At 39.5% G+C, this 68,920-nt stretch overlaps 2 protein-coding genes across 4 annotated transcripts; one reads left to right on the top strand and one right to left on the bottom strand.

The window, feature by feature from the left end:
- The first annotated feature begins 8,293 nt into the window (after positions 1-8,293).
- LOC139463954 (cysteine sulfinic acid decarboxylase-like) lies at positions 8,294-31,895 on the top strand. Of its 3 annotated transcripts, none has more exons than XM_071245421.1 (16): positions 8,294-8,394; positions 11,629-11,744; positions 13,546-13,676; positions 18,709-18,802; positions 21,124-21,214; positions 23,629-23,735; positions 23,825-23,940; positions 24,522-24,656; positions 25,200-25,316; positions 26,449-26,513; positions 28,191-28,269; positions 28,602-28,683; positions 29,074-29,191; positions 30,566-30,620; positions 30,924-31,013; positions 31,512-31,895. In XM_071245421.1, the coding sequence occupies exons 2-16, from the start codon at positions 11,630-11,632 to the stop codon at positions 31,689-31,691; spliced, it is 1,575 nt and encodes a 524-aa protein (XP_071101522.1). In that variant the 5' UTR covers positions 8,294-8,394; position 11,629; the 3' UTR covers positions 31,692-31,895. The 3 variants fall into 3 exon arrangements, with proteins under 3 accessions (XP_071101522.1, XP_071101521.1, XP_071101523.1); XM_071245420.1 differs by lacking the exon at positions 8,294-8,394 and adding an exon at positions 8,400-8,479; XM_071245422.1 differs by lacking the exon at positions 8,294-8,394 and adding an exon at positions 9,264-9,324.
- Positions 31,896-36,680: 4,785 nt separating this feature from the next.
- Positions 36,681-61,581, bottom strand: LOC139463952 (collagen alpha-1(II) chain-like). Its single transcript, XM_071245418.1, has 52 exons — positions 61,274-61,581; positions 57,536-57,667; positions 56,877-56,899; positions 56,604-56,633; positions 56,367-56,420; positions 55,906-55,974; positions 55,429-55,527; positions 54,915-54,959; positions 54,407-54,460; positions 53,940-53,993; positions 53,738-53,791; positions 53,421-53,474; positions 52,959-53,012; positions 52,316-52,513; positions 51,791-51,934; positions 51,420-51,518; positions 51,133-51,240; positions 50,881-50,934; positions 49,337-49,444; positions 48,685-48,729; positions 48,387-48,440; positions 48,085-48,183; positions 47,635-47,742; positions 47,307-47,360; positions 47,069-47,167; positions 46,708-46,806; positions 46,410-46,463; positions 46,182-46,235; positions 45,780-45,995; positions 45,504-45,557; positions 45,258-45,311; positions 44,937-45,098; positions 44,612-44,719; positions 44,292-44,399; positions 43,994-44,101; positions 43,765-43,872; positions 43,401-43,454; positions 42,771-42,824; positions 42,507-42,560; positions 42,149-42,202; positions 41,900-41,953; positions 41,502-41,573; positions 40,676-40,711; positions 40,325-40,360; positions 39,998-40,072; positions 39,547-39,564; positions 39,303-39,320; positions 38,969-39,101; positions 38,510-38,619; positions 38,244-38,327; positions 37,537-37,758; positions 36,681-37,263 (listed from the first exon to the last, which is right to left on the bottom strand). Exons 1-52 carry the CDS (start codon positions 61,347-61,349, stop codon positions 37,111-37,113), a joined length of 4,320 nt encoding a protein of 1,439 aa, XP_071101519.1. The 5' UTR covers positions 61,350-61,581; the 3' UTR covers positions 36,681-37,110.
- Positions 61,582-68,920: the final 7,339 nt, after the last annotated feature.

The following is a 68,920-nucleotide window of genomic DNA, read 5'->3' as shown; positions in this document are numbered from 1 at the left end:
ACAGTACCTGTACATCATTGTATTTGTCCCTGCCAGTGGGGCAGTGGAACAGTACCTGTACATCGAGTCATTTCGTTCAACTGTTGCATTAGCTGCCTCATTACAAACCCAAATCCGTAAAAGACGCCTACCAGAAGGCATTTTGCTTGCTCTTGCTCAAAATATATGGATTCCGTATCCCGCTTGCTCAGTCAACTGGATGAAAATGTTTTCCCTTGTCACTAAGTGATGTGTTATACAACAATGAATATAATGTGTAACTGTCTCGTACACAAGTTGTAATTTTGACTGGTCATTCTCTGGCGTTGACGTTATATATATGTGAGTGAGTGAGTTTGGTTTAACATTATTCCAGTTATATCGCGGCGTGCCAGCTTAATGTGTGAGGAAAGCCCGAAGTGATGCAGGTCTCAGACGTTTACCACTTCGGGGAAACCCACGAGCACGGATATGGTGCTGACAAACCTAGAAATATAATCGGGGCAAATCGGGATTCGAACCCACGATCATAGTTTTCTGATGTGCCAAAGGGACGCAACTCTGCACAGCGAATCGACGCGCCTTAGACGACTTGGCCACCCGTGCCCCCTTTCTATTATGTACTCAAGTAAAGACTTGCAGCTGAATACAAACTATGGAGATGGATGGGAGATGATAAGAACAATAGGATGTACTGCAAACTTACCTCATCCGCAGTTTTATTTTAGGTCAGCAATAGTCAAAGGCGGCAGATGCTAAGACTGTAAAGCGTCGCTATTTTATCGGATAATTATATTTTTTTGACGAAAAAACGACTGAAATTTAATTAAATTGGATAAATTGGGGCTTGCCTAATAATCGTCGTTGATTTCAAGTCCTTATGTCAAGCTGTCCTTAACTGTATCAATTAGAAGTATAGCCTTACGATAAAAGGACAATTGCATATATGTTTCGGGCAAAACGTCAATGCAAGAGAATAACCTGTCTTGATTATCCGCCGAAAGTTCAAATCAAAGTCTTAGAGGCTTGATCCGGGGTATTTTCTGGACTGAAAGAAATATATGCATTCCGTTTGACTCTTCTGAGGCTGAGAAAAAAATCATTGGATCAGTGTAAACTTAGTCAGTCACACAATTTGCATAAAAAGCACTAAGTATTTGTTGCCTGACGGAAACGGCACTATTTACACTGGTGAACGTGATCTTGTGTTTATACAACAATGGAACATCATGGTTTCGTTTTATCATGCGGATGGGGAGACGACGTTGTAATAGAGAAGATAACTTATGGATGCCAACTTCTTTATTATTAGAAACAACGTTTGGGAGTAAGCATACTCCTTCGTCGGGGGAATATGAGGCAGAGAAGATGAACATGTACAGTAGACTACGGTTATAACGAACTCAAAGGGACTTCTAATTTTAGTTCGTTATAACCGTAGTTTGTAATATGCACATATCCAGCATAACTACAGCAAGCAGTCGGGACCAAAAAAGTAAGTTCGTTATATCCGTCATTTCGTTATAAGCGTGTTCGTTATAACCGTAGTTTACTGCACCTGTGAGAACAACAAAAGTGATAAGATAACAAAGGTGGGAACTCAACAAGGGAAGCCAACAAATAATTGGCACAGATAGGTGATTAGCAATGGACAAAAAAGAGCCAACGCTTAACAGCAAATTAGCGCTTCTGGTTGATAGCTATGAACAACTGGAAGATAGGACTATCACTGATTGGTAATAGGCAATGGACAATGGGCAAACGGGGTAATTAACACTGATAGGTGATAGAGTGGAAATGACAATGGACAAATGGAAGCCAGCTAGATAATTGGCACCGACAATGAGACTTGAAACATTGTAATAAGTCTTTGAATGGCATTTAGAAGTGATACACGTAAGAAAGGGAATTTATGGACTGGGACTTTTTGCTTTGATTATTGTCTGTGCTAATTATCCAGCTGGATTATATTTGTCCATTGCCATTTAACACACACACACACACACACACACACACACACACACACACACACACACACACACACACACACACACACGCACACGCACACACACGAACGCGCGAACGCACATACGCATACACGCAAACACGTACACACAAACACACACACACACACACACACACACACACACACACACACACACACACAAATATATATTTTTTATACGAGGAACACAACGTTTCGGAGTATATACTTACTCATTCATCAGGTGATTAAATGATATGAAGCCGAGAACATATATAACGTTGTGTTCCTCATAAAGATTTTTGACATCCATAAACTCCCAAAGACTGATAGAGTGTTATCAGTGTTGCCAAATTGCTCTTACATGTAACCAGAAGGTTAAAGATTAATAGTATCTAAGCTGAAGTTGACCGTCACTGATACAGCCTGATTGCTATGACCAATTTCTTGACGTGCCAAAATCTTGCGACCAATGGCTTTTCGGAAATCGAACTGAGAAAGTCAAAAGATCCACTGTCCTGAAAAGTAGGTAAAGCAGTGCAACTCTAGACAAATCACTTTACGGGATACACACCATGTCCATAAGTTGAATGACAACAATGTTCCACCAAATTCTTTGAATACTTTCAGTCACATAAATCCTGATCAGCACAAACAAATATTATAAAAAAAACAATTTCAGGGAGCATTCGATGAAACACATTGGACACAGTAACTAACCACGTTGATTTGTTCCCGTGTCGTGGTCCATGCATGCGTGATGTTCCAATCACCAGGTGGCAACTGTCAGCAATCTCAAATTATCCATTTGTCGGTCATACCCCATTTGTCAGACATCTGTTAGACAGTGGAATACAGATGTCTTGTCAAAACAAGAAAGTCCTTTGGAGTTAATGTTTATAATTGATCTACTCAGATACAATAGGATGATACACCGGTATAGATTTAACTAAAGAACAATTTGATCATGAAACCAATATAGATTTGTAAGTTCTCCTCAGTTCTCATCCCTGTTTCTCACGAAAATGTTGAATTTCTCTATTTATATGTTTTCAGTAAATGGTGTATATATATTGGCAAAGATGTCTGAATTTGTCAAAACCAAAGCAGGTTTGCAGAAAGTGGACTTTGTATCATCGCAGAGAGGTACGCTCCAAGTACTTTCAACTTCACCTATTTAAAGCCTAATATTTGTTTATTCTGTCGGGGCGGTCGGGTAGCCTAGTTGTTAAAGCGTTCGCTCGTCACGCCGAAGACCCGGGTTCGATTCCCGACATGGGTACAATGTGTGAAGCCCATTCCTGGTGTCCCCCGCTGTGATATGGCTGTAATATTGCTAAAAGCGGCGTAAAACCATACTCACTTACTCACTCACTCACTTTATTCTGTCTCATATTTTCGTGAGGTTTCTGACAAATAGGGTATGATCGGGACTAATCCATTTTACCACTTGAGTAACATGCATTGGGCGTTTTGAGAAGTCAACTGTGATATTTGTGATTTTAAGGTGTCTGACAAATACGGTGGCGTGAGTACTCTCTTTGCTGGTTATGTAATTGTATAGAACATAACGATGAATGGTGTTACGCCTCCAAGCCCAGTTCCACTCAAACTAGTCCTGATTTGAGACAAAATTTATGGTGACACCAACTAGAATGTACTGATGTGACCTTATCCGCCCGCGTGACATTACACTTCGTCCCCTTAATAGGTAGTTGCCTCACCAAATACCGATTAAATGAAACTCGGTTCACATTTCGCATATTAAAACACTCGTGATGAAGCCTCTATTTAACATACTACACAAATTATAGGAGCCCATAATAAACAGGGCAGGTAATTTTTCTCCTTTGTCGTATAAGTGTTGTAAGCATGTATATTAAGAACACGTGAATGTTCTCTTCCTGCTTTCGTTCTGGCAATCCAGTCCAATAGATATACATGCATGTAGGTCGTTGTCTCTGCTGCCAAAAGACCGCCTCCGTGGTCTAGTGGTAGAGCGTCCGCCCGGAGAGCGGAAGGTCCGGGGTTCGATCCCCGAGCGCTTCATACCGAAAGACGTTAAAAGATGGTACTTGTTGTTACCCTGTTTGGCGTTCGCCATTAAGGGTCTAAAACAAGGACTGGTCGGCTCGGAGTCAGTCAATCAATCAATGAGTGGGGTATTCATGTTAAACTGCGGCATGGTATCTCAGTGACCTAGCACTATAAATCGGCATCAGTCCCGACTAGTACAAGCAGCCACACAAACACACACACGTACATGCACGTCGCTATATAAGTGCAATAATCTTGGACGCGACATTAAACCCCATTTCACCTCACCTCACCTACTGTCAAAAGGTTTACTCATCTTAACGGCGAAACAAAACACATGGTGGGGTACACGCTTGTTAATGTTACCAGTGGAACTAATTTATATGATGATTATTACCAATGTTTATGATAATATCATTCGACAACACTAAGGACGATGATATTTTCCTTGTCACCATACATGAGAATGTTTTTTTTTCAAATTGCGTTTAAACAATATTTATCAGTTCTACTTGATGCCATTAAATCAACTGAAACATTAGTTATTGGCATGGTAGCAAACTCATTATGCAATGTCCATTCTCGGATTCCATACATAAACTCTCAAAACTGCCGATATTGATTGCAAAGCATACTTTCCCCAAAATTATAGTCATTAGATGTGAAACAGAAATAGTCATATATGTGCGATTTTTATTAATGTGTCAATTCTTTATTCGTGTACATGCGTAGGCCAGCGGCCCATGGTACAATATTTGGTCCATCATTAACATTTATAGGCTTAGTGTTTGGAGTCTAACATTCATAGCATGGTATATAAAAGTTGCAACATTTCTAATAACAGTTTCATTGTTTACCGCCATAAGCATATTGAATTTAGCAAGAGTAGGATGTACAAAATACTTCTGTGGTAAATACTGAAGAAGAAGTTCATCATAAGCGTTACAAATTAATAAAAAATGCTAATTTTATTCATTCTCGACATATCTTTGGTTGCAACTATTAATAGTATTAATGCAACTATTAATAGTATTAATGTGTCACACAGCATATGTTACACTGACAATCACAGAAATATAATATTCCGTCCCGCCTAAAGGCCTATGAGACAATATTAATTTGATAATACAACAAGATTGGTTGGTTGGTTGTTTTGTTGTTTAACGCCGCACTCAGCAATTTTCAAGCTATATTACGGCGGTCTGTAAATAATCGATTCTGGACCAGACAATCCAGTGATTAATATCATGAGCATCGATTGAAAAGATTGGGATCGATGACATGCATCAACGAAGTCAAAGAGCCTGACCACCCGATCCCGTTAGTCGCCTCTTACGACAAGCATAGTCGCCTTTTACGGAAAGCATGGGTTGCTGAAGACCTATTCTACCCAGGATTGATAATACAATAAGAGCACTCAACGTTCTATAATATCAATACATATTAAAAATAGTGGTTAAAAATATTTGCAGATACAAACATATCACATATCACAGCAACCTTAATAATTCAATTCAACTGAGATTATTTCGAGTCGAAGAACTAATGAGAGGGATGACATTTCCACACAGTGTTCACGACATCGGCAAGGACTAACAATAACTCACCACGCTGCATTAAAAGGGCGAATTGATCAACTTGAGCCATGTCAACAAACAATGGATTAACAAGAGAGGCTTGATGAAATAAATCCGATCTTATATCAGAATAGAATTGAAAGGTACCTAAAATGAGATTCATCTTCAACACTGCGGAAAGAAGGGTTTTAAGAACCCCAGCTACAGTTCAAAAGGGAGCCTACCAATACAAATCTACACTTTCTACAATATGACGCATTGTTCCTTGCTTCGCAATTGGTTTGGATCGCAGCCTTTATATAGTTATAAAGAATACGGACATTCAGTTCTGACTAAAACACAGTACACTGAAACATAGATTATGGGTGCCACCCTACACCTCCTCCTGATCCCAGATTCCACATATTTGTTCACTCTGGGTCTCATTTGCTCAGCCCTGAATCCTAAATACTACTTACCACAAATCTCAAAAGCATATTTGAGAATTCTCTCTCCAAAGACAGAATATCCATACTCGGCAACCGTGGTTTTCTTGAGATGGGAGAGAAGGGTATTCATTTAGTAGCCTGAAAACAAAGCTTCTCTGCTTTGGTCTTCTTTGTGAATCTATAAAATTCAGGAGAAAAGTTGCCTCTGGGAACATAAACGGCCATGAAATCAAGCATGGGTTGATTGTGAAGTTCACAGCCTCATATGGAAGGAATAGCGTAACCCTGAAATGTTTAGTCGTGGACATCAGATGATGTCATAGAGGTATAGCCACAAAATGTGTCAATTGAGCAAATTGTATCATTGTGACGAATTAGCAATGGTCTGTGACCTTTGGAAAATGGACAATATTGAGGAACGGGCAGTGATCAAGTAGATTATTATTTGGACTTGACTGGAACGTATCGGTCATTCCTCGAATATACGTATACAGAAACAATCTACTTATCGATAAATAGTTCTTTAACAATGATGCTTAGCTATAGCTTTATTAGCAAATTAATGGGTGACTTTGTGTGGATGAATTCTTAGTATTACGATTAGGACAATGATATGTAAAATATATTAAAAATATTTACTTTCTATTATATATTCGGGGGTTTATCTGGTTCTGTAAGTTACCTTACAAACAGACACCTCTGTGTTTTGGCAGATCCGTGACATACCTTTATTATACCAACAAGCTATTTGAAAAAAGAGATTCCTCAATAAACATTCACAACTATATAACGGTTGGTATACCACAAATAACAAAAGCACAGATATTCAAACGAATATGTGAAATGTGCGAAAGACATCTCCCGCTCTAACATACATTGCAATGAAAGGATGCTGTCGCATAAATATCAGTATTAAATACTTACAGAAAGTGTTAATGCAAAAAAATATGCAAAAAATATTAGAGGTTTTAAACAACTGGATGACGTACATATATTCTGGCTTATTTAACCTGTAGTTTAGGGACTATGTTATTCCTGCACTATTTATTGAGTGAAATAGCAACTATACCAAAGTATTTGATATTCAGTATATAGTTTGTATTCAGCTGCAAGTCTTTACTTGAGTACATAATAGAAAGGGGGCACGGGTGGCCAAGTCGTCTAAGGCGCGTCGATTCGCTGTGCAGAGTTGCGTCCCTTTGGCACGCCAGAAACCTAGGATTGTGGGTTCGAATCCTGGTTCGCCCCGATTATATTTCTAGGTTTGTCAGCACCATACCCGTGCTCGTGTGTTTCACCGAAGTGGTAAACGTCTGAGACCTGCATCATTTCCGTGATATAACTGGAATAATGTTAAAAGCGGCGTTAAACCAAACTCACTCACTCACATAATAGAATCCCAATTTCAGTTGGGATGTGTTAGATCCAAAACGCGCTAGAATTAATCCGTGCATGCGTAGAAAGACAAAAATTGAAGCAAGAAAACGAGTTTTGACAAGTTTCACTGCACTAACTCATGGTAACTCGGGCGACCAGCAGCTTCTGTAGTGTGCAGTGATCAGTGTAGAGTAACATTTAATCCCAGAAATATAAGGAATCATAGTTAATGATATATATCTACAAAAAATAAAATAATACCCAAGTGGATCCCAAAACAATGCTAAATGAGGGCTAGCTCAGGCAATCGTGCTTTGCAAATGTTATGAGTGTTTATATATTTGCATCCGACCAAACTGTAGCTTTATCAATGATGAAACTCCTGCGGTTCATTCCATTTACTATACTTTTTACTGTTCAGTCGTTTATGTCTGCCTTAGTTGAATTTAAGTATCTTCCTACGCACCTATCGTTAACTTTTACAAGTGCACATAATCTGCGGAAATAATTTCCAGTTACGCGTATATATTTCTTATACATCCTTACGAGGGGATAATGAGATTTCACTGTATGACATAAACGCTTGCCACCAGGAACCCATGCTTGTCGAGTGGTCAGACTAGCTGACTCGGTTGATGCATGCCATTATATCTCAACTGCGTAGATGGATGCTCATGATGTTAATCACAAGATTGTCTAGTCCAGACTCGATTATTTACAGACCAGAAGTGTGAAAACCGACGATTACAGCGGGGTAGTAAGGTTCACGTTACGTGGTGAGGGGATAAATCCGACATGTCATAGTGTGGGGATTATTTTGCGCGGTTCTGTACTCACATATCGTTTTTGATAAGACTGTATTTGCACAAGTTTGTAGACAACCCGCCTGCTTATCCTGACCCAGTTTCCCTGTTTTAAAGGCCATCCATACATAATCAAAGCGGAATATCACTGTCCTGTACCTGGCTCAAAGTTCACGCTAGCGTTATTCGGCAGGAGTGACCTATTCCAGGTAAGAACGCGACTGTCACGTACACACACGTAGCCTACAGTCACATACTACCTGGCGCGGCATGAGGAATAACACACTGGTGTCGGTAAGCATATGCTACACACATATTTTCTGTACTACAGCTTGTTCTTGGTCGTTAGTATCCCGATAGAATTCCCGGTCATGTAACAATTCATTCACTTTAGTTTCATAGAGAATCCCAAGACAACAGCTCCACCTTTATCAGCCTCTTTGGTTACAATAGAATGGTCATTTTAAATGTATATATCATCATATAATTTCATTGTATAATTTCAATGTATTGTAAAATGTACTGTATGATTTCACCGAAGACCGCACCAATCCGATCGCAGTGCATGCGCACTCGGTTTGTCGCTTTCTGCGTGACTTACTGTGTTTAGTTCCAATTTAATCCATACGATGCAAACTTTTGGGGGATTGCGTCTTGTTTGTAATTTGTGTGACTATTTCTGTTTAAAGTGTTTACATAGTCCATAGTTTGGTTGTTCGCTGCTGGCTTTCTTTGGTCGGCATGTGATTGTAAAAACGTAGAATGTACTTCTAAATTTATCTTAAACACACGATTATCAAAATAATGGATTCATAGTTACGTAAGCATTTGAATTGATGAGACGACGTGTGTTGATGGACTGAGGATAACCGCGGCGTTAAACAAACATGATATGCTTATCTTTACAGTGAACAGTGTACGTTTCTGAAACGTTATCGCTTCCCAAGTTGACGTTATAAGGCTTACTCTCGTCTCCTTTACAATCTGGTTCACAGATAGCTTATCTAATCGTTATAGTGATTAGGCGTGTGGGACTGTGAATTGTGTAAAAGCTTAAGCTCGTCCTTGGGATATTATCCATAGCGTTGGACATTTAGTAGCATGCGGAAGGTAGTGGATGCCACATGGCTGAACGGATGGTAGGTGGTTTTATATCGATACACGACTTTTTTCATAGTGCTCCGTTCATATAGGACTCATATACACATTATTTAGCTTCGCGGGCATATGATCATTTGACTTTAACAGACTTTATTTGCAACATAACTGCTTTCCTTGCGAGGTCAACTCGTGTGGATGTAGGTCACACGACCACATCTGTTGTGTAACGAGTCTCTAACATAGGAGATAAATCTCTAAAGCATCGACGAAATGCTGAGGTTTTGGTTTAGTTAACTCAATTATAATGCAGTTGATACCGTGTGTTATGCATTAATGTGTGCAGTTCACCAACCAGTGTGGTGTGCATAAACACTCTCAGTCTCGCTCTTGAATTGAAAGGCTGTCATTGTCTGTCTCGAGTTTCAACATACCGTACACACTAACCTCTGGCTAGACAGTGGGAGAGAGCTTCGATTCGGGGGAGGGGTTGTTTATTGTGCATATGTGCGTTTGTTGTCGTGTGTGTGACTATGAGTGTGTGTGTGTGTGTGTGTGTGTGTGTGTGTGTGTGTGTGTGTGTGTGTGTGTGTGTGTGTGTGTGTTTGTGTGTGTGTGTGTGTGTGTGTGTGTGTGTGTGTGTGTGTGTGTTGTAAAATAACATATTTCTCAACATTTTACTTTACTAATAAGCGTCAGAATCACTGCACTTTTACAGAGCAGATGTAATTCAAAATTAATATATCCCCCATGACGATTCCTGGGTAGAATTGATCTTCAGCAACCCTTGTCGTAAGAGGGTGGTCAGGCTCGCTGACTTGGTTGATGCACGTCATCGTATCCCACTTGCGCAGACCAATGCTCATGATCTCAATCACTGGATTATTTGGACCATCTACAGGTCGCCGCCACGTGGCTGGAATATTGCTTTGTGCGGCGTCAAACAACAAACCAACAAAACATGCCGCCGTCGCATTACAGACGTACTGATGCTATGGGGTTTCAGGCAACGATAGCATACTTATGCATGTTCACTGTGAGGGTGGCGGCTGCTAGCGGTAGAGGAGAACATACATACCCTTTTCACGACACCTTGTGTCATCACTGATTTTTATAGTGATCCATTCGTGTGATTTTCACCACGGTTTTGCCTTTGACACCAAACTGAATCTGTTTCGTCGGATAATCGAGACTAGTTTTTCACTGGTGTTGGGGTTTTACGTTTTACTTATTATGAAACATAATACATATAGGATTAATCATGAATGTGTTGTTTTTTTAAATATGGAAAATGAAACCGAGCCTTCGTTAAACGGTAATTGTTGAAGCTTCGGTAACGCAACGGGACGAAATTGTGAAGGTCATATTGTTTCATATATTGCAAAGCTCATCTCGTAATTGAGCTTGGTGCACGCGCGTCATGATCAGAGAACCCATTTCACATTCATCTCACAAAGGTGACTCAGAAAGTACTTATGCAGACAGCAAAGAGTTCACGTTTATGTTACAAATATTTACCGGAAGGATGTCATGTCAGAGTGTAAGGGGAAATGGATCTGTGACAAAATTAAAATATGCCACAGTCTTCTTTTATACTTCAAAACTGCAGTTTGCAGTATGTAGACTGCTATTATGCAATATGGTATATAACATATGTCATTGACCTGCACTCGAAACAAACCCATGCTTGCCGTAAAAGGCGACTACACTTGTCGTAAGAGGCCACAAACGGGATCGGGTGGTCAGGCTCGCTGACTTGGATGTTGTTCAACGCCGCAATATTCCAGCTACATGACGGCGATCTGTAAATAATCGATTCTGGACCAGACAATCCGGTGATTGACACCATGAGCATCTATCCACGCTATTGGGATCGATGACATGCATCAACTAAGTCAGCCAGCCTGACCACCCGACCCCTTTAGTCGCCTCTTACAAGAAAAGTCGCCTTTTACGGCAAGCATGTGTTGCTGAAGATCTATTCTACCCCAAATCTTCACGGGTCACCCATATGTCGATTGTATATCACCGGCTTTGTCAATGTTAGTATGGGGACATCCTCCTGGCTATTATTGCCTATGGGTGACGAGTGTCAACATACAAGCTACGGCTATGAGAACAACCATTGCATAAGTAGCAGGACAAACAATGTGGCATATCCCCGTACCTGTGTTATCTTGCCCTCGTCTCCTGTCCCCGTTCGGGACCTTTTTAGCTGTCGTTTGTTGATCTGCTGATGTTCCACTTATCAGTTGCCGTCGCTGGCCATGTAGCATGTTAAACATGAAACTAAATGTATACGGTACAAAAAATACATGTATGATCAGTATTATGTTTCTTTACAGAATGTATAGTCAGTTTGTGCGGTCTTGTCGTGGAGTCAGTGCAGTGATAGAGAACACCGGTCACTGTGCCTTTGTGCTTAAGAGATTAAAGGCAACAGCAGCTACAAGCATGTCAGGTAGATTGAGTTGCAGTAATCATAGTCTTTATCTACAAAATGTCATTTCTTCGTGACCTGATATAATTGAAATATTTATTCAAAGTGACGTCAAATCCAACCAACCCACCTACTCACCGCCTTAGATGTTAATGAACACGTTTTGAGTTTGTAAAGGCAGATCTGGAATTATCCACCCTCGAGATATATGTAATGTTATTGCAAAGAATTATGGTATGTTGTTTGTAGAGCTGTTATTATGCAATCCCCATCCCTTCAGAGAAATGTTCTAAAGGAAATGGGTTTTTATTTACGAATACCAATACATTTTCCTGCATAAAAGCCTACAAAATAAGAAATGAAATGTGTTAATATATTTGTGGTAGTAATGTGTTCGCACAATAGTATTTTGATTAAACTTCACGTTTTTATGTACAGATATTTATCTTTAATATGTATGTATATATGCTTCTGCTGTGTTTGTAATTTACAATGTGTTGATAAATAATGAACGTATCGTCGTAGAGAGATATGTTCTTTAATATTTGGTATATATATATATATATATATATATATATATATATATATATATATATATAGATATACTAGTAGATGATTGCTTTTAATATTTATTATCATTAAAAACCAGTGTTGTGGGTTCTAACAGTTGCGCAAATGCCGAGATCGATGTGTTGATCTGTGTAGATACTAGGCCTATAAACCGCAAACATATATATATGGTAAATGTTTCATTATTTACACGATATATCGTGCATATTACGGTTAAAGTTCTGTTATTTACACGATGTCGTGCATATTGTGATATATTGTCTGTTATTTACACGATGTCGTGCATATTGTGATAAACTGTCTGTTATTTACACGATGTCGTGCATATTGTGATAAATTGTCTGTTATGTACACGATATCGTGCATATTGTGATAAATTGTCTGTTATTTACACGATATCGTGTACATTGTGGAATATGTACTCTTTATGTACACGATATCGTGCGAGTAGACACAGCCATAAACCGACAAGCGAGCTGGGAGAGGATGTAAGGCGGTTGTTCATTGGACGGTTTCGCGACCTCGTCCCATCCCTGGATCTGCCAGTGATGAAGTATTTCCAGGTCTAGGTGTTCCGATAAGCAATGTCGATGTTCAGTGCAATCTTTGTTGGAGTGCTCACTTCCGTTTCCATACGATTGTGTGTCTCGAAAGTATTGCCTAATAAGGTTGCCATTACTACTATATATGAGTGATAGACCTTCCCGTGACCTTGTATTTGATACTTAACAATTGCAGACTTCTTCTGCACGTTTATCTTATCTCTATGTGACGTCACCGTATCTCACCGATAAGAAGGAAGAAAGGACACTTACCATGCTCACAGCTGAAATATGTCATTGCTATATTCAGCAAATTATTTCAAGCGTCATCTCGCTATTACGCTGACTCAAGATGCTGGCATAGAACATGATAATATCTTAGAATTATCGTACAATATTGAATTATTCTAATCTTCCAAGTATATAAATCCCAGGTTCGGTCCGATTACGTAGCTGGGTCTGCCATCACCGTGTGAACTGAAGTACTGATCATAAGAGCACTTAACCCATCTAACTCATTGCCTCCAAATCCATTCTCATTCAAAAGTGAGAAGTAACATTCAGTCCACAAAATCGACATCCAAAAATTAAAAGTTTACAGTAATGTAAGCTTCAGGTAGGGTGCATGTGCCTTGTCAAAAGTATACAACGTAAATATGTTGTGCACAGATAAGCATGCCATCTTCACTTTCCTATTCTCCTTCTTTCAGTCAATCCTTACTCCGATCCTGAGATAAAAGATTTTTTATCCAAAGTGCAAGAAATCATTGTGAATGATGTCCTCAGAGATGGCATCGATGGCGATAAAGTAATCGACTTCCAGCAACCTGCTAAACTTCAGGTAAGAGCAATCAAGTCTTTAAGTCAGGCCACAGTAATCGTCATATCTTATACCTAGTTAGTGGGTGATCAACCTTTCGCGAAGACCTGGTATCATCACTACTTGACATTGATTCATAGACACACACTGAACACATGTAGTCGGACTCATACTATCGACTCTGCTTTATGTAGAGATTTCTATTGGATATGGAAAGGGCTTATCGCTTCTTGTTATGCGGTGAGACAGTGACTGGCCTGTTGTGTGATCGAACCCCGACGAAATCGATGGCTGTTCTTGCTAGTAACAACCGGTCATATTCGACTACTTTACAAGAAGCACTTATACAAGTCTTTGATAGGCATTTAGAAGTTGAGAGAACATGAATACATAACACTTTGTATTGATAGCAACTTCTTTTATTTTTTGTCACGACGTTTCAAACCTACTTCTTGTTCCTCCAACAGGTCATTCAAAAAGTAGCTCTGAAAAGTTGTGACAAGGAATAAAAGAAGTTGCTATCCATAAAAAAGTGTCTTGTATTCGCTTTCTACATGGTAACTTTCACACAATCAGACAGTATATGTGTGTCATAGCTTGAGTGAGTGAGTGAGTTTGGTTTAACGCCTCTTTTAACAGTTTTACAGTTATATTGCGGCGTGTAATGTGGGAGGAAAGCCCGAAGTGATGCAGGTTTCAGACGTTTACGACTTCGGTGAAACCAACGAGCACGGGTATGGTGCTGACGAACCTAGAAACATAATCGGGGCGAACCGGGATTCGAACCCACAATCATAGGTTCCTGGCGTGCCAAAGGGACGTAACTCTGCACAGCGAATCGCTGCGCCTTTGACAACTGGGCCACCCGTGCCCCCTCTCATATCTTGAATTCAGCAACTTATAGTTTGATCTAATATGTATGGTATCACTAGTTAATGGTCAGCTATGTCATGTCAATTATATATCGGGCCTAGGTTAACGTCCGTTATATAATGTAGCGATGCAGCCTGTTCGAATACAGTATGTAATTGAACAGATAATTACTTAAATATTCCAGGCGGGAAAGTGGGTTGTCGACTCATTCTTCACGAACGAGAATAACCTGGGCGCAACATTTGAAAGCACAGACCATATTTCAACCAGACGCACCAGCAAAGCGTCATTTGCAAAAATATCAGTTGCACCGTGCATGTCACCTAAAAGTCATTGCACCTGGGGAGTAGGACCAAATACGTCAATCTGGGCTGCGTTCGGACGACTCGTATATGCGTTGGCGGTAGTATGTTTATGCGCTAAGAACTTATGACTGTTTTCGATTTGAAAACCCACTTATCACAATATTCCTTTCACGACAAAAAAACATCTTGTACCAGTGACCTGCAGACTGTTCACATTCAGGACCAGCCACAAGCAGCCATCTTTCGTTTGTATCAGGATATGTTATATAATATTCCGATCATACAAGGCCTAACACCCCACTCGCGCGAAACCTCCGTCTTGTTTCCCACTGATACCAGTAACGATATTTATAGAGTCGAATGAAGAACATTGAAAAAAAATGAAAAACGTTCCAACTAAAACACACCATTCGAACATGATCTAAACACCAAAATGAAGGAAATAGTTGTGGAAATGCCTCCAATCCTCTGTCGCATGCTAATGTCTTTAGAGAAAAACTCCGTTTCCGGTCTCCAGGCCACTTTGTTTTTATTGACAACATGTGTGGAGCTAACGTGTCTTTGTACTGAGACAGTCTGACTGCTGTAACCGCCAATCCTAGTGTGAGAAGGACAGGAACAGACCGATTACGTAAGGTATAATCACTTGCGTCCCGTGTCAGTGTATCAAGTTAAAAGCCGAATGAACGCTCAGCATTATTTTGAAGTTAGGAGGCATGTTTCAAGGCGTCCTGCGTACACTTGTAAATTTCCACCGTAGACTACGTACTATAGAATGATTGAGGATTTCTGCGATTGTTGTATGTTAGATGAGCTCTAGGACATAAAAAGAATCCTAACGTGGCGACATTGTTCCCATGTTAAACGTTAGTGTAACAGACTGAGCATTTAGCATTGGGTGGGTGTTTATGATGAATGGTCGTGTGAGGCAATATTAATTCGCCTCGCAACCAGGTGGTCAAACATACTGGACAAAGACGTTTGACTTGTACGAAATACTGAACATGTCTTACATCTGAGATGTGAGGTGAGGTGAAATAGGGTTTAACTTCGCGTCCAAGGTTATTGCATTTATATAGCGACGTGCATGCATTTGTGTGTGTGGCTGCTTGTACTAGTCCGGACTGATGCCGATTTATAGTGCTAGCCCACTGAGATACCATGCCGCAGTTTAACATAAATACCCCACTTAGACACAGTGTACTGACTCTGAGCCGACCAGTCCTTGTTTTAGCCCCTTTATGCCGAGCACCAGACAGGGTAACAACAAATACCATCTTTTAACGTCTTTTGGTATGACGCGGCCGGTGATCGAACCCCGGACCTTCCGCTCTCCGGGCGGACGCTCTACCTCTAGACCACGGAGGCTGTCTTACATCTGAGAAGAAACCGCAACTAGAAAACATAACAGATATATCCCACTGAATCAAAGTTCAGATATGTACATGCAGATATACACTGACATTTAAAGCAGCAAACATGAAAATGGCCTATTCATAGGGAATGAATTAAACAAGGAGTCAAGTCTAGAAAGATTTGGCAAGTCTTGCCTGTCTCAACCCTAGGCATTAGCTCTGAAATTAGGTATTTTTCAAGGCTCAATTTGGATTTTATTATTTTTGTGTGTAGATTTTTTTAGATAGCTTATTTCTGGGACTAAATGTCAGTCTAATCAGAACGATCGCGAAAAGTGCAGAATAGCTATCACCGTCATTGTAGCCAGACCTAGCGGTGCTATTGTCATCAAACAGCAAGACATTAAAAACTGGTATGTATTTTAGCTGTTGCAGCCATGATGAAATACAACTGGTGATGCATGTTGGGTAAAAGGTCGAATGGAGCTATTGCCACATGCAGATATGCTCATTACGTTATATTTCCTCCATATATCCAAGCCACATTAGGATGCCTGTTCGGCAAATCCTAGAGTATAATTGCAAATTAATGAACTTTACATGTGTTAAAACGTGCCTTATACGAACTATTGCCAGACACAATATAGTCCCTGGTACCTCTGTCATTTATACAGCCAGTCTGATGTGGTAGTTTCACGGTTTCTGTATTTCTAAAGAGTAGTAACTCATATGTAGGCACAGGTAGTATATATGTGTTATTACAAAAAAACGTTGTGTGATGTCCGATGCACAACGTTCTCACAACGTTATTACGATGTGTAATAACGTTACACAGCAACGTAATAATAACGCTGTGAAAACGTACATAAGGTACCATTCCAAAACCTTACCACAACGTTTTGAAATCGTACTGTTTTAGTACTGATGACTGTTCCCAAAGCATTAAACTAACATCTAGTCTCTGAAATGAACATATCGTACAAAAAAAATAGTTATTAAATCATCTTGATAAAAAGATATAAAAAGAGCCCAGAGACTCTCTTCATTTTCAGATACTGCAGAAATCTGGATTTGCCAAACATTATAGATTTGCATGGGCTGTATTTGGTATATTTGTATCAGGGTCTGTAAGACAGACTACGAAAGCATGCATAGTTCAGTTACCGTCGCAGACAGAAAGACCTCTATCAGGGATGCATGCTCTCTGAAATATGCCCTACAGCTTTTCCAACAAGGGAACCTTATTTCACCGAACGGACTATAAAGAGTGTTTATCTTCAGATTGTAAATCACGTGTCTTAGATCCCACGTGTCAAGAGAAACCTTGCACAAACATAACAAGGCATTTGGCTTGGTGGGCAGTCAATCAGCCAGGCAGCCAGGCACACAGTGGGTCAGGGGAACACGTGTGGCAATCCGGACCAGCTGGATGGATGAAGCACATGGGGATCATTCCCACTGGAGCAGACCGAAATGCCGACAATGCAAAACACAATGGAAGGATGTGGGCGGGGTGGTGGTGGTACAATCACAATACACAAAAAGAATAAGTACACTCAGAGTTGTCGGATTCACTATTTATCAACTGTAGTAGAAGTCCCCAGGGATACATATGTGCACCGTTTGCACTGGCGTTGATTACATGGGAGTAAGACCTAATGCCTCTGATATGAATATGAAAATGAAAATGAAAGAACATGCTGTGTAGCCGTTCGTGCGAATATTATTGCTTGGTAAGCCTATCCTGCATATTTAAGACATCATTCAGGAACACGGTGTTCATGGTCTCCAGAACTCCCGTGAAGAGAACAAATCAGTGGTTTTATTTTGCACTAGTTGACCAATAGAGGATGACAAAAAAGGGAAATTATTTCATAGTCGATCATGCAACTGACATCACATAATTAATGCATTGTTAGGATGTGTGAATTTCGTTAATGGGAAAGTGTCGGATTCCGATGACACTATAGCGGGGACACGTGCAGCCGAGTAGTGTAAGGCGCTGCAATTCACTGTTGCGTCCCTTGAGCACACCAGAAACATCTCGTGCAAAAACTATATCCGGCAAATAACGGCGCTTTCGTGTTTACAGTCGAAGCATCTGCCACTTTTGACTATTGCTGACCTAAAATAAAACTGCGGATGAGGGAAGTTTGAGGCACACCCAATTGTTCTTATCATCTCCCATCCATAACATATATAAAACGGGGGCACGGGTGGCAAAGTCGTCTAACGTGCCGCGATTCGCTGTGCAGAGGTGCGTTCCTTGAACACACCAGAAACCTATAGTTGGGGTTTCGAATCCCGGTTCGCTCCGATTATGATTTTAGGTTTGTCTGCGCCATACATGCTCTTGCGTTTCACCGAAGTGGTAAAAGTCTGAGACCCCCATCACCTCGGGCTCTCCTCCCAAATGAAGCTGACACGCCGTTATATAACTGGAATACTGTTCAAAGCGGCGTTAAACCAATCTTACTCAACCGGCTATTCACAGTTTTATTAATCATTTCTAATTTTTAGGAGTTGATGCAACTCCCAATTGGGCGAGACCCTGAACCAACGCAGGAGCTTCTTGACCATTGTCGCCGAGTTGTCAAATACAGTGTGAAAACAGGTACGTATCCATTCGCAGGAATCATAGATAATTGCGATGTACGCATTCGGTTAATCATCCTTGAGTTTTTATCATTAATTCGTCCTCTGTATTGCTGGTATTAGACACAACTGTGAGGATGATTTTATCAATTTTTCCTTTCGGTTAAAATTGTTTAAGAAAACACATTACTTTTCCTGTTTAAAAATGGATTCAGGTGTTATGTTGGCAAACAACATATAATGTTCATACATGAAGTTTAGTATGAGGTGAATAGGGAGATGTGGGTGTTAAATGTCAGTGTTTAACGCCAACTACATATTATGGTATTTGTTATGAGATATTTAAGAATAATATTAAAAGAAAGCTTCGTAATGTTACATGTTAGAAAAAGTTAAAGTTGCTTCCTGTCTGAATCACGGAATTTCCTGTATAAAGACACCTGTGCTTTTCTGTGACATTTGAAAAACAACATACGATACATCAAGTTTTTATTTCCCTCCGGATAATGTGTCAGTCGTGATATTTGCAAAACTTTCTCCAGCTCCACACAACAGGGAGGGTATCTTCTCTCTTCTAACCGCCACATCTACCTTCAATGTGTTCCTGTTATTAATGATATTTTATTACTACTGCAATGAACGTGTTCTGTGTGAAGTATTATTTTCATATTTTGTATTTAATATTTTCATATATTTGTCCATATCCTGTTCCCTAGTCTTGTAGTAATAAGCGCCTATTTGTCTGTCTGTCGTCTTATTTGCATTTGCAAGTTAGTGAGTGAGTGAGTGAGTATGGTTTTACGCCGCTTTTAGCAATATTACAGCAATATCACGGCGGGGGACACCAGAAATGGGCTTCACACATTGTACCCATGTCGGGAATCGAACCCGGGTCTTCGGCGTGACGAGCGAACGCTTAAACCAATAGGCTACCCGACCGCCCTTTGCAAGTTAGAATGCTACATGAATGCTTTCGATGAATATGATTTCTGATATCAACATTTATGAATGAATATTTTGTAATTGATTCATATATCCTAGATTCATTAAAGTTAAGTATCAAATAAGTATTTCTATGTGTGGTACTGCAAGAGTAATTATGTGTGGTACTGCAAGAGTGATTATGTGTGGTACTGCAAGAGTGATTATGTATGGTACTACAAGGGTTATTATGTGTGGTACTACAAGGGTTATTATGTGTGATACTACACGAGTAATCATGTGTTGTACTACAAGAGTAATAATGTGTGGTACTACATGAGTAATCATGTGTGGTACTACAAGAGTAATTATGTGTGGTACTACATGAGTAATCATGTGTGGTACTACAAGAGTAATTATGTGTGGTACTACAAGAGTAATCATGTGTGGTAATTCAAGAGTGATTATGTGTGGTACTACACGAGTAATCATGTGTGGTACTACATGAGTAATCATGTGTGGTACTACAAGAGTAATCATGTGTGGTACTACATGAGTAATCATGTGTGGTACTACAAGAGTGATTATGTGTGGTACTACAAGGGTTATTATGTGTGGTACTACAAGGGTTATTATGTGTGATACTACACGAGTAATCATGTGTTGTACTACAAGAGTAATAATGTGTGGTACTACATGAGTAATCATGTGTGGTACTACAAGAGTAATTATGTGTGGTACTACAAGAGTAATCATGTGTGGTACTTCAAGAGTGATTATGTGTGGTACTACACGAGTAATCATGTGTGGTACTACATGAGTAATCATGTGTGGTACTACAAGAGTGATTATGTGTGGTATTACAAGAGTTATTATGTGTGGTACTACAAGGGTTATTATGTGTGGTACTACACGAGTAATCATGTGTTGTACTACAAGAGTAATAATGTGTGGTACTACATGAGTAATCATGTGTGGTACTACAAGAGTAATTATGTCTGGTACTACAAGAGTAATCATGTGTGGTACTTCAAGAGTGATTATGTGTGATACTACACGAGTAATCATGTGTGGTACTACATGAGTAATCATGTGTTGTACTACAAGAGTAATTATGTGTGGTACTACAAGAGTGATTATGTGTGGTATTACAAGAGTAATCATGTGTGGTACTGCAAGAGTAATTATGTGTGGTACTACACGAGTAATCATGTGTGGTACTACAAGAGTAATTATGTGTGGTACTACACGAGTAATCATGTGTGGTACTACAAGAGTGATTATGTGTGGTACTACATGAGTAATCATGTGTGGTACTACAAGAGTGATTGTGTGTGGTACTACAAGAGTAATCATGTGTGGTACTACAAGAGTAATTATGTGTTGTACTACAAAAGTAATTCATCCCCATGACTGTAGCCAACCCTCGATTCTACAACCAGCTGTACAGCGGCGTGAACCCTCACAGTCTTGCCGGGGCTTGGATGACTGATGCTCTCAACACTAACATGTGAGTCTCAGGTGAAGGTTGTGGAAGGCACTTACAATGCTAGTCACCTTTTCAACGGCTTATACTCAAGGCTTGTTAAACTAATATTTCAAAACTATTGCATTTATGTAGTGACGCACATGCCCATGTGTGTATGACTGCTTGAACTGGTCAAGACTGCAGGTTTTATAATGGTTGCCCACTGAGACTATATGCTGCAGTTTAACATGGATACCCCACTACGACACATTATGCTGACTCTATGAACCGACCACTACTTATCTTATACCTAAATACGTTACATATCCGAGGATCAAGTATTCATACACGAGATAAAAATGTTGTAAAAGTACTCGGTTACACCATTCAAGGCCTTAGTGAGACCTTCAATTTGTTTCATGGTTGACAAGTGAAGGACATTTCTAAATTTGACGCATCAGTGATCAGATTGATTTCCAGTGCAATTATGACTTGATACCGTATTTGTTCAGGCGAACACTTGACTTGGATTTGCATGTGTTTGCGACGATTGCCTCCGGTTGCGCAGGATACGCTCACCCCTGGCATTATCACTAATCATAGTGGTTCGTGAATATTAGACGTCAATCCCAGAGAAAAAGCAGTCTCGAAGCTGTACATAAATCAAATTGAAATATTTTTTAAAGGAAACGTATAGAATTATAGAACTCACACGTCTATTCCCAGTTTTCGTGAATGTATAATAATCGACATTTGGCTTTACATTTAATCGTCACCTCCATATCTGGCATTCCTTAATCCTTGGGGGATGTGGTTCGCTCATTCTGGACCCATGGCTGTTTATGTGTTTATCACCGTTTATTATAAATCTCAAAACAAAATCGTGGCATCGGTATACCTAGGATTGTAATGGTTAACACTGCCAATCTTGAGTATGTCTCCGTGCCTTTTTAACAATAAACATGCATCGTATCACGTTGAATGGCGGTGAGTCATCGTTTAGCATGTAGACCGGTAACATAATGTCATGTCAGACATACACAGACATTCCATTCAGGACGTTTGTGCAAAACATATGCATATGGTTTTGTGCAAAACATGCATATGGCGGTTGTATTTCGGGAAAATCTACTCGATTATAGACGCAATGGTCAAAGGTATTTCGATTCCGTTTCGGCACTGACACTGGTGGTCAAGCCGTCTTAGGCGCTGCATCCATCACTTCTCGTTTTCTTCAAATCAAACTGACACGGTGTGATAGTATAACTGCACGGTTGTTCCAAACGGCGTTAAAGTAAACTCGCACACTCACGCACATGCGATACCTATAATATCACCCCCCCTCACCCCACCCCCCCTCCCATCCCATCCGCGATGATTCTGGTGCAGGGTAGGGCTATATGCTTGTTGTATGGTCCGATTAATATGTTAAAAAGGGAGCGGATAGTTTTACATGATTGCGTGTAATAGCATCTCCAACAGACACTGCTTCTGGGCTCGGGGATTTAATGCCCGCCGCAATAAAGACATTGCTACATTGTTTGCTACAGCCTTAAACAACATTCACTCAATCACACCTTTTGTTTTACCATAAAGATTCACAGTTTGGCCAAGTCCACCCTACATATGGAATATTATATCAATTATTTGTTTAGCAAAGAAACTTTACAAATGTTGTAAAACCACCTTATATACTATCAGTATGGGAAGGTTAAAACATTAAAAGATTGACATGAAAGCCTTCTTCGGTGCAATAAATCAGGACAGAAACATTGACACGCATGAATTTGTGGGATATGCAGATGGTGTATAATTGGTTAACTCTGACAACTAATGTGCTGAACTTTTGATAAGACCACCCACAGTACAATTACAACTTTCCCATGTGGGGCGGTCGGGTAGCCTTGTGGTTAAAGCCTTCGCTCGTCACGCCGAAGACCCGGGTTCGATTCCCGACATGCGTACAATGTGTGAAGTCCATTTCTCGTGTCCTCCGCAGAGATATGGCTGGAATATTGCTAAAAGCGGCGTAAAACCAAACTCAGGCACTCACTCACTTTCCCACGTAAAAAAATAGTCGGAAGTAATAACGTCACCGCAAATATATTTTAGTTAATAAAAGCGATAAAACAAGATATTTTTGTAAAGTTGTCAGATTCCGCCTATATCATAAACCGCTATCAAATAGTGATGATGTCAGGTGTTCGCGATAGATGTGAGAATTTCCTGCCCAACATGCAGAGGCAAGTCAATTATTCATCGGAATAAAACATGGAACACATGATACCATTCAAAATAGGCAATCGTATCAGACATTATTTTTGTTATTGATGAGCCAAATTTGGGAATGTCATCTACTTGTCTTTAACATAATTTAATACCGTAATGGTAGTTGATGGTTTACAAAAACGTTATATTTTAGACCAGGATATTATATTTTCCCGTTTTATTTACAGACACACATACGAAGTGTGCCCGGTGTTCGTTGTAATGGAGAAATACCTCATGCAGAAAATATGTGGAATAATTGGATATCCCAATGGCGACGGGGTGATGTGTCCGGGTGAGTTGATCATGCAAGATGACAATAAACAAGTATCATCACATTAGGCATACCGCAAAAATTGTATCATTCTTATTTTCCATTTATAGGAGGATCATTTTCAAATATATTAGCCAATCATCTTGCACGATACAAACGTTGTCCAGAAGTGAAGACGAAAGGGATGACAGGTGTGCCGAAGATGAAAATCTTCACGTCCAACGAGGTGAGGTTGTGACCAAGGTCAAAGAAATCATGTATTTGTACCACATAATTAATATTTGTTTTGCCCAGCATTGTCGAAATATTTTATATTGACTTGCTGATACTATTTTCACAATCACTACTTTTCTCTTGCATTTCCCCTTAAAATGATCAAAGTTAATGACAATGACTGATATTAATATAACGGATAGACAGGGAGCGTTTAGTATCTATTGAATACAAGATACTTATGTTTTTCTCTCTAGTTATACGTTCTTAACATTATATAGCAGAGTGAGTGAGTTGGGTTTAATGCCGCTTTCAACAGTATTCCAGTTATATCACGGCGTGTCAGCTTAATGTGATGCAGCTCTCAGACGTTTACCACTTCGGTGAAACCCACGAGCATGGGTATGGTGCTGACAAACATTGAAACATAATAGGGGCGAACCGGGATTCGAACCCACAATCATAGGTTTCTGGCATGTCCATGGGACGCAGCACTGCACGGCGAAGCACGGCGCCTGAGACGACTGATCCACCTGTGCCCCCCATATATAGCTGAACAAATTCCTGAAATGGAAAGTCATTTCCTTCTTGTAGGCCCATTACTCACTACAGAAATCGGCCAGCTTTCTAGGCTTTGGCACAGACAGTCTTGTCTCAGTGGAGACGGACGAAAAGGGTAAAATGAGAGTTGATGACCTTGAAAACAAAATCAAGGTTACAGAGGGAGAGGTAAGTGACATTAAAACATACCCTTGAGATACAAGAATGTATTAATACATGATTATACATCCATCATATATAACAATCACCCTAAGACAGCATTTTGACATCCAGCTTACCTGAAATACGAAATTATACCAAATACTTCCATTTATGTAAAGTGCTCAATTTGTTGTGAATAAATGTTTCATCAGATATGTGTTTACTGTGAATGCAATCGTCTTAACAGTTAAGTGTATTTTCGGTAAATTTAAATTTAAAAAGCCAAACATTCGTTCGAAAATATTGAAACAATATGATCAACACTACTTTCTTAAAGCCTAATAAACTACTTGATCTATCCGCTAAAAGAGTGCTACCGGAGTGACCCTCTTAAATATAATGGCTTCCGTCATAATCTGATAGCTACCTTCTGTGTTGATACATGTATGTAGCTAGCTATAAGGCTGGTCATGCTTTTACGGTTAAATGTCGGCCTCCATCGTTGTAATTTCTTCATGTAGCGCTACAATACAGGCATGTGCATTTACGTCCATCCACTTATTATTCCAGGGAAGTATTCCTCTGTTTGTGATGGCGACTTCAGGGACCACAGTGCTCGGTGCTTATGACGATCTACCCGCAATAGCTGATGTTTGTGAAAAGCATGGCGTCTGGATGCACGTTGACGTATGAAGCTGTTGCTATGTTTGTCCCTATTGGTAGAACTGCGAGTCCGTGCACTAAAATTACTTTGGAATCGTTAACTCTTTGTAAAATCTTCCCCGAGCAATTACCAGCTACATTTGAGTCAGCACAAGTTGTCGGCCTGGTTGACAGCAAGTGTTTGATCATGTTAGTGTAGATAGACACTCGTAATTCAGTGCACAAAAAAATATAAATTCTTTTTCGGAAATGAGAACCTATTCATCAATGTAGGAATAAAAGCGACAATTATTTATATAATCGTAATAAATATCTATTGCCAAGACCAGAGAACTACCAGTCTCGATTATCTGCCGAAACAGAACCTATTTGGCGTATTTGGCAAAAACCGTTGTGAAAGTAACACAAGAACACAGATATGGCACAATGTGTTCGCGAAAAGGGTAAGCCTTTGCATATAAAAGTTTGTTTGTTGCCTAAAGCCTCACAACAGTACACCTGCCATACGACGGCGGCCTGTAAACAAGCGCGTCGGGCCAGACAATCACGTGAAAAGAGAAATTCAATTATCATTTACAGATTTTGCTGAAACTAAAAACGTTATGATTATTTTAAAGTACGCCCGCTGCGTACAAGTGCAGTGATCCTGCTATCTTCGAGTAAAGAGAAACACTTCAGATATATGTTCGTTTTGCAACACAGTCTCTACTCAAAGAAGAATACTTTTCCCGATTCCATATCTTAAGCAACCAAATGGTCTGTACCAAAATACAGACACGTATGTGGTTTATAACTGTTAAAAAAATCTAAAATACATAAAGTTAAAAATATACAGCAAGCAAAATTTCATGTATCAAATTTCAATAGCAAATTTTATCAGCCGCAAATTGTCAAAAGGGCGCGTAAGATACAACGACAGCAGTCATATACTTCATTTGGAATATCAAATTTACCATCTGGCGGCCGACTACCCATACCGATTCTGAAAACCAACAGGTCCTGGAAATCATTTATACCAGTCAGTATTGGTTTTTCAAATGATCACCTGTTTCATATTTTTAACAGTTATATTATCTTACTGAGGTCAATATATCAACCTGCACCATGAATCACGAGTATCACTTTAAACTAAGTCTTGGTGTTTATTTGAACCCAGGGCGCATGGGGAGGCGGGGTGCTGCTCACTGACCAGTACAAGCATCTGATGGCAGGAGTTGAAAGGTGAGGTACATTGTCGGCGGTCTAACCTGCTTATTACTCAGATTGAAGCACACGTGGGTGACCGCTGTAATCTCAAATTCGAAATAGTGGACGCCCTTCCATTCCATGTACTACTTTGTCCGTTTGACACGTTACTCTGAGATACCAGTTTACCCTGATGCTGAGACAACCATCAAACTGTATACTTTATATTATTCATTATAATATAAGGTGAGGTGAGGTGAAATGGGGTAAAATGTCGCGTTCAAGATTATTGCCCTTATATAGCGACGTGCATGCATATGTATGTGTGGCTGCTTGTACTAGTCCGGACTAATGCCGATGTTATAGTGCTAGCACACAGAGATACCATGTCGCAGTTAACATGATTACCCCACTCAGACACAGTATACTGACTCCGAGCCGAGCAGTCCTTGTTTTAGACCCTTAATGCCGTACGCCAGACAGGGTAACAACAAGTACCATCTTTAAACGTCTTTTGGTATGACGCGGCCGGGGATCGAACCCCGGATTTTCCGCTCTCTTAATATTAACAAACATTTTATTGCTCTCTCCATGGGTAGTTAATGAACTTTTTGTGAAAAAAAAACGGAGGAGGGAGTGGATGATTGGTGTTTCATTCAGCCACGCTACAGACAGTTCTGATGACCGCGATATAAATTCAACTAAAGGAACAGTCTACAGGTTGTGTTAACATCGAACTGTGTTGATGGCACACAATCACAAAAGTCAGTATTCGCACTCATTATTATGGTACTCAGGTTTAATATGTTAAGGGGAAACACTGAGGGATAGACGGCGCGGAGTCAGTATGATGTCTCACACACACACACACACACACACACACACACACACACACACACACACACACACACACACACACACACACACACACACACACACACACACACACACACAACGGGTAACGGTTACTTGGTTATAAAACGACCCATATACGTTCGTCAATGATTCATGCCTACATTGTCTTGAACTCGTATTTTAATATAAATTGAAGGATTTTTCCGTTTTGTTTTGACACTCAAACATGTGATTGTCGGAAAACCTTGATATATATTCTCCCTTGCCTTCTGCGAGACATTACAGAGTGGTGTGAAATGTGCCATTGAATATTGTCAAATATTTGAAATAATGTTCATAAAGTTGTGTTACATGACACCTTTAACGATGGTCATGCCAGTGTAATGCTTTGAAGAGATAATATAAATATTTTTGTTCACGGCTCTATAGTTGTTACAATCTCCATATGCTTGAGATTGAAACATACATTGTATGTGTTTAGGACCCAAAGAAGTTATATAGAACCTATTACAATAAAGATCAACTTGCAAAGGAATTGTGCATACGTGCATCATTGGCAGGGAAAATATCCCACAAGGGCGACTCCCACAGTATAAATACAGACTACATACGGTCCTGGTTTAAGGTTCAAATATTTCCAACAGAAGATTATTTTGTAACAATCTAAAAGAAGGGATATATTTTTAGTAATATATAATGTGGTCACTATCGGCTCATGAAAGAGCTTTCGGGGCTCGACGATTCTTCTTAACAAACTGAGAGTTTCTCATGTGTTCTGCTTAAATGAAACAGGAAGGGGAAGAAAACAATACCTTTCATGAAGACACCTTCAATGACATCGATAACTGTACATTTCAGATCACATTCTGTTGCATGGAACTTTCACAAAATGAGTGGTATACAGCTCCAGTGTTCTGTGCTCGTGGTCCAGGAAAAGGTAAACAGTGCAGTCAAAATATACCAGCTTGTCATATCAAATTCTTCCTACCAATCAAATTCAAATCCTTTCGATTTATTTTGTAAAGTTATTTGTCACTTCATTTAGACGATGTACGTACGATTAGCTCCTAAGACTGTCGTTTTAATGTTATAGAAGAGAATTATATGTACCATTGTAAAAAGGCATTCATGTATGTCAAATGACAATTGAAGTGAAGCTATTTTCGAAACTTTCTGGTCAGTGTTCTATTTTTTTTAAAGTGACTGTTCAGTAATACTTAACGTGGGGTCTTTAAAGTGGTGAGACATGTTTCCTTTATCCACCCACAGGGTCTACTGGAGAAGTGCAATCGAGGTAACGCTGAATACCTCTTCCAGCAGGACAAGAATTACGACCCTACATTTGATATTGGTACGTTATAATTAAAAATAACAGGGTACAGATGACCATACCACTAACTGATATAAATGTGATTATAATTTACTTACATACACACATTCAAAATGATACCCAATGTTGTCTATGCTTCTTTCTTATGTGAACAAAATATTTCACGATCAAGATTTAATTTGCTATATTGCAAACGACAGATTACAGTAACATCTGAATATCAAGAAAGTCTGACAATCACTTTGGTACTTATGAAATGAATATCCACTTTACTGTTTGTATGAAGTATTGGAACAGAACATTGTATGGACTTAACATGCATATCAACAATATATAAGCGTATTACTAACGCCTATTGTTTTGTCCATACTAGTATACATTTCCTATAGCACTGTGTATTTCTCATCATAGGTGATAAGACCATTCAATGCGGGCGTAAGGTAGACGCGATGAAGCTATGGCTGGCATGGAAGGCGATGGGCGATAAAGGCATGGCGGACAGGGTAATCCGCGCTTTTGATAACTCTAGGTATGTACTTCAGTCGTTTAGTAAATGCAAAGTACAACGTTCATGGTTTCAATTAACTTAAATGTGCAAAGCCTAGTTACATAAGGGATTCCATGTCAGTGTCCATACCATGTGATGATGCTGACGTTCGGGTTACATACCTGTGATTATGGCATGGAACAGCATCCATACCTTGTAATGATGCTACGTTCGATTTACATACCTTATGATTGTGGCAGGGAACAGCATCCATACAATGTGATGATGCTACGATCGGTTTACATACTATTGTGATTATGGCAGGGAATAACATCCATACCTTGTGATTATGGCAGGGAACAGCATCCATACTTTGTAATGATGCTACGGTCGATTTACATACCTTATGATTGTGGCAGGGAACAACATCCATACAATGAGATGATGCTACGATCGGTTTACATACTATTGTGATTATGGCAGGGAATAACATCCATACCTTGTGATTATGACAGGGAACAGCATCCATACAATGCGATGATGCTACGATCGGTTTGCATACCTTGTGATTATGGCAGGGAATAACATCTATACCTTGTAGTGATGCAGGGGAAGGTTTGCATACCTTATGATGTTGACAAAGGCGATCTACATACCTTGTGGCATTGGATGAATGGGACAGCCTTGGTATTTAGTAAGGAGACCAGGAAAGGCCATACGTTGTGTTGATGCCTAGGTCGGTTCACTGATAAAGCCGTTGAGTTGTGATAATGTCAGGTGATGATGTCCATATATCATGATGACGGTGCCAGTATGGTGTCAACGCCTTGTGGTGATGCAGTAAACTGTGTCACCTTGAGATAATGTTTGGGACGATCAATTCATGATCTTCGAAACGTTGTCCATATCTTTGGATGATGCCAGGGATGGTGTTCATATATTTAATGATATCAAATAATAGCGACACAAACCTTTCTTTAAAGAAATCCAGAGCCCATTGTACGATTCCGGTTTTATCATAAGCATGTGTTTATGAATCACTGTCCAGTAGTGATGACACCAGGTTTTCGCAGAAATACTGGGATTTCTACACCAGCCATGGCACATATCGTTGCTTGGATAAAGAACTATAAAAATGTGTTTTTCTATTAGAGTGAGTGAGTGAATTTGGTTTTACGCCGCTTTTAGCAATATTACAGCAATATCACGGCGGGGGACACCAGAAATGGGCTTCACACATTGTACCCATGTCGGGATTCGAACCCGGATCTTCGGCGTGACGAACGAACGCTTTAATCACTAGGCTACCCGACCGCCCCTTTTTTCTATTAGAGGAAATGAAACTGGAAACTCATATAAAAGACACAAGTGTTTCTTTTCTATTAGATATAAATTTATGACTTTCGTTTTTAACAGGTATCTTGCCCAACGACTCAGAGAAACAGAAGGATTTAGACTCATCATGCCCGAGGTTTGTCTATAAATACACAATGTCAGAATAGACCTCATCCTTGGTTTGTCGGCACCACAACCGTGATCGTTGGTTTCAATAAAGGGATGCATGTATGACACCTGGTTCACCGTTGGCTTTTCTTCCACATTAATCTGAAACTCCCTGATATAATCGAAATGCTGTTCAAATGCTCTCTCAGATTCTTGAAAGAAATTCTAATAATCCGAGTCATATGGAATAAATGATTATTTAGTGTTAAATACCAGTGCCATAGCACGATGTTGATATACATTGACATCGCTTTGGTTGTTGTCGCTTCAGTTCGAGTGCACCAACGTTGGGTTCTGGTACATTCCGCCCAGTCTGCGCGGTCAGGAGGAAACTCCGGAATGGTGGCAGAAGGTTGGGAAGGTAAGTGGTGTATCATCGTCATGAGAAGTTACAATCGAACACTTGACGCCCACCGTAGTAGCTGAACTATTGCATTTATTAAGGTACATAATGAATTCAACACGATCATGATTTGAGAGAAACACGCCCAAGCATGTCCTTAGGTAGGAATACAGCCTACCCACCTTTGTGCGAAACTGTGCTTCTGACCTTATATCGAAATGGCTACATAATATAGATAGTCGTGACATTTTTATGCTGATAAAGGTAGTGCAAACAGCTCACTTTAACCTGCGTCGACACATCGTCGGGAGATCATAGACAGCTTAATCTGTTTGTATTGAGGTTACATGACGCTGAATCTATAAATTCTGGATACCTGTCCATAAAACACATTCAGCAAACACATTCTGCTACTCCCTGCAAATTACTGAATATAATATAATATAATATAATATATATATATATATATATAGGGTCTGAAACCGATATTATAATGTAGTTTCTTGTTTCCACCAGGTGGCGCCCAAAATCAAACAGCGGATGATGGAAAATGGGAGCATGATGATCGGTTACACGCCTCTTTCAGTGAAGGGATTCGTCAACTTCTTCCGTATCATCATTACCAACTCCCTCCAGGACAGTGCCGAGATGGACAGGGTTCTAGAGGAGATAGAGAAACTGGGGAAAGACCTCTAGAACTGAGCAACCATGAGAACAGGAATGAAGTAACAGAGATTACAGAGACACACGAATACGAAATTGTATATCAAGTGTCTCTCTCTGTGGGTGTCTTAATGCTGAATCAGACATTCGACCTGCAGGTTGTATGGTGGAGATATTCCTTTCATGAGATATAAGTTCAAATGTTCATATTCTTAATGTTTGTGCTTGTTGTGAAATAAACAGGTACATTGTATTCCGTGTTTTATGTCTGATGCGATATGCGTTGATATGATGATTCCGCTTGCAGGACAGATGCGCCAACACCTAATATCATGATTCGTCAAAGATTATTGCACTTATATAGCGACGTGCATGCACGTGTATGTGTGTGTGTGGCTGCTTGTACTAGTCCAGGCCGATTTATAGTGCTAGCCCACTGAGATACCATGCCGCAGTTTAACATGAATACCCCACTCAGACACAGTATACTGACTCCGAGCCGACCAGTCCTTGTTTTAGCACCTTAATGCCGAGCGACAGACAGGGTAACAACAAGTACAATCTTTTAACGTCTTTTTGTATGACGCGGCCGGGGAACAAAAGGAGGAGAATGATCAAATTTGAAGTTGCCGAAAACTGTGAAGTATTGGAATAAAAGCAACAAAACATTTTCTACCTTCTATATTAAGTCGATTATATGATTCCGACCATATCATGAGTTTATGAACCAGTAGTATCAAATTGTGATAATGCCAGGCGTTCGCGAAAAGGAAAGGTGTGATATGAGCGTATCCTGCCCCACCGGTGGCACTCGTCACATACAAAAACAAGTCAATTGTCCACCTGACAAAACCTTTTCCATATTCACAAGCAATCCCCGCCAAAATCCGAGAGGATTGTACGATAACGACTATATCATGAGCATGTGTTTTAGACAAATGTTCCTTAACCTCTGAAGATAGATCTGTCACTATGTCTGTGGTCTTCACGTTTAGTCACAAATGCCATATGGATCAAAGAAAAATGAAATATTTTGACAAAATGTTTATTGCAAAAGTATCCTCGAGAATCAACATTAATTCCACTTCAGACTATAAATGAAGTTCATGCTTGGTAGTAATAAGGATTATGGTTAATCGTTGAAACAGGGATTTGGAGGTACTTGGCTGGACCCAGCAATATATTTCTTTATATGTTCTTTTTCAAAACATCTTAAAATGACTTTTTCTTTTTCTTTCTTACACTTTCAATGTGCGGCCTTTTAACATGGTAAAATATCCAAACATGACTAAATTGAGTGAAAAAGACTGATTTGTAGGACTTCAAATGAAGATATTAGTTTGAGCAGGTCCGAGAACCAAGATGATTTACTTTGTTTACCATTTATTATGTGCATCTCCGATGTCAAACAGCTTGGGTCAAATGTTTGCTAATATTCAAATATTAAAAAAACAACATGAATGAAAACATCTGTAATCAACCTTTTAAAACATATTGTCCTGACTTATGTATTCGGTGGTGTCATAAGTTCTAAACATGCATATTCTCACAACTATAAAACGGCAAAGCCAGAGAAAAGTTTCTGGTCAAACCTAATTATCTGTTGTAATAGATTCCATTGGCAAAATATTAATGACAATTATATGAATAGATTACTGAAAATCAGTAATGGCACACAAAGGGAAGCATGATAATTTACTGCAAACAAGTAAAGTGAAACACTTGTGAAATATGTGCGTTATGCAACAGTGTGTGTGTGTGTGTATGTGTGTGTGTGGGTATGTGTGTGCGTGTGTGTATGTGTGTGAGTGTGTGTGTATGTGGATGTATGAGTGTTCTCATAAACATGAACATTCTTGAAGACATTCCCCACAGTTTTTTAGAAATTTCTCTCAATTCCTAAATTATGTGTAGATCTTGTGGGCCGAAACGTTCCCTTACCCTTTACCGATGTTATTGAATGAGAACCTACTGTGCACTTTTGACGCTTCGATGACATTGTTCAATTCTTCAAAGTGGCATTACGAAGGTGTTCGAGTAAATTGCCTTTCTTTATACATCTCTGTCTGTCAAGTCTGTACGTTTTAAAGGAAATCTATTTTTTCGTCTTTCTGTCGTTCTGAAATAGTTTTGCAAAATTACACGTTCACTACACTTTTCGCGAACACTTTGTATCATCGCTTTTTGATAGTGATTCATAAACATATATATAGTAGTCAGGATCATACAATCGACTCTGCTTTTGGCACTGCTTTCTTATGAATATGGAAAAGGTTTGTCGTTATTTTATTAACTTTGTCTCATTCAATCTCATACAATTACTCTTGAACTAGTAATGGTGAACAAGTTCAACTCTAAATTTAAGTTTAAGACATCGACAACATGTTTTGACAATAGAATTATAATGCGCCAGTGATGATCAAACCACCTCACACTGGATATATCAATCCTTGAATACGACAGTACTATCAGAGTAGATATACATGTCAAGAAATATTTATCATATTGTGACAGTGTAGAGATTGTGACAGTGTAGAGTGTGCAAAGTTCTCACTTTGATCAGATATGTCTGTTCGCGTCGTTTCGATTTTTACTGGCTGCAGTATTGTTGCGTCATTAAACAACATTCAATCGATTGCCACTGGTTCTTTTTGGATGAGTGACATGTACACGCTCACATGTTGGGAAAGTTGCCACTAGTTTGTCTTGGAAGGACACGTCTTTTCTGTACCCGTGAAGATCCGGGGTAGAATAGGTCTTCAGCAACCCATGCTTGCCGTAAAAGGCGACTATGCTTGTCGTAAGGGGCGACAAACAGGATCAGGTGGTCGGGCTCGCTCACTTGGTTGATGCACGTCATCGTATCCCAATTGCTTGGATCGATGCAAGTGATGTCATTAACTGGATTATTTAAACTCGATTATTTACAGACCGCCGTCATACAGCTGGAATAATGCTGAGTGCGGCGTTGAACAACAAACAAACAAACGTCTGTTTCTGCTCGTGGGTGTTAAGATGTTCTCCAGGGAGCAAGTCTTTCTGTTTATTTCAATTTGTGAGGTACATCATTCAGCCTTCGAAAGACATTGGTTCAATTCAGATTTGCTACATACTAAAGGTCATAGGAAAAAATGTCACGCTTTAATTGTTTGAGCCGCACACTCCGCATACCCTTGATAAGGGAAATAATGATCTGTTCTGACTATTGGTATTTTATTGTGGTTGGTAGGCATGATTTATGTTCGAATTTGTAAAATCTTGATTGTATATGTTGTGGTGCTAAACAAATACACGTGTGATTCCCCCATTAAAGATGAACATGCTATACCATATTGAATATAGTGTCCATGGGTGAATCAGTCGTCCAAAGACGCAGCAGTTCTCTGAGTTGTGCCAGAAATCTTTGATAGTGGGTTCGAATTCCAGATTCATCCTGATTGTTTAACCGATTGTCAACATCATATTCGTGCTCGTCGGTTTCATTAAAATGGTTGTCGTCTAGAGCCTGCCTCACTTCGGCTTTCCTCCCACGACCTCATGTTTGTGTTTGTTGTTTAACGCAGCACTCAGCTATATAACGGCGGTCTGTAAATAATCGAGTCTGGATCAGACAATCAAGTGATTGTCATCACGAGCATCGATCCAAGCATTTGGGATACGATTACATGTATCAACCAAGTCAAGCCTGACCACCCGATCCCGTTAGTCGCCGCTTACAAACATTGTCTCCTTTTACGGCAAACATCGGTTGCTGAAGACTATTCTAACTCGGATCTTCACGGGTCCGAGCGCAATTATTCTAAGAGATAAGTATATACAAGTGACGTAACTAAATGTACACAAGAATATCATGTATGCATACAGTCACATATTGATCTCTTCGACTTGATTTCAATACTCGATTTTCTGTTGATTCCATTCTGGTTGACTATTTTTTATCAAAAAATCTACCACAATCGTATTCTGCCACGTTGTACTTCGTGCTCATCATTGGCCACAATATATGATAACATAATATTTGTCGAACTTCTAGGGAGCATAGAGACCAGTTGTCCGTTGATCGGTATCAGGCCATGGAACAAAGTTGTTACAAGAACTGACTTCAATAGTTTTGTCGTTTATGGAGGTATAAACGGCAAGACTGGTGTGCATATTGTGTAAATTCACGTCACACTTCGGTTTTTACGTATATGACTCTAAAACGGAAATGGTTTTGAAGTCAATTCTTATAAATAAATACGTCAACATTAATAATTTCACAGAAGGCTTATCTAACCATTAACATAGTCACAGCGTACAGTGAAAGCGAGGCTTGGTTTTCATCTATAAGCGGTAACATAGGCTGAGCTCACACACTGGAAGTCATGCGCCTCATTCTGTTATCCACCAATCAGGAAACTAACATTCTTCTAATGGGCGTGGCTTAATTGCTTTCGGTTTATGGATACATAAACGCAAAAAAATGCCAATTATATGCCATGGAATCTTTGGCTATTTTTTTATTTCGACCTGAACTATATAACGAGCGACTGGAGTTCGAGTGTAGGAACAAGGTTAGACATGTTGAACGTTTTGAAAATTGTGAAATATGTCATTCAACGATTGGTTGAGTATTTTCCACAGCAGTCAGAAAATAATCTAATCTGAGCCAAACACACCAGTGACTGGTCATGCGACCACTCACGTCCAATTATGTCGCATCCAGTTTTGGGGTCCTATTATAACCCGGGTCCCCAAGGGGTTGACGTTGAGTTGACTGAACCAGTTCAAAACGCCATCCTTGCACAGTCAGTCCGTATAAAGTAACTGGAGAAATATATCCACATTCCATTTAATAATGGCTAGGTGAGAATAAGCTGACTGTCATAAATCTTAGATATTGAGAAAATATCAATGATATTGCATTGTGCAACATTGTAAGATATAGACCGAGGCAAACATGCATCCACATACGTTACACTTAACAAATAAACAGTCATTGTCTTTTTTCTTTTTTTATTTAAAAATAAATCACAAAAAATGTTCTTATTTTTATCTTTTTATTTCCCACTTCAGCTGAATGCCGACATTTTTGGACGGATTTATTAGACAGAGGTAGTAAACAGGCCGCGTTGAAACAACATGCATCCAGCTTAGGTTGTGTCCCCTGACTTGATCCCTTGAACACTAGATGTAGGTAATGGCAGTTATGTAGCGTTGATCACATATGCTTTTTTAGTAAATCACAGTTTCTTAACATCCGCTTACTATTCTCCTCCGCCGCGGCACCGATGTTCCCTTCTCAAATGTCGAAAACAAATAATAACAAAATTGGTCCATGAGGTTAACAGAATGATATCTGGAAGGAACTTGAGTTTTATTAGATGAATGTTGAAATTATTTCTATAATTGTCTATATCTGTCATGAAATATGAGAAGACGTGTGCGGATGAATATAGAACTAGCCATCGGCTCAGCTGAAGCAAGCGGGCCCTATTTGAATACCAAATTCTTGATCTTCTCCACCGACATCATAAAGTCCTACATCAATAATTGGCATTCTTTCTACGCGTTGTCCACGGCCGCGGACTTCTATTATTGTTTCTCCATATTTCCCGTTGCTTGTCTGAAAGAAATTATTATATATTGATAAAACTAGTACAAACATACCATATGTTCATGTGATTTGAAACGTAACAGAAGTCCAGGTTTTATGATGATAGAATTAATGTATAATTTTGTAAGTGAACACTGGAATAAGATTCTTCAGGTTCATAAAACCTCTTTGGATACCACAAAACGTAAACTTGGACCAACATGAGATCAAGAAGAGGACCAAAGTTGACAAATGCTTTTAACAACCAAATTGCTTTAAGTTTTAAGACATGAAAAAACGTACCATGCATGTATCTGACTTTACTCTAAATCTGTATGGTTTCTTGGCAACTGGTCCCATGATTTCCTCGTCGAAGCTGCCGAGCCTGATAGCCTTCCTGATGTTGCCTGGGGCTTGGTCGGCGATGATGACGGTGTTCTTACAGCTGAATGCGATATCCTGGCGAGCACGGCTGCTCATTTGGTGGAGGTACTTAACTTGAGACTGGTGGACGCCATAGTTGAACTACAAGAGAAATCCAGTAATCATTTGTTGCATCACAAGATGCACACAACAATACATAGGCTGTGAACATCATGACATATGTCCTTGTCTGCTTTAGAAAGGATGCGTAGGCTCAATATGATTATCAGCTAGTCAATCATGCATTATCATGAACTTACTACAAGGGACAACAGATCATCAGCTCGAGATAAGGATGTGTCTGAAATTTTGTAAGTCTATCCTTCAAATGTACTTTCAGGAGGAAAGGTCTGCATGTTTTATGTCAAACTGCCACGCACTCGCCACGCCGGACCATAATCCAGATTATTGCAGATGTTATTCAGAGGGGTTGTATTTGAAGGATATACCAGAATACGAACGCTGCTCTGGGGGAATCATGAGATCACGAAAACATGTAATCGATAAAGATGAATTGAACACTACAAATCATATAACTCTTAGAAGTTGTTGGCGAAAGTGACCTTGTGTATTATGCGAGTACTTACAAAGCCACTTTCATCGAAAGTCTCTGCGAACCACACGTGAGCTTCTGGGTTCTCCTTCCTGGTGAACCATTGTTGGCTCTCATACTGCAAAAAAAAAAAGAATAAAGAAACGACAATACGCATACATTTATTGTTGACTACAACTAAACAGGTAGTGAAGGAGTACAAATACACACTAATAAAATTTACATCTTGGGCCTTATAAAACATGACGAGCATAATGATCTGGAAGAGTGTAAGCGTTGATTCATTGATAAATCTCTTACCCCAGTTTGGATTGGGTGTAAGCAAGTCTCGGTCCTTTTTCCGTTGAAGAGACATTCAGCTTCAAAGGAATCACTGATACCACCACCATTAGGATCAATGAAGTACCAACCTGAATAAAGAGCAAAGTGTGAGATTGCCAGATTAAACATATTCCTAACATTGGTATTGCAGATCGATTACATGGAAACCATCCGAAATATATCGCTTTTAGAACCTTGTGCCGGTATTGTATACTTACATTACATATTCTTATACTCTTAAAAACAAATTACCGCGTCCCCTAAATCCAGGTCACAGGTTACGTCAAAGGTCGTGCCTATTTATCGGTCTCGGCCAGTTTTGTGATACATTATCCTCTGATTCACCTTCAGAGTATTGTATAATGGTAGTGACAAAACAGAGTACTTCGTATCTACATGGATTAAAATAGAAGACCCTCGATTGTCATGAACACGCACCATCAGTGATCTCGGGGTTGTTCTTGAACAGGTCATGGCAGGTACGACCAGGGGCGTCCTTGGTTCCAGTGGGGTCCCTCAGCTTCTTGATCTCCTCCTCAACATCCTTCAGGGCCTTGATGGCGTTACGTGCCTGCACGAAAAAAGTACACAATGAGAAGTGCACTCTACTACTTAACACCAACTTGATATCATATTGAATTGAATACTGAAGTTTTCGAATCGTAAATATCTTTTTAGCAATGACCCTTCATTCTGCAGTTTAAGTCTTTTTAAATTTTTTCTTTAAAATATCAAGCAATGCCTGATACAACAAAATAAAAGAACAACCTACCTCCTCAGGTTCACCCTCCTAAAAATAAAGAAAACTAAATGACAATTCAAGTCATATGGGAACATAATTTTCTTTAGACTATCATTTGTTAAACGAAACCTTTAAAATGAGTGTTCTTTTATATTGCTACAGCCTCAAGTGATGGAACAGGTTTATCAAACATAATACTTGGATGCAATTTTTTTATGTATATATTGTCTCAAAATCTCAACTTATCTAGAATTGTTGTTACACATGAACTTACCGCGGATGGTACGTCACCCTGGAAACAGAAAGAGGATAATACGATAAAAAAAGTTTGATGAATAACACAATTCTTTACTGCTATTCCTACTGTCATTTATCATTTTAAACCCCTGGCTGCACATTCAGTGAATCTAACTTATAGCACTAAAACGTCATATCCGTCATATACGTTTTTGTATCCTCTGACACAATCTTCTACAACCGCCGTGATATTGCTAAAAGCGGCGTAAAACCCTACTCACTCACTCAGTGTCAGCATGTGTCATTATGGATATCTATAAAAAATGATAATCATGGTAATGGTCATGCTCAGAAGGGAAGGTTAATTAGACCTCTTCCTTCTGGATATGATAATATAACCATGTACCATTGTGTAAACTTGGATTCAGGGATAAATTAGAGTTATCAGGAAACAGATCTGGAACTAAGTGACGATATCGAATACCCACCATGTAGCCAGGTCCCTTGGATCCAGTGGCCCAGCCGGTCATAGCACGGCCGTACACGCTCTCTCCTGGGGGTCCCTAAAACAGACAGGCGTTAGCTTGTAAAAGTAAATACGTCTAAACGACACAGTCATACGCCTTTGACCACGTTAGTACTTAGTCATCATTCTTTGATTTGAGATTTTAAACGTTGGGGATAGCATCTAAACATATGCGTCTTGTGGATATAAGGATGTTCCATTTTTTATATATGTAACAATACAGAAAACGTTACCATATATATATTTATTTATGTTCTATTATATTATATATATGTATTTTGTCACTTACGGGGGGTCCTGGATTTCCGGGAAGACCGGCGGATCCCTGTGATGAGAAGAAAGGACGTCAGTATTAACACACAAATATATAACACAGAGATAGAAGCTTGTTACAGAAAGAACCTTAGCTTTGACTCACAAATATATAACACGATTATGGAAGGTTGTGACAAAGAGAACCCTTGCATTAACATCATAAGCACGAATCGATGACACATATATTTGTACTCTTCCTATACAATTCGATCTATTTGTGAAGTGTTAATAACATAATATCACGGGATAGAATTGTTTGAAATCAGTCAAATCTGCCGATGATCAACGCAGAATAAAACTCATATAGTTTCACAAACATACATACCCTTCTTCCATCTTCTCCAGCGGGTCCACGGGGGCCCTGTCGTACGGAAAATATGATAGATTATCAAGCAAACATAAAACAAAATTGTTTACAAATTACAAGTTCATGGAAAATGCACACATTAACATAAACAAATAAGATTTAAGCGTAAAGATAAACAGAATTCCTTCTTCGTGAACTTTCATGATGCTGTGCGCCATTACAATGAATGTTACAATGGATATATATGTATGCCAATCCAATAATATATTTATCATCGTTTCTTCAGTGTGTACTCAATTTAAAAAGCAAGCAGTTGGGTAATTGAAATACTTTCGAAACAGAATATTTAATTTAGGGAACGCTTGTCTTCGGACGACTTCGGGCGAGGATATCTAACAAGTGTTTGAGAAAAGTGGTTAAGTGAAATATAGGCAAGTAACACAACTTGAAATCAGTATATTTGATCTAGTATGAGGTGAGGTGAGGTGAAATGGGGTTTAACGTCGCGTCCAAGATTATTGCACTTATATAGCGACGTGCATGTACGTGTGTGGGTTTGTGTGGCTGCTTGTACTAGCCCGGACTGATGCCGATTTATAGTGCTAGCTCACTGAGATACCATGCCGCAGTTTAACATGAATACCCCACACAGTATAATGACTCCGAGCCGACCAGTCCCTGTTTTAGCCCCTTAATGCCGAGCGCCAGACAGGGTAACATGTACCATCTTTTAACGTCTTTTGGTATGACGCGGCCGGGGACCGAATCCCGGACCTTCCGCTCTCCGGGCGGACGCTCTACCACTAGACCACGGAGGTGGTCTGATCTAGTATGGGGTACTTACGGGGGCACCACGTGGGCCACCGGGTCCGTCCTCTCCTGCTGGTCCTGGCTGTCCACGGGTACCGTCGTTACCCTACAAAATAAAGGAAATATAAGATAGAACCAATTCTTTACGACTACATACATATACATGACACCCGTGAAGATCCGAGTTGGGATTGATCTTCAGCAACCCATGCTACTCGTAAGAGGCGAATAACGGGATCGTGTTGGTTTCATATAAATCGTGTCCCGATTGCGTAGATCGATGTTCAGGATGTCAATCACTCATTTGTCTCTTTGTGACTCGATTATTTACAGACAGCCGTTATATAACTAGAATATTTCTGTGTGCAGCGTTAAAGAATAAACGAACAAACAAAAAGACTCAGTCGTATGAACTTAATAAATAATACCTACCCTCTCTCCAGCTGGTCCACGAGGTCCTGGTGAACCATTCTCTCCAATTGGACCCTGTAAACGACAAATGATAATGTGTAATAAGCATTCGAGTTACTTGAAAGTACTTCTCTATTTGATGCTTTTCAACACAAATAGAAGTAGAATAAAATATATACACTGTTACATCGTATTCATGTTCATGTGTGGATTACAGCAGGCAGGGTGTTGCCATTTAATGAATGATGATAATCACATAGTTCTACGAACCTCGGGTCCGGGTAATCCAGGAAGTCCCATGTAGCCTGGGTCTCCCTTGTCTCCCTACAACATTATAAGAGAAAGACAGTTTGATATCTACCCTCACTATTTATCTTAGTGAAATAAAATTACATTAGTTGATACTAAATAATTTATAATATAAAAGTTCGCAATTCAGGGTAGATTTTACATTAAATTGTCAGTATAAGTATGTAAATACATTAGAACATTTACTTATTTGTTGTAATTTAATAAAATAAAATAAAAATAATAAAAATTAAATTTAATTAAATAAAAGTACAATTTGTATTATTTGTAACTTTTAAACGTCTTTTATCCTTCCCGATGTTTTTCTTGTGCCACTTACATTTTTGCCAGCATCTCCCTCCTCTCCATCAACTCCTTGCTCTCCTTGAACTCCCTGAAACACAAGGGCTTATACTGACTCCATGGTAGTCATAATTTGTCAGGGTTTCTTCATATATATGTTTTGTAAAAACTGGGATATATTATTTACATCTATACATTCTGGATGATTAACATTAAAAGGCAATGTGAAACAGACAATAACAAGTATGTTTAAATTTTATCGTCCACACCAAACCAATTAAAACATAGTATCATTACTTACGGGAGAACCTCTCAATCCCTGGGGTCCACGGGGTCCAAGTGGTCCAATTGCTCCCTGCGTAAAGAATCATACATGTTAAAATGTCGCGTGTATTTACCACAAAGATACAATATATGACCAGATGGTATATTTCGTCAAGTAGCAAATCAAATCAGTGAAGGTCTTTTCGATTTTTGACAAACAATGATATGTTATTGATATGAATTAATAACATTTTCGACGCTTAACAGAGGAAATCTATGTACAGGCACGTGATATTAAAGATAATAAGATACATATCTCCGTTTGACACTTGTGTCCATTTCCAAGTAATGTTGATTCTGTAACTAATGTTATATTTGGGATAACACTTTCTTAGTAAAGTACAGATTCTAGTACTTTCATGGGTTGAGTCCCGTCCGGGATTCGAACCCACACCTGCCGGGGTGAGGCATCTAATCGCCAGCACACAAAGTCAGCGATCTAACCCACTCAGCCACCGAGGCTTCCACAAAAATGAAAGTCCGACAACTGGTAGTCTAGATCACGTTCTTTGAGTACCCCCTGACAAGTGTATGTTGATTCTGTAATATATTTATCAATATTTTCACTGCCTATTCTGTAAAATTTAAAGGTATAAATCGGCCTTACCCTTTCTCCTCGTATACCGGCCTCGCCTACTGGTCCACTGGGTCCAGCAGGACCCTGTAATGGATTGTTAGGAATGTTAAAAATAGCCATAGAATAACCAAAAGTACATGTGAATATTAAGTCATTTAGTTCCGCGAATAATTTTATTAATTATAACAAACCATCTGATGCATGCATCGCCAATTTTCGGATAATTCCTCTTTCATATTTGGTGATATGATCGGATTTGACAAACACAATAGAAAAATTACCTCTTCCTATAAACGGGTTACTGCGGTCATTGTTGATGGTTTCATTAACAAAATGTGACGGTACCATGTGCCAGAAGTGGACGATATCAAATGAGAGCATTAATATTACTGACCTGAAGTCCTGGTAGGCCTGAGGGTCCAACTCGTCCGGCATCTCCAATAATTCCAGCCTCGCCTTGACGTCCTGGAAGACCAGCGGCACCATCAGCTCCGGGAGCTCCCTGATCAAGATTAACACCAACTTATTACCGATCATACATGCTTGGTCAAGACGAATAACACAAATGGAAGTTACTAAATTTATCAAGGCTTTACAGTTGAGGTTCATTAACTGCTACATACAGAGGGTCCTGTTGGTCCGTTGGAGCCGGGACCTCCAACTGGTCCAGGTGGTCCAGGTTTTCCTGGAAGTCCATCGCTTCCACGACGTCCATTAGCTCCACGAGCTCCCTGTGGATGAATCGAATGATTTTATTTTTGTGATGTTATACGGGAATAGTATGAAATGCTTTCCACTTCAGTCAAAAATATTCATTCGCAATAGACAGAAAACGCTTTTACGGTATGCATAACGGACCCTCACATAGGTCTTATTGACTTTATATGGTTTTAATAGGTTTCGACGGGCGATACTACTTACATTAGGTCCTTGGGGTCCTCCGGGTCCAGTCTCACCAGGTGGTCCAGGCATACCTGGCTCACCGCGCTCTCCTGAGGCACCTTGAGGACCAGTTGGTCCAGATGATCCCTGTTATGTGTAAGTAGCATAAGTTTATTTAGGTATTTCCTTGAGAACTAGTGACGCGCTGTCTTCTAAAAGACTAATTGTGCCCCCGTGGGAAATCCGGGGTAGAATAGTGTTATTTAAAGCAAACGTTTGCGGATAGGGAAACCAAAAGAGGATTTATTAAAGGCCAACTGAATTTGAAAAATAAAATATGATTGTTTATGTCTACTCACAGGTGAACCATCCTCTCCACGGTTACCCTTCTGTCCTGGAGATCCGGACTGTCCGGGAGCACCATTTTTGCCAGCCTGTCCCATGTTGCCAGTGGATCCACGTGCTCCCTGTAATACAAGTACGTCTCAGATTAGTGTTCCTAATTGTGATATTGATGGCGTAATTATTCTTAAGTTGTTTGTTTACAGCACCAGCGCTTGATAAACGTGCGTTAGTTTTCGTTTCAGTTGAATGAACCAACCTGTTCTTTGTGTATTCAGATTGATCGTTTTCACAAGCAGTTGACACAATAAGTACACGTGTATGTTACCCCTTCACACTGACCTTGATACCAGGAGTGCCAGCAGGTCCAGCGGGTCCGGGGAGACCTTGTTGACCTGAGAGACCCTGGGATCCTGGGGCTCCGGGGGCACCTGGCTCACCGGGGATTCCAGCCACACCCTGTTCTCCTCGGGGACCCTTGCGGCCTTGAATACCAGGAACACCCTAGTGGAATGTACATGGGAACTGTGAAATAGCTGGCACAGACAAAAACATTTTAGGGGCAAACTCTCGATTATTCTAAGATATTATACACGAAAGGGACTATATTACAAGGTTATTACGTGGATATATGGTGGAAAAGTAGTATATCTGGGCACTCACAGATGGTCCTTGACTTCCGGGTTCACCAGCAGCGCCACCGTCACCTTGCTCTCCCTGAAATATAATGAATAATGTTTTAGTCAACATGAACCTATATACTGACACATTTATAGTGCTGTGGATGCAGTAGAATTCACATTACAATTTCTGCTTCACACAACGGGAATTCTACGACAAACAAATTTATTAAGTTTGCTGAAATGATCTTATGATGAAGTTTAGGGTTAAAAAAAACAACAACAGTACCTTAGATCCAGGCAGACCTGCCTCTCCCTTATTACCTGTACCTCCGGAGGCACCCTGGAGAAGATTGACAAGAATAATATTATCAAATAGGAATAATAATATGCACATAATAATTCCACAAATCACTTCTCATGCTGAGTGCAATAATTTCCCCTTTCAACAGTGAAGAATTGCCCAAAACAATTAAATTGTCAAATGATTGACAACCCACATCAAAATCATGTTTTTCTTTTGGAAATGAATACTTGAATAACCATGGGAAAGGTTTTGACTCACAGGAAGACCTGGGTATCCGGGCTCTCCATCGGGACCAGCATTTCCGCGTTCTCCAGAGGCACCAGGGGGTCCGGACTGTCCACGGAAGCCAGGGTCACCGGGTTGTCCCTTCTCAGCAGGGGGACCGGCAAGACCAGGGGGGCCAGGCTCTCCAGGGGGACCTGAAAGACCGGGGCGGCCAGTATTTCCATCAGGGCCTGGGGGTCCTGCGTCACCCTAAAGAACAAAAACAGTTCTATGGGCATCATCGAGGTAACGTTTTATATTCATTGAGCTAAAGTTATAGACTCATCATCAATGTACACATATTAGCCACACTTAAGCCTATAACTGTCAATATTAGGGTTTAAGAAAAGGATGGACAAGTTAGCAAGTATCAATCAAGAGATAGAAGCTACTTACATCATCTCCCTTTCCTCCCATCTCTCCAGCGGGACCGCGCTCTCCTGGCATACCCTGAAAACATCGGTATATGTACCTTAACAAATGAAACACTCCGTTTCGTTTAATGATTCATATCATTTGAAAATACATATTGTCCATCATATCAACGACATGAAGGATTTACCAACAAGACTGGAAAACGTAACCTTCGGATCGACTTTTAATCCAAGAACTCGCTGTACTCACCATGGGTCCCTGAGGACCTAGGTCACCCTGGATACCAATCTCTCCGGGAATACCCTGAAAAGGAAATATTTGAATAAAGATTCTGCATCTGTGAGATTCTAAAGCACAACCTTATCGCCAACTACCCCTTCTCTAGAAAACTGTTATACTAAATCCCCAGTAAACGGCCCGAAGGTATAAATAAATATTCCCCAAATTGCAACTGTCTTACCTAGAAAACGTAATTATTTTTTAGCACCGTATTTGTAACTTTAATATATATAGACTGCCACTTAAGGCACTTGGGGCAGCAACCTACTCTCTCGCCATCATTTCCAGCGGGTCCAACTGGACCTGGTGATCCGGGCTCGCCAACAGGTCCCATGGGTCCGCGTTCACCGGGGAAACCACGCTCTCCCTATGACACACAGGAAAAAGAGATGTGTTCAGAAGTACAGATCAATCTGTGTGAAACTAATAGCATTAACACTCAAGGCAATGAAAAATTCCAGTACAAATTCCTTTATTCAATTTATTGTTCAGTATCGTCCGACACCCTAGAATACAGGATTCGCTCATTCGATGGATAAAACAATGGAAGTAGGATTGTTTTAAAATGAAATTTGTGTACAGTTTCTTTTTATATATTTCTTCTTACAATCATTTTGTGCTATAATCACCCTGTTTCCAGTGCGTCCGGCTTGACCGGGTCCTCCGGGTGTGCCGGGCTCGCCCTCTGTTCCTGCCTCTCCGGGGGGTCCGGGAAGACCTGGGGCACCCTGAAGAGATCAAATGTTTCAATGTACGTATCTTACTTCACAAATGTATGATAAAGTATACACGAATATCAAAGCGATAAACGGTCCGTTTAAAAATCCCCTCTACGATATAAAGTGATACATCATACTATGTACCAACCTGGAATCCAGGTCCTCCGGGGGGTCCCTCAGCGCCTCTGGGGCCGGGCTCTCCCTAAAAAAAAGTAAAAGAAAAATGATTCATAATCACAATATTGAAAACCACGTTCAGATTTTTAGGACAATAACATTGAAATAGTTACCAGTCAATGCAAATGAATTATCATTGTGTCTTGTATTGACAACATGTACATATGTATTCTCATTTATAAATACGCCTTTGAGATAGTAGATTATAGATATGGTCCTGCAAGTATTAAATGAACATCGATGCAGGTATGATTCCCTCAGCAATTATATTAAGCCAGACAATCACTCCTCAGTCGTACCTCGGGTCCAGGAGCTCCCTGGGGTCCCATTTCACCAGTTGGTCCGTTATCTCCGGGGGGTCCACGAGGTCCTTGTTGGCCAGGGTTTCCAGACTTGCCGTTGTTTCCCTGAAGTATAAAGAAAGTAATCAGCATCACAATAACGTTGCGGAAATCTTCATTTGAAAATCTAAAAATTAAGCTTATCATCTGCCATTATTTTCTGGATTGTACCATTTTTGACTACATAACATACAACACTGTATTTTGAGGAACAAATGCGGTTTAAATACTTTTTTGCTGCAGAAAAAACAGAATTATGATGTTTACAAAAGTGCAACAAGTAAATTGCGCTGAGGTTAACAAATCCCACTTTGCTGGAAAGCTTGGAAATAGAAATGCAAGAGTCCATCGATATCACTGTCATTGGCAGATTCGCATATCTATAGTAGTTGCATAGATGACACTAACTCTCTCTCCAGTTGGGCCTTGAGCGCCCTGCTGTCCTGGGGAACCGGAGGGGCCAGGGGCACCCATCTCGCCGGGGCGTCCATCATTACCAGATGGACCCTGAAATAGGATATTGCATATTACTATTTAGAATAAGAAATGATTATTCATACTATAATTAACTATTGTTTTAACAGTAATTGAGTTTTATATGTAATAAAAGTGTATAAAATAACAATAATAGACATATCAAAACCATCCTCATAAGAGGTCCTGTATAGTATTTAATTAAAGTGTATTATATTTTATCTCTCACTACTTACAGAAGGTCCAGGTGGTCCAGATTTTCCATCAGGTCCAGCTGGTCCCACTGCACCCTGAAAAAGGAAAAATGAATACATAAATTACTGCTAGATACATGATTCCTAAATTATGTGATGCGGTTACCTTTCGTTAATACATATTCCTAATTATTGTAATAATAAATGTTTAGTCGTTACATTTGGTGGGTTCCCGAAGAAAACATATTGTGTGAGATACTTTTACTGTTAACACTTTGCCGTCAGAATATGTGTGATCAACAATGAAGGTATAGGTGAAGTTGTATACAAATGTTCGTACCGCCTCACCAGGGGGTCCGGGGGGACCTGGGCGTCCAGCCTCTCCCTAGAAGTAGATGAAACATACTCTGCAGATGTCATATATTAGAGCAGTAACATAAAAACAACACATATCTTGAACATATATTATGAAACCCTTCATCGCGATGGTGATTACTTTCTATAAACATAGGTGAGAGATAAGGACTTTTGACCACATGTATGTATTTGGCAAGATACATGTGTCAGAGAATTGTCAAAAGACATGGCCATAATTAAACATTCTGTAATCGTGGATTTAGTTGGTTGGTTGGTTTGTTGATTTACGCCGCACTCAGCAATATTCCAACTATATGACGGCAGTCTGTAAATAATCGAGTCTGGACCAGATAATCAAGTGATTAACATCATGAGTATCGATCCGGGGTCAGAGCAATTGGTTACCGGGGTCAGAGTAAGAATAAGGATAAGGATCAACTAATGATAACACATATACTACCTTTACATCAATGTACAACAACGTTTTACCGAAGAACCAAATAGTTTAAACACATGGGAGATACGAGGAGACACAATTCAATGACTTGTGTGATGGTCCATTTGGTTTCGCAGATACGATTCGTAGTATGATAATACATCATAGTGTAGTTGACTACATGTGTATAGACAGTTACCATAGAGCCTGTCTGTCCCCTCTCTCCACGGGCACCTGACTCTCCATCTTCTCCCTTGGGTCCGGCGTTACCTGGACTTCCAGGACTTCCACGTGCACCGGGAAGACCCTAGGTTCAACATAGATAATGAAACAATGCACCTTGAAGGACAGACATGGTATTACATCTCATTTACCTTAATCAGTATTGGATTTTTTATTTAACTGATACTATCGCTCGATTATTCATAGATACTACTCTGCCTAAATTTATTGGTTTTATAAAACTACGGTATCTACTTCAACGTTTGTCGTTTTGGTCACTTATGAAGTGATCTCGTTTCTCTGTAAGGTAGTTTAAATATGTCTCACGTGAAAAGGTATCGCTAATAAAAACATCTTCTTGTGTAAACGTTCTTTCTAAATGTGCACATTACAACAGTATCTTCTCCCCCGACCTACCCTCTCTCCACTTTCTCAATGTGCACATTACAACAATAGCTTCTCCCCGACCTACCCTCTCTCCACTTTCTAAATGTGCACATTACACCAATAGCTTCTCCCCCAACTTACCCTCTCTCCACTTTCTAAATGTGCACATTACAACAATAGCTTCTCCCCGACCTACCCTCTCTCCACTTTCTAAATGTGCACATTACAACAATAGCTTCTCCCCCAACTTACCCTCTCTCCACTTTCTAAATGTGCACATTACAACAATAGCTTCTCCCCGACCTACCCTCTCTCCACTTTCTAAATGTGCACATTACAACAATAGCTTCTCCCCCAACTTACCCTCTCTCCACTTTCTAAATGTGCACATTACAACAATAGCTTCTTTCCGACCTACCCTCTCTCCACTTTCTAAATGTGCACATTACAACAGTAGCTTCTCCCCGACCTACCCTCTCTCCACTTTCTCAATGTGCACATTACAACAATAGCTTCTCCCCGACCTACCCTCTCTCCACTTTCTCAATGTGCACATTACAACAATAGCTTCTCCCCGACCTACCCTCTCTCCACTTTCTCAATGTGCACATTACAACAATAGCTTCTCCCCCAACTTACCCTCTCTCCACTTTCTAAATGTGCACATTACAACAATAGCTTCTCCCCGACCTACCCTCTCTCCACTTTCTAAATGTACACATTACAACAATAGCTTCTCCCCAACTTACCCTCTCTCCACTTTCTAAATGTGCACATTACAACAATAGCTTCTCTCCGACCTACCCTCTCTCCACTTTCTAAATGTGCACATTACAACTAGCTTCTCCCCCAACTTACCCTCTCTCCACTTTCTAAATGTGCACATTACAACAATAGCTTCTTTCCGACCTACCGTCTCTGCACTTTCTAAATGTGCACATTACAACAGTAGCTACTCCCCGACCTACCCTCTCTCCATTTTCTCAATGTGCACATTACAACAATAGCTTCTCCCCAACTTACCCTCTCTCCACTTTTTAAATGTACACATTACAACAATAGCTTCTCCCCGACCTACCCTCTCTCCACTTTCTAAATGTACACATTACAACAATAGCTTCTCCCCCAACTTACCCTCTCTCCACTGAGTCCCTGGGGTCCGGCGGCACCAGCACCACCACGGCTACCCTGCAGCACAACAACACGGTAAGACTTAACTAAACGGAATCATTATGCAAAAGGGTTTTTCATGACCTTAGCCATACTTTCAGTCAGAATGAACTGAGGAAATTATAAACAAAACTTGGATATTTTGAGGCAGAATACTTTTTCTGTCTCGTGCATATTCGATTATAAACCTGATAAAACAGTGATCCATGTACATACCCGTCTTCCCTGGATTCCGGGGGGTCCGGGTTGTCCTCTGTCGCCAGGGGTACCTGGGGAACCCTTCAGACCTTGTTCGCCTTTGTATCCACCTTGACCGGGGGATCCCTGTACAAATGGTTAAGAAAAGGCTATATTCACCTTTTCAAGTCATGAGGTATCTGATTAATTTGATTTAAATAATAATCGCTTTATTTACAAGTGTCCCTCATTGCATCCAACTCAAAATGAAAATGGGATATGCAAGTTTCAGCTAATGTCTAATTTGATGGATAGTGAAAACATACAGCAGCGCCCTTAAGACCAGGCAATCCGGGGCTTCCCAAGAGTCCGGGGGGTCCACGGGGTCCAGGGAATCCTGGAGATCCGGCTGCTCCTGGATCACCCTGAAGTGAAGATAGAAATATGATCGCACATGTTTAAACATATTATTGGCGATTACATAAATTTCCCTCGGGTCGATTCGGGTGGACACATAAAACACCAACTGAATGGTTGCAATGCAAAATGATCTAAGTCATATTTGGGGTTTCTGCTTAAGATCGATGGCATGATAGTACATATCTACTTCAGAACATGTGGTTACTTTCATACATACGTTACAAAATATATTTATTCACAAAAGATTAGATGTTTCTTCTATTCCAAAGATACTCACACTAGTGCCCTTCTCGCCATCGCTTCCTGATTGTCCTGGAGGTCCGTTCAGTCCATCCTCTCCGTCAGCTCCAGGCATACCGTTCTCTCCACGAGGACCCTGGGGTCCAACTCCTCCCTTGGGTCCCTTAGCACCAGCGTCACCCTGAGAATTGAACGTTCTGTGTTAGTATAATCAAATAACATCATGTTATTTCAAAGAAGTAATATATATGAATAATTATATTCGTATTAACATTGAAAATATTTGTTCAACTGGAGTGGGGATTGCACCCTTGATTGCGATTCCTTCTCCCTATTGTGAATACATTTTGGCCTCCCATTTCTAAATTTAACCAGCTCCTATGTTAACAAACGAATGAAAACTTAGGTTATAGCTGCCCAGTCATTAAATTCACATAGTTCAGGAAGAAATAATGAATCGTTTCCCTTATAGATATGCCTGTATATATACCGTATTGTTTAAATTTGCTGGACAGCAAAACAAAAAAGGTGTAAAGAGGTTATAGAAAGAACTGCTTCTTACCTTAGCTCCAATCATTCCTGGAGATCCAGGAGGTCCGGATCCTCCCATAGCTCCTGGGGATCCAGGTTGTCCAGGCAGGCCATCAACACCACGAAGACCTGAAGGTCCAGAAGAACCATCCTGACCCCTCTCGCCAGACTGACCACGGGGGCCAACTGGACCAGGAGCTCCGGATGGACCTGGGGCACCGACGGCACCCTGAAGAAGAAACAAAGTTCATGATCGACCTCAAGTTTCTTTCACTTGCAGATACAATGCTACAGACAAGCTGCTTTCTTGTAGGCTATACAGAGTTTTATCTGGCTTCGTCATGAACATATTTAGAAGTTTTGTGATGTAGTCTTTGAAAGGCATTTAGAAGTGATACACATGAGGAAGAGAATATGTGGACGTCAACTTCTTTATTTTGAGGAACACAACGTTTCGGAGTGTATCCTTACTCCTTCATCAGTTGACATTCATAAATTCTCATCCTGATATACATGTATATCTATAACTTAATATATATATTTTTAATACTCTGCGAGTTTTTGGCATGGTATGCAAGAGTCATCACAGTTTTAGCAAAAGAAGAGATGATTGAAGCCTAAATTGTGTGCTTGAATTAAATTGTATAAATGTATTTATGCAACGAAGTACTTACAGTCTCTCCTGAAATACCCTGCTCTCCGCGTTTTCCAGGGAAACCAGAGAAACCCTGGAACGGACAGAGAAACACATATTATCTTAAACATGTCAAATAACTATTATCGGTAGGGAAACTGATAAGGGTGTATTATTTCCAGAAAATACCCACGACAAACGTTTGTAGGAAAATTCACGCATACTATTCAATCATGTACTTTGTTTATCACCATTACATCTTATCGGTGTGCTATGGCGAATAACTGAAGATGACATCATCAAATGTTCACGGCTCCACTGACTATTTTAAATTATGGCTTTAACACAATAGCAAGGTTGAACATGTGGCTGACAAATATTCGCAATGTTCAGGAATAATAATAATAATAATAATAATAATAATAATAATAATAACTATCATATATGCATTGATTCATATTGTGCGAATTTAGGTTTTATGAAGTGTGTTCACAAGACTTACTCTGTGTCCCTTTCCACCAGGAAGTCCAGGCATGCCAGATGGTCCAGGGGGTCCCTGAAGAAGTAATCAGATGACCTATATATGTGACCATTGTGCCATATATAATGTCATAGCACAGCTATCATCTCAACAAAGGCTTAAATGCAAGGTCTTCGAAAAATAAAAACAAATTTTTGTTTGAATTTAATCTTATGTTATGTCATATTTGATGCTGAAACTGTAGCAAACACCTACAACAGCCATACATGTAATTATACATGATATCAGTTATTTTTTCAAAAGTAATGTACAATACAAATCACAAGTTTCTACTTTACCCTAGCGCCAGGGAGACCAGGAGCTCCTGCTTCACCATTACGTCCACTGTCACCCTGAAATCACGACAATAAACTATAGTTGTTCGTCCAAGTGAAACTGGTGACAACAAAGGAAACATCAGTATCTAGCTTTACGGACCTCTATGTCAAATGAATGTCAAACGAACTGTGCATGTAACATTGTATTTGGTTGTGCTCTCACCTCAGGTCCGCTTGGTCCAGGTGGTCCAGGCTGTCCACGGCTTCCGGGGGCTCCCTATAACAAGTAGAGAACAATTTCCAACATACGAGTTTGTCTGAACAGACATACCTATATATTTACCATATTAAACCAAGATTTGCTCTCCATATGAACTGTGCATGATCGTTTAAAAACACATCCATGTTAAATCTGAGGATAGTCAAATCACTCGGTTCATAGATCAGAATTAATTCTGAATATTCCATTATGAATTAAAACCTTAAAACCAAATATGTATTAGTTTGTAGTTTATTTATATGTCTTTGATTTGATTTATTTACTATCAGTTAAAATCAGCTGATTTATTACTTATTCACAACTAGGCAACAAATGGAATTAATAACAGATGCGTATATGAATAAACCCAAGACTTCTCGGGAACTTCAAGTGTAAAGTACGTCAACTAGGTTGTGACCGTAGGTACTTACTTGTGGTCCGCTGTCTCCAGTTTCACCTCTGATTCCACGGCCTCCTTGGGGTCCCTGAAATTCAGTTGAGATGTTTATGATTTTTGCACTTACATAGCGATGTGCATGCACATGTATGTGTGAATGTGTGTGTGCGTGACTGCTTGTACCAGTCTGGAGTATTGCCGATTTCATAGTGCCAGTCCACTGAGATACCATGCCGCAGTTTTACATGAAAACCCTACCCAGACACAGTACACTGACTCCGAGCCGACCAGCCAGTCAGGGTAACAACAAGTACCATCTTTTTTAACGTTTTTTGGTATGACACGGCCGGGGATCGAAACCCCGACCTTCTCCTGTGAGACGCTTCATCACAAGACCACGGAAACAGTACTGAAATTCAGCACAATTAAAGTAATACAATAAGTAACCGCAATGTAAAAGTTTTGGAGCCGTTTTGTACCACTTGAAATGAACTACACATTTTTACTAGAGTAACAGCTGTTAATTTTATACAAGGACTTACGGGTGGTCCTGGAGATCCACTCAATCCACGTGGTCCAATGGGTCCCTGAAGTCAAAAGTATCAAAGTAATAAAATAGTTATCTGAAATATAATAATTTTTCCAAGATGCAGTTGTTATTATTTGATTTATTATAGGTATGTCCATAGAAGTTAACAGAAGATTACACAAGACAAAGAACAGAAAACAGGTATTTAAATCTCCTTATATTACTTATACTGACATACCTTCTTGGAAGAGATCACCTCAGCAGTACCAACAGATGGGTATCACAAGAGAATGAAAAATACCCTTTTAAACTTTCTCTTGAACTTTGAGGAGTGTAATTTTAACACTAGATACACCTGATTTGCAACATTTTAAAACGATTATTCAGTCGATAAGTATGTCAACATTGATTTGTAAAAGAATACTAACCAAAATCACGAAGTGAAAAGAGTATCTCTAATCTACATTCCACAGACTATTTTTCAAGTTGTTTTATTGCTATTTACTATGGTGTAGTTTCCTACTTACAACTTGAGCTTGAAGATACTGAGGTCCGTAGGCAGCTCCACCACCAGCTTTGTTGGAGAACCTGCTGGCGTAGTAACGGCGGTAAGCCTGGTCAGCTGACTGAGGGAAAACGATAGGGGGTCACATGAAACGTCCATCGTACACGTACAGTTTTAAATGTTGCACACGTAAGTTAACGCATTCTGTTTCATTAAATGGCTACTCGCTATCTCGCTTTATACTATAGTTCATAAAGTATTTCGAGTGTCTTTTCGAAGCGGGTCAAATTATATCATTTGGAATCGGGTCATATCATATCATTTGGTATCGGGTCATATCATATCATTTGGTATCGGGTCATATCATATCATCTGGTGACGGGTCATATCATATCATTTGGTACAAGGTAGTGTTGTGTCTCCACAATACCTGATTCATCACAATAGATTAGAGAATCTAGACGTAGTTAGACGTAGAGAGAGAGAGAGAGAGACTTACCATCTCGCTCTGTCCTGGGGAGCCAGGGGGTCCGGGGACACCATTAGTTCCATCAGGACCGGCATCTCCCTGGGGGTAAGATTAATAGCTACTTGAAGGTGGGATATAGTCTACCTGTCAATTTACCATCGAAAGAGATACATGTCTAGACGGCAAAGACCATAAAAGAAAAATTGAGGTTCTTTGAACGAAGAGCAAGTATTTTGTTCGGAATTCATGACGGTAGGGCAAAGCACGTTCACCAATTTTGTAAACAACTAGTGTCCTCATTTAAACTTTTCGTGCGTTTATTGGAATTTATTGATCCTATTGTCTGTACTATAGTTCTTTTTTCACCACTGACGCATTATTTTTTCAAATGTATTTCACGTTTGTTTGTAGGAAATATTCCTGCCATGTCTAAAGAAAACAGTCAGATTAGGGTTTGCATTTTCAGAAAGGAGTTTCCAACTAATACTCACTGCCTCTCCCTTTGGACCTTGTGGGCCTCGTTCTCCATCCTCACCAGGCAGGCCCTGAAATAGCAATGACAAATATCTAATCCATGCATACAACAAACAAACACAACAACTACTTACATTATTGTTACTTAACATTGAAAGTGCCTTAAAGTTTTGAATTTATCACTAAAACTGAACGCAAAGATTAAGGACCACGAGTCATTTTTTCGGTTATAATTAGAAGTGATGATGACTTACGGTGACGGCAGCCATGACCCTCATCTTTTTCTGCAAAGGAGAAAACCCACCATAAAATATCAACGCTATCACGGTAACAAATGTGACAAGTGAAATCTTCAAAGTGAAAAAAACACCAGATAATATTTAGATAAGATTGAATTATTATTTTGCTGCTTGAAGCATGTTTACATATAGGTGAATAAACGTCCTTATAACGTTAGTCTGTCTCAACGTATTTATTTTGACGTTATATGTTGTGAAGCCTAAGTTTAGTGTTTTATATAAACCTACCTCTTCTGCGGTGAGGGCGGAGGCTGAAAGAGTGAAAACATTAAACATTAAAACACATTTTATACGTACACCATCCCCAAACATATACATCGCATTTTATACGTACACCATTCCTATGTATCCCTACCGAAGATTTTAAACTGAACTTAAAATAAGTAGATCATAGTATTACTAACTTAAAAAACTGCATGAGCAACGACTTCAAATCCAATTATTGAATGTATAGCGGTATATGTAACTATGATATACTGTTTGGAAGGGTACACTCGTTTTAATACATTTAAGTTTAAGTTTCAGTTGATTTTATGAAATAATTCCGGGGACATGTTGATGAATTTACAGAAACAAATACATACAGTTATTGTTAGGACTAATATATATGTTGCAATGTAAACCAAGAACTCCACATAATATCTGAGAGTTAATTTTTCAACATAGTTATATCAATAACGTCAGTATACATCGTCACGGAAACACATTCTTAAAATATTATCCTCAGCACAAGAACTTCACACATGCGCAGGACACAAGATTTTAGCATCGGCACCTGATTTTAACCAGTCTTAAACTCTTCTTATGTGTCATTGACCATCACATCTGTATGTGAAATAATGGTATAGGGGACAAATATACCATCAGCTGAAGTTCGTTGTACTTACCGTAACCGTCACAGTCGGCAAGGAAGGAACAGAGAGCCTCGCCATTGTCGCAAAGACATTCAAAACATTTGTCCTCATTATTTGGCAGCCATACTGCTCCGTTCTCGTACTGAATTCCTAGATATGTGCACCCTGCAAATAAATGGATGTACGTTAGTTGCAAATATAAGAGATAACCGAGTGATGTGGGAGAGAATCAAGAGCAACTTGAACTGGGTAAATTATTTCTTGAGCAAAGCGACATTTGACCAAAACTATTTTTATACTTCCTACGGGATTCTGCGAATGTATTACACTGGCAGTGTGAAGGTCACGTAAAAATGGCAAAAGGTTCCAGAAAGCAATATATTATATTGGAGTTTGTTAAGTCTTGTAATGTAGGAGCTACGGCAGTACGACGTTGGGGTTGATATTGATTCGAGGAAAGGACCTCAGTCCAGGCTTCACAAACTTTATATGAATTTTGTAAATCAAAAAAAGTGTTTCTATTGTTTTGAACACTCAGTTATAAGCAGTATTTTTTCTTCAACAAAATAAACGTTAACAGTTAACCCCGTTTCTGCTGACCCCCGCCGTGATATTGCTGGAATATTGCTAAAAGCGGCGTAAAACCATACTCACGATCTCTCTGTGTAAGAGGCAGTGGCATTACACACAATGAGACTCTTGTGTTCCCTAACCTTGCAGAAACTCCACCAAAATAAGAGAATATTGCAGAAAATGACAATGCAATTCATTTTTAGGATGATTGTTTGAAAAGAGGGCATGTTGTGAAGTAGGTTTCGACACCGATGAATGCATTCTTCAATACGATAATAAATGTAAGCCATTTCTTACATTATGGTCAATACCAATCACTATTCTTCACGCGTTATCGTTAGTATGAAGCCTATGAAGGGGTCACTTAACTGCAAATGATCAAGGAATGCTTGATTATCACGAAAGTGTTCAAGAGAGACACCAACAATTCAGACGTTGCATCGTGATTTCATATAAATCTTAATTGCAGATATTGACACCTATAACCCTAAATGTTGATATAGCAAATGGAATATCGAAAGTTGAAAACCAATCGACAAATCTATTTTTAAGATTTACAGTCTTGTTGAATTCGTATTTCTCTTTGGCCTCTACAAGTGAACTATGCTCTGCATGTCCCACATATTTGTACAAGGTGACTTGTATGTGCGATTGTTCAGCCAATGTTAAACGAAATGCATCCCATGTGAATGGAATTGTATTGTTGTATACAGGAGCATGTGTGATTGCAACCACATGTGGAGCTCTGACTTCAATTTGCATGTCTGGCCAGGAGTTAGGGAGTGGCAGGAATGTGGGTGGTGATAGAATTCTGGTTAAGTGTCTTAATGAGGGGTTAATATTCAAATAATATTTTACTTTCTGCATACAGATGCGTATGTTCAAAATCTTATCCGTATGCTCAAATGTACTAGTATTGCTCTTACACAGTTTAATTCACTGACGAAGGTATCTCATATCAAACTAAAATACGCGCATAATGAAATCTGAGACCATATTCCATTGAATGTATTTGTGATCAGGTACTTGTTACTTAATATGTTTTTGCAATGCATGGGACATAATGGTCAACGCAGGAGAAGCTGAACTTATATGGCAAATAGAAAGAATGAACATAATGAATAAGTGAGTATGGCTTCACACCCCTGTCAATATTCCAGCAATAGTATGGCTGAGGACGCCACACATGGGGTTCAAACATTGTACGCATGTGGGGAATCGAACCCGGGTCTTTTGTGTTACGAACGAATGTTTTAACCTCTTGGCTATCCGATCACCGGAATGAAGGTAGCCTATTATAGGCGGTTTGTAAGTGAGTGACTGGTGTTCTTTAACGTAAGTGAGTTAACCCCTCCATCACTGCACATGGATCAGACAAACCATTCGCTGGTGGTGTGAGCAATGATCTACGTCGATTGTTTAACGATACCAAATGCCAGACAATGGTTTGGAGATTGTCCTCTTTTGCAGCAAACAAAGACACCAGATTCTCATTTAGCTCGTTTCTTGAGGCAAGGGTGATGTTTCAGCTCTTGAATCACAACGAGATCCATAGTCATCTTTTTTTATGACATTTTGCTTTTTAAATATGAATATCGATTGATATGATTATACATAGATGAAAATCAGTTGACGATGAGAGGCAAATCTAGCTTTCCCAATTCAGATAGCATGTGGTGCAGAATGATGATACCAAATACCATCCTACCCAAATACCCTAGCTAATGACTAACATGACATGTTTATTGCAAAACATGAAGTCATATAAACATATCGTATCCACAAAGGTTATCAAAGCATACATGTTTGGCATTAAAAACAGATGACCATTGTTGTATAGCAAAACAAACATCTTCCCTGAACACAAATCACGAAACAATTCGTAGGTATTTGTTTCACAGAGGGAATTGCTCTATGCTAACTTTTCAGTCATTTCTTTCGGCATGAACAGCAAAATGTGACAAAAACGGCGAAAGATCGAATACAAGGAAATCCACGGTTGAAATTTCGTTATATCAGAAAAAGTTTCACGTAAGCAAAGACGTTGATAATATATAACCTTTTGTTGGATATTGGTAATGCGTTGGGTTGGTGTTCAACCAGGGTTGACTTGGACGGATTGACAGAGTTGACCTAGTTGAAGGAGTTGCATTTTTAGACAGTATAATATGACTTTTACAAGACGTAGGCTATATAAATATATCTATATATTAAGTACACATTTGTCTTCAAATTAATCCAGCAGTGAAAAAACATTTTAGAACTGTATGATCACAATTTGGTTCCGCAGTTAAGAAAGTGATATTCAATACCATATAGCCCCAACCCTTACTGCGAGGAGAGCTCAGTAGCTAGCTTCAGAGCAAGAGGTAATTTGTATGAACACTCTATTTTAAAATAATGTCAAAAGCAATCAAAGCGATTGATGTCGTTATTTATTGGTAAACTGTCTTGTATAATATATTTAAGATATAATATCTATTGTTGATATATAAATTGTGAATTATGATTACATGTAATCCTGTAATCAAGATATTATGAAATGCATAAGTGCTGAGATGACGAAACAGGTGTAGAGGTTATCAATACCAATACAACTGAGAACAGACTCATCAACTTCCAAGTTGAGATTCGCTGACAAAGAATTCCACGTTTACAATTGCTGACGTGGTGATACGTGGCAGCCATGTTGCTGACCCAGGCTGACCTAGATTTGGTGCCAAATGTCACGTGACATAATAATCTGTCATTGGTCGCCGTTCAGCCATGCATGTCCGATCAACAGGTGGACATTACCGACACGAGAAAAATACAATGATATAACAATAATTATTTCACCAAAATGTATCTCAGCGGTAAGGTAAGTGTGTATACATTTAGACACATTTCTAAATAACATCACACTTTCCATATCGCAGTCGCCATGCATGCACCATGGAACAAAGTAATTAAGGCATCAAGCTGACAAAGCTGACAAATACGACAATAAGCATGTTATATATATCATGTATATTATCATATTACATTTTGAATAATGTGAAAATTCATCGGCAGTGTACATGTGAATGTCATAATGTTTCAATCACATAAACACTGTCGCATTGTCACATACACAAATACACAGAGAACCAGAAACATATGTTAGCATCAAACTCAAAAACATGATACAATGTCAAATGAATGATATAATGCTCCTACCTCGATCTTTCTCCGGGGCGGCTGCGACTGTAACAACCAGAAGTACCACTACACAGACACACTCCTGAAGGCGCATGGTTACGCCAATCTATAGTCCCTTCCCACACGTAAAACTGTTAAACCATCCAAACTAATAAATAGGTGGAATTGGTTGCTTTCTTTGGGTAAGAAGCCGAAACGGCTTCTTTTTAACTAGGAAGAGCCGAGCTAGCAAGCGTTACCGCCTGCAACAACGGGTTCCTAGGACAATTTATAATTTCTGGCGTGCAGCCTTCCAGGACTGCGACCAGAGTCTTTTGAATATGCTCGAGTTTTAATATACCCTAAGAAAAAAGTTAACCAATCAGGACTCCAGGATACGCCGAGCTCTGACCCCCAAACTGACTATGAGCCAGGCCTGCCTCCCCTTTTCAAAGCTCCGTGCAGTGTACCTCTCAGCGTTGTAACTCTACCCCCCTCGTTAAGTGCCCGGTTCCAAATGCTTGTACAGTCAGCTGGCGAGCTCATCAATTTCAACCATTGGAAGCCTTTGACCTCTCTCTGACCACCATTTTAACCCAAAACCAAGAGCAAAAGATGGATGCATTTCATTTTCGTAGTTTAACTCTTTGCGAAATATCAGTGCAACAAATTGTGATGTTTTTAAATACATTACTTGCATGCTAATTTAATCAAGTATTTTATGAAGGTGTTCATTGTTGAGTAAGCAACGCATATAAAAAGACATTATCATATTACTGTCCATATTAAGCTCGGTTTTGAAAACAAAAACTACCATATCGGAATCAGATAAATATATTTACATGATATACTGTAAATTGTGTAAGTATCGTGTGAGGTTTTAATGAAAATATGTACCAAAGTGATGCAAAAGAACGTGGTTTGTTGACCTAATAAAATGTACTAACATCAAACAAAATCGTGAGGGTACAAAAAAGTATGTCACGTTTTGACTGACAGGTAAGCAAATGTACGGCCATTAACCCCTGCGCGTTATTTTCCCTTACAGATGTGTTGGATCTGCTGAGTCGTCAATTTTTCACCATTTGTGATAATTTGACACCACTACAAGAATCTCAGTTATCACTGTCAGCATTGCAGATAAAGTTAGTGTAAACGGAGAACACATGATCCCCGGTCTTAGAACTGTATGACCTTCAGTTTCTAAATTTTAAACATTTCTGCATACTCGACAATTAAAAGCGCACAAACAAACTTCACCCTACAATGCCACCTACTGTAGTTAAATAGCATTTCTCTCTAATTTGGCAAAAAAAGCTTTATTTGAGAGATTAGAAACATTATCGACTAGTATGAACTGCACGGAATATGCCCCTCCCCCTTGTCCCAGATCGAAAGAATACATATACATACGACATATGAGAACTTGAGTCTTTAATTAGAAGCACGTGTATGTCTATTCATAGAAAAAAAACTGCAAATTAGGTTTCTAACCTTGTTGATAACGAAAGCAAAATGTTTGTTTAATACGAAAGCAATGCTCTTTTCTTTAATCTGCTGAATGTGGTGTCTTTCAGAAGTGTGTAACCCTCTAAAATGATACAATGGTTGCAACTTTTCCCTGACGAAGAAAAAAACCCAGAGGATAAAGTCTAGACAGATGCTTACGCGACAACATTGTTATCGCAAAGTACTAATTAAACAAAATACAATTTCTTGTGAATAGAGTTTTGTGGTTATTATGTAGGTGAAGTGTTCAAAATTACCTTCCTTGTGTTATTACCAATGTACATAACAGTTCAGAAACATTCTATTTTTGATGTACATTGTGGGTATGTATGTTCCACTCATAAAGACAAACTTGTTATATTGTTATAGACATTTATCGCTTTATATATGTGTGTGTTTTAGGTGTTAACTTTCTTTTGCAAAAACAAAATGAATTGTCTCGAGATACAACAGAGTCAATTATAACTGTAAATTATATGCATGAACAGCACACGATTTTATATTATAAGCAGTCATATGTACATAACAAGTGTTAATTAACAATTTTATCGAAATTATGATACTGAACACAGAATTACAGTCGGCGCTATAAATGTGCATGTGCATGTGCATGTGCATGTGCATGTGCATTTGTAAGATAATTAGAGAAATACACAGGAAAACGAATTCAAGAAATATTTTTTTACGAAGATTAACTGTTTCAAGGCAACAAATACAAAAACAAATCGCTAAAATATCAAATTTATGAAATGCAAGCATTAAAGTATAAAGTAATCAAAAATATAATTTGACATTTGATTTCGCAGTCAAGTGGTCACGAACTCGAAATCCCAACGCCAAAACAAGAAATGCGCGAAACGGCGTGGCCCATACAGGCACCGTAGACACTTTGTCACAGCGCGTTGAAATCCTCGACCCCAAGAACGAAGAACCACAGTCTCACGATAAGCGAATGCCGGGAAGCCTGTTGATGTTGTTATCGGCGGTCATCTTTCTAAGACAGAGGGTCAGCGTTTATCGGGGGGAAAAGAAACTCAGGGTGCCATTGTTTGCACGTGTCACGCTCAAAAGCCAATTATACACATTAACACTAGGTCTGTTCTCCACGTTTTGTTCAAACCTAAGATGCCTACTTTGAACTTCTTATTTTTATGAGTTTGTTTTCTCTCCGTGCTTTACAATATGCAGAAGACATGCAAGACGTTTTGATTTCCATGTAATAAATAGTGAGAGTTTACGATGACCTTGTCCAAGCCATGGTAATAATGTCAAGGTTGTGGTGTTGGCTTCATTTGATTAGTAGCCAAGTCACAATGAAACAGCATTATTGTTGAAACGCCAGACAATTCAGAAACATAATATAATAATGCGATATTATTAGAATCTCAGAATAAATACACCACCAATGTAGCTGTTAATGTTTATCAATTAAATTGAAAATTCCATGGAGAATCCGGGGTACATATATGCTTTCAGTAAATGCTAATCTGGAAAAGAACTTTAGCCACTACGGCCATCACACATGGGATAGTTACCAATTCCTCAGATGAATATTGCAAAGTTGCAGAATATATCATTCCACGAAATAAGCATTGAATACTCAAGGTCTCCCACAATGTCAGGAACAGGTGACCACAAAAAACATTTCCCGTGGAATGATTAAAATGTTATCAAATTTGAAAATCATTTTCCGATCTAAAACTAAAAGCAAATTCCCATTCCCTGATCGTAATTGAACGAGTGACTACAATCAGATGTCCGCAGTAGGAAATTACTTATAAAGAATGAATTATGACCAAAAGAAAACCTAACTTTTTTAAAATATATTTCTCAGAGGTGGTCTGGCCCCGAGGTTATAAAAACAATTTCATGCTCAACTCAGTTTCATCCTCAAATTCAATATGTTATACAACATGTGTTCATATTCCTCATTAACAATATTTGCAATTACGGAAGTCAGTCTCTGTGGTGGATGCCCCAAAGGATGTACATGTGCGGCATCTGCGGAGGTTTTATGAAGGGTCAGATATGTTTTGCATTATCTGAAGAAGGAATTTATGGAGGGAGCCTGCTGTTTGATATGTTCACCCTAACATGGTAATAAATGAGCTACAAAGTGCCTCTAAAATCCCCACAAGTTCCGGTATAAATGTACCTCCTACTGACATGATATATATATGATAACCCATGGATAGTTTTCTTTCTACTCAAAAATGGAAGCGTTGACCTTGCCCGTTTATGTATTGGCCGATTGCGACAAAGAAGTGCAAAGTAATTCTTCTTTATTTCTCTACTAATGTTATTAGCATACAGTAAGTCACTCAAAAATTCTTGATTATGAGAAATGTATGATTCGTCTTAAATGTTCTAAGTGTCATTATATCTACATTTGCAAAATGTTCATGGGAATACAATTTGCATTTAGATCTTAGAATTGCAATATTTCTGTTACATCGTGTTCATCAAAAGTTATAAATTTTCTTTACGACAAGTCATGTTCATGCTTTGTACCCTGCCCCCTGTGAATGTATATGTACATTAAACCTTCTTCAAGGTCCAAACGATTTTTTATAAGGATTTATAAACATATGCTCATAATGTGGTCGGGCTCGTACAATCGTCACTGCTAAAAGCAGAGATTTCTTGTGAATATTGACAGCGTTTCGTCGCTTGTATTATTAAGGAAATGGGCCAGATGCATTGTCAACTAAATCAGAAGATATATTTAACTCCGGAAAGGATCGAAGCGTCATGAACCCCCATAAGAGTTTGATCGTCAAAGGTAATAGAAAAATGCATCAATTACGACGACGAGGTGTGAGGTTGTGTTTAGTGTGCTACGCATGTTGCTGATGAGACTATTTGCAAGAGAACCAGTAGGAGATGGTGACGATGCAATTTGACGGTGCCCTCCACGTGGTGTCATCATCGGCCAGCAGTACCACCTCACGATTCTCAGTGCAGCGACAAAAATAGATTTCAAATATTGCTGAGGGTTGCTATTCTCTTTAAAATGTGCTCTAAATAGTCATAAATCACCCTCGTCGTCTTGGGCTATCACGCTGGCTGTAATCGCTACGCCAGGGCTGCCCTGGAGAACATGGCGACACGAGTCGACATATTGCGACGCAAGTGTAAATATGTGCATAAGCAGAACTACTTGCTGCACACAATGTACAAACACCCTGACATTTTAACTTTTTATCGGGTTGTATTTTTAAACTTTCAAGACAGTTAATTACTGCTTCAAATGAAGTTATTACTTTTCTTTTATCGAGCTGGTGAAATGATAGGTTTTCACTCTTTTGAGATACAATCGAGCATGATCTTTCCACCAAGATTTTCAAAGAGCGTCATAATACTCTTGCTCTCAAGTTGTTTGATCAAGGTTACGTCATTCAAGGCCTCAGTAAAGCTTTCAAAAAGTTTTATGGTAGACATGTGGAAGACATTTGCAAATTTGACGCAACAGTGACAAAAATGATGTCCGATGCAATAAAATTCCCTATTTTTACTTGTACCTTATTTTCCCGTGTTTTTTCAGGTAAACAGTTGACTTGCCTTTTCATGTGTTTGTGACGTGTACCACCGGTGAGGCAGGATACGCCCACCTTTTCCCGAACACTGGTATCATTACTATTTGATAGTGATTCATAAACACATGTTTATGATATAGTCGGAATCGTACAATGTACTCTGCTTTATGCAGAGATTTCTATTGGATATGTAAAGAGTTTTGAAGCTTTTATATTTCCTAGTGAGCTGTCATAAAACCAACATATGTAAATACACTGGTGACATAGCCTACTCACAAAGTATACTTCCATATACTACTGTCATGACACTGTGGAATGAAGATGATATTTGCGTTTGACTGTAAATCTGTTACACAAATGTATCGTTTATTTCAAACACCACATACTGACAATGACAGAATGTCTGATATCTCAGAAGGGTTGGAGATTTTCGTAGTAGTCAGCAGTATTGACAGCTGTATCACACCAGTTCGTAGTGGACGTTATATGTGTGTTCAGCTATTTCATTGTGGCCTGTAGTCAGCAGTTTCTTTAGCTAAATCGTGTCGATGTTTAGTCAGCAAAATCAATGTAATATCCACACTGAGCCATTGCAATCGGCCGATACCTATCGGTTCTTTCGAAACATGGAATGTTCACTTATTGTCTCTTGAATATGGCAAGAGTTCGCGAGAAATGTTTATGTATCTGAGAAAACAACTTAAACAATAATGACACCTTTCTTGGCAATGACATAACTATCTCGCCAAAGGACAACTCAACATTTATTTCGGAAAGCTCGCAGATTATACCAGCAAATAATATATGACTTGTTCCAGTTTTCGTGAATTTGAAAACGCTTAAACACTATTCTGGTCCTGCTGAGAACGCTGTGCATGTGTAGATGACATTTTCGATCGGACTATCAAGAATGTGAGATATTTCCGCAACGTCTTTATTTTCACCCACGCAGTCTTTGAATTTATTCTGCCTTTGAAATACCATTTCCTTTTTCCTGAGCTTGAATTTCTTTATATCATGCATTGTGGGTGCAACAAATACACGATGCCGAAAGTACGAAGACAATGGTTATAAGGTTCCAAAGGTAGTTTAAACTCTTCCAAACTTTGTCTGGTTGCATGTGCAAATATTTCAGAGGTTAATAATCGAAAAGGATAACAGAGTAGAACATTATATGAACTTCTTTATTGCAAGGTAACCCTCAAAGCATACACTGGTTCTTGTAGTTATTCGGGAAGGGGGAACCTACATGCCTACAGAAGAGATGAAGCTTGGCTGACCGGCGCCTCACCGAGAGCATCCCTCATATATTAAGGATCGGACGTAAATGTATTCAGCACAGGTGATGGACTGAACAACAGTATTTTCTGAAGGCTAAAATGTCAATGTAGTTAGATTAAACAATTTCAAGTCAACAATATATTTTCTGAATAGGTGCAAGATTGATAGCTGGGGCTCCGAATAGGGGACATATGCAACGCCGATGTATTTCAAACTAGGCGAAGGCTGGAAGGGGAGAGTATTAAGAACAGTTGCAGGGTAAACTGCAAGACAAAGAAGATATACACTTGAACAATGGATTTGACAAAATCATTGCAAACGTTCAAAACAGTCGCCTGTTGAGAGGTACTGATTAATATGATGTCACGTGTGTGAAAGATTTCCGGGGTGATAGATGTTAAATAAACGTGACAAAACTTTTCCCATATTCATAGGAAATCTAAGCCGAATTTGTACAATTCCGACTATATCATGAGCATGTGTTTATGAATCATTATCAAATAGTTATAATACCAGGTGTTCGGGAAAAGGTGAGCATATCCTACCCCACCTGTGGCACCCGACAAAAACACACGCAAAGGCAGTTCAATTGCTCAACTGAAAACAAACCACGGGAACATATGGTACAAGTCAAAATAGGGAATTGCATCGGACATCAATTTTGTCACTGATGCGACAAATTTGGAAATGTCCTCCACATGTCTACCATGTCTACAAAGCCTTACTGGGACCTCGAATTTTGTAGCCTTGATCAAGCAACTTTTGAGCAACAGTCGCATGATGCATTTCGATGTCTTTGCATGCTCGGTTGTACCTGCTGTGAAATGTGGACACCAAAAGCTGGAGCTGCTGTATTATTGCTTGAAGATTCACGTACATGTGCCCGTAATATGTGAAGGAAGGAGAGATTCAGAATACTTACCCGACAACGTTTTAAGTACTAAAACCTCGATTAAATTGACTGTTACTATGTACGTAGGCGTTCACACACATACGCACGCACGCACGCGTACGCACGCGTACGCACACACACACGCACACACACGCAGGCACGCTCGCACATACGCATATTAGGATGATACCACCATTCGCATTCGTCCAGATAAGCGAGGTTCAACTGTACACATATACTCGGCGTCACCTTGATGTGCAGGGTATCAAACATGAACATATGCCAACAAGCTGAGAATGCTGACATAGTGATTAGCAGCGGAAGAACATGTTGTTTATGCCTGTGTCACACTGATGGGATGCTTTAATGACACTGGAAAAATGGACAACGACTATTAAAGACAATGAAAAGTGCAAGATTGAAGATGTTGGAAAAAGCTACCCAAAGACACGCCTGAACAGTCATGAG

Source organism: Haliotis cracherodii, unplaced genomic scaffold, assembly GCF_022045235.1.
Source record: "Haliotis cracherodii isolate W230 unplaced genomic scaffold, xgHalCrac1.p SCAF_16, whole genome shotgun sequence".
NCBI classification, from domain to species: Eukaryota; Metazoa; Mollusca; class Gastropoda; order Lepetellida; family Haliotidae; genus Haliotis; species Haliotis cracherodii.
Note: the sequence above shows the minus strand (reverse complement) of the source record. Positions and strands in the feature narration are given on the sequence as shown.

Coding starts and splice junctions, on each gene's coding strand:
- LOC139463954 (XM_071245421.1), top strand. CDS start 11,630: ATGTATAGTCAGTTTGTGCGGTCTTGTCGTGGAGTCAGTGCAGTGATA. Junction 11,745..13,545: donor AGCAGCTACAAGCATGTCAG/GTAGATTGAGTT, acceptor TCCTTCTTTCAG/TCAATCCTTACTCCGATCCT. Junction 31,014..31,511: donor GGTGGCAGAAGGTTGGGAAG/GTAAGTGGTGTA, acceptor TGTTTCCACCAG/GTGGCGCCCAAAATCAAACA.
- LOC139463952 (XM_071245418.1), bottom strand. CDS start 61,349: ATGCGCCTTCAGGAGTGTGTCTGTGTAGTGGTACTTCTGGTTGTTACA. Junction 51,935..52,315: donor CAGGAATGATTGGAGCTAAG/GTAAGAAGCAGT, acceptor TTCAATTCTCAG/GGTGACGCTGGTGCTAAGGG. Junction 45,312..45,503: donor CAGGTCTGCCTGGATCTAAG/GTACTGTTGTTG, acceptor ATTATATTTCAG/GGAGAGCAAGGTGACGGTGG.